This window comes from Xenopus laevis, chromosome 1S (assembly GCF_017654675.1).
Source record: "Xenopus laevis strain J_2021 chromosome 1S, Xenopus_laevis_v10.1, whole genome shotgun sequence".
Lineage (NCBI taxonomy): Eukaryota > Metazoa > Chordata > Amphibia > Anura > Pipidae > Xenopus > Xenopus laevis.
The window spans coordinates 56,758,894-56,830,982 of record NC_054372.1 but is presented as its reverse complement, the minus strand read 5'-3'; the positions used below and the strand labels follow the sequence as shown (position 1 = coordinate 56,830,982).

General features: G+C 38.7%; 1 protein-coding gene across 2 annotated transcripts; it reads right to left on the bottom strand.

Moving 5' to 3' along the window:
- Window positions 1–15,444: 15,444 nt before the first annotated feature.
- On the bottom strand, window positions 15,445–62,867 carry LOC108706706 (elongation of very long chain fatty acids protein 6). 2 transcript variants are annotated; one of them, XM_018243349.2, is made up of 4 exons: window positions 62,562–62,867; window positions 27,966–28,097; window positions 20,934–21,085; window positions 15,445–17,711 (listed from the first exon to the last, which is right to left on the bottom strand). In XM_018243349.2, the coding sequence occupies exons 1-4, from the start codon at window positions 62,648–62,650 to the stop codon at window positions 17,287–17,289; spliced, it is 798 nt and encodes a 265-aa protein (XP_018098838.1). In that variant the 5' UTR covers window positions 62,651–62,867; the 3' UTR covers window positions 15,445–17,286. The 2 variants fall into 2 exon arrangements, with proteins under 2 accessions (XP_018098838.1, XP_041435528.1); XM_041579594.1 differs by lacking the exon at window positions 62,562–62,867 and adding an exon at window positions 38,845–38,888.
- Window positions 62,868–72,089: the final 9,222 nt, after the last annotated feature.

The window sequence follows — 72,089 nt, the reverse complement described above, 5'->3', positions numbered from 1 at the left end:
TCATTACATTATACTACATAAAACAGGCCCATAGGGCTTAATGTGGGTATATGTATAGTCACACATCTAGGCAGTAGTTCTGGCTGCTGTCACTTTTTTAGTTGCCTTATTCTAGTTATGGGTTACTGTCCAAGTGCAGATTTGCCCAGTGTTGATATATGTGCCCAGTGTGTTTGTGAGAAATACACATTGGAGCAATTCTGGTTGGAGCTTAGTCACAAAAACAATCTCTTCCCAAAGCCATTCCACCTTATAATAAATAGGTGGACACTATTAAATATGCACATTAGAAAATTAACTCTTCATTAACAGAGAATGATCACCACTTCATTTGGATAGTATGGAAGGATCAGGTATAACACTGAAATATTGTTTCCATTATATGCATGAAATCAGTCCATTAATTGCATTCAGTATTTTAGCTGCCACAATAAACCTGCCTTATGTCATAATTGCAGGAAGATATTTTGGACCATCTACCCAACAATTCTCAAGCAACTCCCAAAACTTACAGATCCAGATGTATGTACAAGGTTCTACTTAACTTTCTCCCAAGGTGCCGTGGTGGGGGGAGTTGGTAGTGGTGGTGTTATTTATATATAGTATATATAGCATTTTTTATACTTGGAAGGGTGGATAGTACTGAAAAGGCCTTAATGTAAGTAGGGGATAAGAATCTCTCTACATAAGGAGTACTAAGGTGTTTAATGTATAAAAGGTTGGAGAGCAATATGTAAAAAGATCCTGGGCTGCCAATTATAGGCTGTGATTGACTATTTGGTAGCCTCTTTGTGGACTGGCAGCCTATAGGAGGTTCTGCTTGGCAGTACACCCAGTTTATATGCAACCAAACCTTGCCTGTGGGGGTCAGTTTGGGCTTCTGGTCCAAAGGCTAGGCCAGCCTGCATCACCCCTTACCCATGCGTGTGCAGAAATGTGTGCCGATGAGCATGTGCACAAACCAGAGACCAGACGTGCATCACTCGCTAAGCTGGACTAGAGGTAGGCAACAGGGTAGGTACATGGCGCTCCCCCAAGCTCTATGCCCTAGGCACGTGCCTCTTCTGCCTGCCCCTAGTTCCGGCCTTGGCCTGTCCTGTATCTCAGTCTGGACCTAAATGAAGCTGTAGATGTTGCCACCTATCTGATTTTGACACAGACAGCCTGGTTTTCAGGTCTACACAGTCTGCCCAGTTTTCCAAATATGGAATACCGGGCAGGTTCCGCATTGATTGATATGGCAATTGCTGAACATCACATAATAGCCCCGCCCCTGTGAATTCTCACTCCGCCTGCAACGTCACTGACCCGCCCCTGTGACATCACCACCCTGCCCAAATCGTGGGCCACAAAAATGTGGCAACCCTAGACAGATGTAGGGAATCAACTGTGGACAAGGTTGTACCCATAGAATGGGAGTGAGTGGTGACCTGAAGTGCATGTATATTATATGCTACGCACTAAATCATTGGCTGTTACCCAGCATACGTATAAAGGCAATAGTGCCAATGAAAAATACAGAACTAAGTAAGCAGAAAGTGCAATAAAGAAACAATAATATGCCCATATATACATAGTAAGGCCATTCACAATGTATAATTGGAAGAAAAAAAAATAATAAAAGCAACGATAGCTGAAAATTTATACAAAGGGGCTTCAAGTTGAAACATCTCACTTTTTTTTACATTTTGCATACTGCATGATGAGGTAAACAACATTTCTGGAATGTATTGTATTATGCATATTGTATAATGTCTTATGGCGTAACTTTTAATGGTGATTGAAGGAGTTAAAGAATTCTGACAAATGAACAACCTGAATTGATCTGTAATTTATGCATCAGATTTTTGTATCAGTCCTATTATATTTTGACCCATGCGACTACATCTGACTTGTAAGAATGCGGGATCCTGTCGACTTTAGCCCTAGGCTACAAATATATTGTTCTTGCTTCTTTCAATTACTCATCTTTCTGTTCAGGCCTCTTCTATTCATATTCCAATCTATTATTCAAATCAGTGTGTAAGAGGGTGATCGGGTATTGAATGTGAATTTTCATGTAAATTATGTAAGTTGCGCAAATGTTGAAATGTTGAATGGTTATGTGATTGAAATTTGTTTGAAAAGTTTGTATGTAATGTTAAAGTGTCACCACTGGGTAGCAGTGTTGTATTACAGTTGGGTCTGGGAATGGTTTCATATGTTAGGGAGTTGATAGGCACATGTACAAAAGTTGGGGAAGCACATGATCATTAAATGGTTAGTTAATGTTAATGGGAAAGTATTTAAAGGGGAAACACACACAAGGTGTGTGTCATCGTGTAGTTTAGAGGTAGACAGTTACAAGGCATTCGTATAAAAGTACTAGGTACTTAAGCTAGCTAGTTGGTAGCTAAGAGAGAATGGATAGCTGTCACCCCAACCAGGAGCATTAGAGGCTTAGAAGCTGTGGTTCAACCACAGTGAGGGACCAAGTGTGTAGACAGGGTCTAGCGGACAACCCAAATAGAAGGTCAAAGAAAATCCTACCTGGAAAGGTCAGCGGGGCTCTAAAGCGGTGTCAGCCTGGCTGAAGGAGGGAGGTGGCACAAGGTAAAAGTCCTGGTCGGGACGAGGTGGAGGGTCACAGGTCATGTGACGGACTACCTGACCGATTAGGTGGTGCACAAAGACCTTGGTTGGGTTCATGGATCCTGGAGTTCTTGGAAGCTTCCTGTTAAAGTCTACATGTGTCACTGAAGGTGTTCTGACCGTTTGCTGTGTGAGTATCCTGTTGAGTAAGCTGTAAATAAAACTATTTTTTTTTTCAAGTTCAAATTTGGTGTACTTGGCCTTTAAATCCACCGAAGGGCCCCTTACAAGTGCATGGTTGCTAGGGTAATTTAGACCCTATTAACCAGTACTGAAATTACAAACTGGGGAGCTGCTGAATAAAAAGCCAAAATCACACTTTGCATATGGCAGTTGTGGGTTGTAAATGATCCCTCGTATGTTTGTGATGAAGAGAAGAGCAAATCCTCAATAAACAAGTAAGGTAAATAAACAAGGTAAAACAAACAATATTAATTTAGATCTGCTTTGTGTGGACATTTTCTTACCGTATCAACCCTACCTGACCTACAGGAGCTGGTTTTTAAAAGAAAGACAAAGTTAAAGAATTAAAGAAATAAGAAAAAGAAAAAAAAATAATATGGGTAGAGCTTTTTTTTTTTCTTTTTTAGCTGTTCACTATGATCATCTGTTTCTGGGGGGTTCTAAAAACTGTATTGCAAATAAAAGATCGGTGGTAGGATTCTCTGTCCTGGTGGTCCCTAAAGGAGAACTAACCCCCCCCAATAATAAATAATATCAAAGACCCGAAAGATGAGCTCAGCTGCACTTACTCTGCACCTATACGTGAGTAATAAATTAGGGGCACTTTCAGGGGTAATCGCCTATGCAGGATAGTGGGTAGTAGTTTTTATTATTGGGGTGGGGGTTTAGTGCTCCTTTAAAGGGATACTGTCATGGGAAAATATGTTTTTTTTCCAAAACACATCAGTTAATAGTGCTGCTCCAGCAAAATTTTGCACTGAAATCTGTTTCTCAAAAGAGTAAACAGATTTTTTTATACAGTATTTAATTTTGAAATCTGACGTGGGGCAGATTCAGTTTCCCAGCTACCCCCAGTCATGTGACTTGTGCACTGGTAAACTTCAGTCACTCTTGACTGCAAGTTGGAGTGATATCACCCCCCTCCCTTCCCCACCCCCCAGCAGCCTAATAAAGAACAATGGGAAGGTAACCAGATAGCAGCTCCCTAACACAAGATAACAGCTCCCTGGTAGATATAAGAACAAGACTCAATAGTAAAATCTATGTCCCACTGTGACATGACACATTCAGTTACACTGAGTATGAGAAACAACAGCCTGCCATAAAGCAGTTCCATCCTAAAGTGCTGGCTCTTTCTGAAAGCACATGACGAGGCAAAATGACCTGAGATGGCTGCCTACACACCAATATTACAACTAAACAAATACACTTACTGGTTCAGGAATTAAATTTTACATGGTAGAGTGAATTATTTGCAGTGTAAATAGTGTAATTTAGAAATAAAAACGACATAAAAATCATAACAGAATCCCTTTAACAAATAGTCCCTAGTAATTTTATTAAAGCAGTCTTCTTTTCTCCTCTGGAACAAGTGTAAGATTTAGGTTATGATATAGTGAAAACTATTAAACAAAACAAAAGCCCCAAACAGAAGTAAACTTTGTACCTCTCAGCTGTTCTGCTTAGCACTGGGCTGTCATTTTACCCCATTCATAAGTGGTTTACTAATAATGTCTTCCAGCTGAATTTCACATACTGTAGCTTTTCTACTCAGATATGGCCACAACCAGCCATGACATTAATGCATGTTTTTGATAGAGATCTGACAGCATGCTCACATCAGAGGACAATAAAATAATACAAGTAGTTATTTGATTATATGCAGCAGAAATCTACACTGTAGTTAAATTAATTGACACTAGATGGAGCCATTGTCAAAGCTTTTATCATTAGGTGTCATTTTTAAACTCCATTCACCAACAGCTTCATGCAACATTACTATTATCAGGTAGATCTGCCCATAGGTACCTCATGAGTTCTACCCAAACTAGGCTGCTGGCCATGTGCAAAGGCACAGCAACTTGACCTAAATAGAATAAGAGGTCTGAGAGTTTCTATTGGGACTGGACCACTTGCCATCTTGGGGGTATATTTATCAAAGAGTGAAGTTAGAGGTAGCCACAGTCTTCTAGAGTCAAATTCCGCCACTCTACATTAATTTCTATGGGATGTTGAAGGTGTATTTATCAAAGGATGAACTTTCACTTTCACCCATTGATAAATACTCTTTTAAAATCCCATAGAAATGAATGGATAGTGGCGGAATTTGACTCTAGAGGACTGTGGCTACCTCTAACTTCACTCTTTGATAAATATACCCCTTGCAGTCTTGGAGAGGCTTGAAATGGGTTTTTTTTGCCTTCCTCTGGAACTAGCAGTTAGGCAGGTTATACATTATATAGACTTAAATGGTTTAACTTGATGGACTTTTTTCAACCTAAAGGTGGCCATACACGGGCAGTTAAAGCTGCCGATATCGGTCGTTTGGACCGATTTGACAGCTTATCTGCCCGTGTATGGGGGCTTCTGATGGGTCTTCCCGTTCGATATCTGGCCACGATATTAATCGGGAAGGTTTGATTTTTAACCGGCCGACCCGTCGGAGCCCCTTGGCGCATCGTAATTCGATTGTTCGGCCATACGACCGAACGCTCGAATTACCCCCGATATAGCCATGCCGTTAGTGGCATATCGGGGAAAGATCCGCTCGTTTGGCGATGTCGCGAAACGAGCGGATCTTTGAGTCTATGGCCACCTTTACGTAATGTTTCTAAGTTTAAAGAATTGGTTTAATTGAAAGAAACAGATTATGCAGGTTTGAGGATTGGGGTAAAAACTTTTTTATTTTTTGAAAAACATGCTTCAAGTTTTCAGTCCTCAAATTGATAAAGTTTCAACTCTGTATCTGCTTGTATTACAACATTTTGGATGTGGCGCCTAGAATTCACCAAACAAAAAAACAAATAGCAGAACAATAATGGCAAAATGCAATAGAAGTATGAACTTTACACAAAGAAACGTTTCTTTGCATTAAGGCATACTGTACAATTTAGCAATGCAAATAATTTTCCATTCACAAGTCTTACTAAATGCGCCTGTTACTGCTGTTCAGTGCATTTCTGGATCTGTAGTGTTTCTGCAGTTGCTTTCTACACTTGAAACGACTTTTTGCTGCACAGAAGTAAGAGGTGGACAAATGCCAGAGGAGTAGGTTTACCCTGGGGCAAGGTTTACTGTCTAGAATGATGCAGTGTATTTTGGAGTAATCGCTAACATATATAAATCTTTATACTGCAGGAGCGAAGATGGTGCCAGTCTGATCAAATCTTCCTGCAGTAAAACCTACAGCACATCTAATAGAAATATTACACTAATGGGCAGATTTATCAACGGTCAAATAGTCAATTCTAATTCTAATTTTAGAGTTTAAAAATTCACACATTCGAATTTTAATCCCCCTATTCAAATGTAAATTTGAATGTGAGATTTATCACACCTGGACCATTGAAACAGTCTTAATTCGAAGATTCAAATATTTGCCACCTAAAACCTGCTGAGTTCATGGAAAATGTTACGTGAATATCAGGAAGGCTATTAACATCTCCAAACGGCTCATCAGACCTCTGCCATTGAGACATGTCAGAGGTCTACTGAGACATCTGGAGATATTTATAGCATACCGAAGCTCGGCAAATTTATTTTGACCACGCTCTTTTTGCAGCCACACTCCCTAATTACCATGCTCATTTTACAAAATTTGCCAGGTTATGAAAGTCTGAACACATCTCTGTAGTTTTTATGTTTTATTACAGTTTTACTAATGAAGGTGAATTGCCCTTTAAGCTGTGAGTCTAACTTCTCTCAAGGGACGAAACTGTTACAAATGTATCTTGAGTATCTATTCTGGGCTCTCTGCAAGAGCCAATTAAGTTAAAAACATTGTATCTTTTTTGGCTGTTCAGTGCAGACAAATCGGGCCTTTCCAGTACAAACACAGGATTCTGGGTTGAGCTGTCAAAAGAGGGACTGTCCCGCTCAAAACGGGACAGTTGGGAGGTATGTAATAGCCTTCCTAACTAATCAAATGCGATTCGAATTTTCAGGTCGGAACCATTCCATCGAATATTAGCCATTCAAATTTTTTCTTAAATAACCTCCCAGTCGACTTTTACTCACCAACCAGACTTGCCTGTTTGTAAAATGTTGCTTCCACCAGTCCCTTTTAGTTCAAATTATCGCCCGCTGCCTGCCCTCCCACCGCCCGCACCCGCCCAACTTCAGGGTTCCTTTTATAGACCCGCCCTGCCGATGTCACAAAAGGGTGGGGGCGAGCAAGCGCACGTCTATAAAAGTTGACTACCGGCATTTGAAAGGCTGCACCTGCCCGCGACCCGAAAAGAGGGGTGCGAGGTCGTCCCGAACCCGCCCGACCCATTACCATTACCTCTATCGCCAGACTTGCCCAAAAAACGCTGGTGCTTTTTTCCTATTTACAGGGTGATAGACTGAAAAAGATTGTAAATTTTTTTTTGGGTACCCTCCTTCCCCCCCTACATTTGCTAACATATGGCACCTAAACTATACTGTGGACACATGTGTAGTGCAATATAACAACATTATGTAATGTTATTAAGGTTCCCTGGCCTTGTGTAGTGTAATGTATTTGCTGCAGCATATACAGCCATTGTACTTTAACTGCACGCCGTATGCTAATTAGCCAATGCTAGCGTAACTTTGAACTGCTGAGCGTAATTTTGATTACGTTCTGTACCCTGTGCACAACTTCGGATCTTTGTGAATTAGCGTTGTCCAGGCGAATTTACGCCTGGCGAAGTGTTGCGATATGTGCGAAGCCAGCGCTGGCGAATTTTCACCAGTTAGTGAATTTGCCCCATGGAATCACAGGTGGGATATAACCATAAAGTAAAATTCGAATTGGATTCCAATTTGATTCCAATTTGATTTGAGTTTGCGGGCCAATCCCATTCACCTGAGTTTGAAAAATTAGAATTTTTTAATAAATCGCAGTTGGCCGAATTTCGAGTTCATGGGAGTTTTAAATAATTCGAAATTCAACCCGTCATAATTATGTAGAACACCTTTTTTTTTTTTTGCAGTGTTTGTATTTGACTAAGTGCATATTATGGAAATGAAGAAAGGAATACTGCAGAATTGAATTCCCAGGTTTCTTGCCAAACACATCCTTCTTGTTACTATGACAAACATTTTTAAGATCCACTGTACTGTAGCTGGAAATAGGGGATGGGTACCCAGTATAAAAAGCTAAAGACATCAACATTCAGGAGTGAAAGAAGTCAGCACAGCTTGGAACACTGTAGGGCAGAACAAGGCAGACTGGCCTAAGAGACAAGGGGATCAGGTCAGGGTCTGCTCCTACCAAACAATATAACTTGAGCCACAGGCCTGGACTGACAATCTGTAGGTTCTGGCAAATGCCAGAGGGGACTTCAAAATAACTCATGATCTACTCATGAACAGGCTATGGATCTTTTTTGAAGAGTACCAAAATGAGTACTAAAAAGGTTCCACTGGACAAAGGCATAGATTGTGCATTTATGACCCTCATATCTATGACTAATAATTCCATTACATAAATTCACAATGAAGAAATGAAGTTATGGCACAGGTTTAATTTAGTACAAAGAATATACAAGCACTGCTCTTATCTAGAATTCATTTTCCATAGATTTCTGTGCAAACACACAATTCCATGCAGCATACCTAGGAGTTTTTGTCTTTTTCTTTTAAAAAAGTTTGTATGGTATGGTGTTGCTGGTTGGTTAAAGGCTAAGGGCTTACTAGCCATTCTCAGCACTAGGTATTAATTGGAAGCCTGAATGATAATAAAAAGCATAAGCTGCTCCATTAATGGCTGCTAGAGTGAAGCGTCCTTCAAGCAGTGATTTGTCACTGATTCCATTATCAGACCCAGTGTGTGATTGATTACTCGCTCCTCACACACAATTTACACATCTTGCCAGTAGGCTGATGCACTGCAGACTGGTCATAATTTGCTGTGCAATAAATGACCCATATAAAGTTTTATTTAAAAAACAGAGGATTAACACTATGTGAATATATTTTAACGAAACAAAACACTCTGGAATTCACATTAGAAAAGTACTGACCGGGGCATTCATGTTCTGATATAAAATCACTTTTTTGTACACAACAGGTCTTTTTTGTGATAATTTGAGGATTATTTTGAAAACCAGTTTAGCTACAGTATAAAAGTGAATCCTGGGGTGTATAACTGAAGGTATTGTCTTAGTATTTCAAATGATCTTTTACCTGTGATTTCTAGCTGGCCCCACCAACAACATGACCGCTATTCCTGCAAGGGGATTTATAATACAGCTATAGGATCCATATCCGGAAACCCATTATCCAGAAAGCTCCGAATTACGGATAGGCCGTCTCCCATTGACTCCATTTTATTTTTAAAAATGATTCCCTTTATCTATGTAATAATAAAACAGTACCTTTTTTTTTATAATTAATCCTTATTGGAAGCAAAACCATCCTATTGGGTTTATTTAATGTTTACATGATTTTCTAGTAGACTTTAGGTATGAAGTTCCAAATTATGGAAAGATCCGTTATCTGGAAAACCCCAGGTTCTGAGCATTCTGGATAATAGGTCCCATACCTGTACTGCTGGAGACATAGCCAGGCCAAGCAGTGTTTCCATTCAAGGTATCCTCCATCCCACCACTTTTGGTCTTTGTCAATGCTGCTAGTGACTCTAATTTACTCTTTGTGGTAAATATATAAATGAACACTGAGTACAGGTATGGGACCAGTTTTCCATAATGCCCAGGACCTGGGGATTTCCGCATAATGGATCTTTCCATAATTTGGGTCTTCGAATCTTACTTCTACTAGAAAACAATGTAAACATTACTGTAAATAAACCCGATAAATGCGTTTTACTTCCAATATGGATTAATTATACAGGTATGGGACCTGTTATCCAGAATGCTCAGAACCTGGGGTTTTCCGGATATTGGATCTTCATACCTTTAGTCTTCTAGAAAACCATGGAAACATAGATGAACCCAACAGGTTGGTTTTGCTTTTAATAAGGATTAATTATATCTTAGTTTGGATCAAGTACAAGGTACTGTTTTATCATTACAGAGAATAAGGAAATCATTTTTAGAAATTTGGATAATTTGGCTTTCTGGATATCGGTTCCCATACCTGTAACTTAGTTTGGATTAATTACAAGGTACTGTTTCATTTTTGCAGAGAAAAAAGGAATAATTTTTTAAAAATTTGGATTATTTGACTATAATGGAGTCAGCAGGGTATATTTATCAAAGAGTGAAGTTAGAGATTGCCACTGTCCTCTAGAGTGAAATTCCGCCACTCTCCATTCATTTCTATGGGATCTATAAAAGAGTATTTATCAATGGGTGAAAGTGAAAGTTCATCCTTTGATAAATACACCTTTCTAAATGAATGGAGAGTGGCGGAATTTCACTCTAGAGGACTGTGCCGATCTCTAACTTCACTTATTGATAAATAAATAACAACCCCTATGAGAGACGTTCTTTCCATAGTTTGGAGCTTTCTGGATAATGGGTTTATGGATAATTATATTAAATAATGAGTAGTGCTATGGCTTTATAAAAGAACAAGGTGTTGTATACAGGTCACAGAACTCCTGCTTGTCTTCAAGTTCTGCACTTTGCTCTTCCCACTCTGTTATGCCTTATAACAACTTTCAGTTTGACAGCCATGTTTTTTAAGAGTCCTCTCAGTCTATGTAGTTTAAGGGTCCCCCACATCAATGTACCCTCCTGGCCAGATCTGATGTCAGTGGCAGCCATATTGGATACTGGCAGATCAGTCAGGGTTGGCATGATAGGGGCCATTCAACAGTGCCTTTTGGGCATTGCATATTTCTGTATTATTGAAATTATAATGTATAAACAAAGTGCTAGTTTTGGAGGCTTGGGAATAACACAATAAGAAATCCTTCTCAATAAAAAAGTCTAATTCAAGACTGGTTAAGCTCCAAGCATTTAGGGTATTTTGGTCACTGATGAAAGGCCAGCTTCTAATGGATCTTACTCCGTGGTGAGGATAAACAATACCAGTGTGTTATGGTACCAGGAATTTCATTTACCAGGTAGATTGCATTAAAATGGTAAAGACAGATAAAAGCTTCATTAAAACAAACCTTAAACATGCCAAAACACAGGGAACATGATGAACTATTTACCCAGTATGCCCTAAATTTACCAGCATAACTTTGAAAGGGAACATTTATCATTCTGGAGTATTTAACACTGAATGGGGAAGGAATTCATGATGTCACCTAGACTAAATGCACATAGGCATCTATACAGTAGTCTAAACATACAGCTTACATTCGGATTCAACATTTCATTCTTTGTCTTTCTACCAGGCTTAGAAGACTTTACTGTATTTAGTTTGTTGGGTGATGGAGACATGTTTAAACTGGTTGTTCACCGTTAAACATGAGAACGTTAGTATGTTGTAGAAAGTGATATTTTGAGACAATTTGCAATTTGTTTTCATTTTTATTTATTTGTGGCTTTTGAGTTATTTAGCTTTTTATTCAGCAGCTCTTCAATTTGCATCGTAAGCAATCTGGTAACTTTTTCATTCTTATTATGCTTTGGTCTGATTAATTCACAAATGAAGAACAATAAAAGCCTGCATCCCCCCAAAAATATAAACAACAGGTTTGTTCACTGAGCCAGTGCTCCTTTTACTGAAAACGTGTACTGGTCCAGGGAAGTTTGAATTGCAGCACTGCACAGCCATCTTGCTTTCCCAGCTGTCCGTCTGTTAACTCCACACACACTTTAGAGAAAAGGGTGTGCACTCAACAATCTCCAATAAATAGGCCCAGTATAAAAGTATTTATATTTAAACATGTCAAAAAAGAAAGCCTTAAGCATGTCATGCCCTCCTGGCTCTTAATAATTTAAATAGATACAGGTATGGGATACATAATCTGGAAAACCATTATCCAGAAAGCTCCTAATTATGGAAAGGCCATCTTCTATAGACTCCATTTTATCCAAATAATCCAATCCCCAATGTAGGGTAGGGTTTTTTTTATTAAGGGTTTGTTTCTCCTTTAAAGGGCCTTCCCCCCATTGTCCAATGAAAGAATATATACCTTAAAGGGATATACGGTCATGGGGAAAAACAATTTTTTCAAAATGTATCAGTTAATAGTGCTGCTCCTGCAGAATTCTGCACTGAAATTTGTTTCCCAAAAGAGCAAACAGATTTTTTTATATTTAATTTTGAAATCTGACATGGGGCTAGACATATTGTCAGTGTCCCAGCTGCCCTCTGTTATGTGACTTGCCCTCTGATAAATTTCAGCCACTCTCTACTGTAAATTGGAATGATATCACCCTGTCCCTGATACCAGCTCCCTGACACAAGATAGCAGATGCCTGGTAGCTATAAGAACAGCACTCAATAGTAAAATACTATACAATGTAAACAGTGTAATTTAGAAATAAAAATTACATCATAACATTTTTTTTTAAAAAGTTTTCAATTTCAAATTGGGTAAAGCTCCACTTGTTTGGTGATCTCTTATGGCAGTGATCCCCAACCAGTAGCTCGTGAGTAACATGTTGCTCTCCAACCCCTTGGATGTTGCTCCCAGTGGCCTCAAAGCAGGGGCTTATTTTTGAATTCAAGGCTTAGAGGCAAGTTTTGGTTGTATAAAAACAGGTGTACTGCCAAACAGAGCCTCAATGTAGGTTGACAATCCACATAGGGGCAAACAAATGGCCAATCACAGCCCTTATTTGGCACCCCAGGAACATTTTTCATTCTAGTTTTGCTTCCCAACTCCTTTTACTTCTGAATGTTGCTCACAAGTTCTAAAGGTTGGGGATCCCTGTCTTATGGCATATGGACAGCTAAGAGCAGAAATGACATGATGCGAGGTTTAACTCCTGCAGGGTTGGGCTATGGAACAGTATAACTTGATGTTCCTGGGTTCCCCAGCAACAAATATTTGCGGGCGCACCATAATATAAACACTCATATACTGTACATTGTGATGCAGTGCAAGAGCAAGCAAACCTGTTTGCAATGCATCCCCATTCTCTGCAAAATAAACTTTTATTTAAAGGGGATATACACCCAAAAATAAAATGTTGCCTCATAAAAGAAGATGTAAATTTCAGCTGCAGGGGTCAGTAGACTATAGTCTGTGAGTTTATTTGCTTTTATATTATGTTGGAAATAAAAAGCTTAATTTTAACACCAATAGGTGTTTTGTTCCTGGGAAAAATACCTGCATTTACACTGACTAGCTCAAACCTCCTATGCTATATGAAGTGAGAACCCCCCCCCCCCCCCGCATTAGGGAATGTTGTATTTGCTATAGATTAATGTAAATAGTGTTGAAGGTGTCTTTTACATCAGGTCATTTCTGAATTCATGTCCCAGTTAAGATTCTGACTTTGTGCAGTGTCATGCCAGAGTCCCTCAGTATATGGTTGTGTGTTTCAATGGTTCCGAGGAATGTGTCTTGCTGGTTACTAGGGATGTTTAGTTTGCTCATGTGAATAAGAAACATTATGCTCACGGGGGTGGTTCACCTTTATGTTAAATTTTACTATGTTATAGAATGGACAATTCTAAGCAACTTTTGAATTGGTCTTCATTATTTATTTTCTATAGTGTTTTTATTATTTGCCTTCTTCTGACTCTTTCCAGTTTTCAAATGGGGGTCTAAAAACAACTGCTGTGTAATGCTACAAAATGTGTTGTTATTGCTACTTTTTTATTACTCCTCTTTCTACTCAGGTCCTCTCCTATTCATATTGCAGTCTCTTATTTACATCAGTGCATGGTTGCTAGGGTAAATTGGACCCTAGAAACCGGATGGCTGAAATTGCAAACCGGAGAGCTGCTGAATAAAAAGCTAAATAACTCAAAAATCACAACTGATAAAAAATTAAAACCAATTGCAAATTGTTTCAGATATCACTCTGTAAATCATACTAAAAGATAACTCAAAGGTGAAAAACCCGTTAAAGAGATATTGTGAAATCAAACGTCTTTTCCATTATGACACATTATGCTTTTAAGTCACTTACACAGGTTGCTTTGTCACTGATCCCAATCTTCTTCTCTATGGGGAGCAGGGCCGGATTTACATAGAGAGCACCCTTAGGCCCGCTGACGTTCCTCACCCCCATAACCATGCAAATCATTGGGACAGGAGCAATGGGGATTGGAACACAGGATATTTAAAAAAAACTGTTTTATCTCCTGCGCATCCCCAGTGTTTCTGAACCATTGTGGTTGTGCAGCATGCCGCCCACTAAAATCCTGCCACCCTAGGTCCAGGCCTTGGTGGCCTTTCCACAAATCTGGGCCTGATGGGCGAGAATACTGAGAGACGCACAATGAAGTACTGAATGGCTCTCTTCATCAGTGTCGGACAGGGACAACAGGGGCCCACCCAAAAACCTTTGATTAGGGGCCCACCAATTAATCTTAGACCAGGGGCCCACTCTTAATCGTATTACTATTCCTCTCCTAACTCAACCTCTATTCTCCTAGTCTCTTTTCTTTACATACTATAATACTATAATCTATTATTCAATCTCTTTAGCCACTTTGTTCTCATAGAAATAGGGAATGACCATGAAATAGGCCACATGTCTAGCAGCATAAGGGCCCACTGACACCATGGCCCACCGGGACTTTTTCTGGTATCCTGGTGGGCCAGTCCGACGCTGCTCTTCATTATTTATTTATTTTATAGATGTTTAATTATTTGCCTTCTTCTTCTGATTCTTTTCAGCTTTCAAATGGTGGTCACTGAGCCACGTAAAAAAACCAAAGCTCTGTAAGGCTTCAAATATATTGTTATTGCTACTTATTACTCATCTTTCTATTCAGGCCCTCTCTAGTTCATATTGTTTCTTCAAATCAATCCATGGTTACTATGGTGACTTCGACCCCGGCAACCCATTTGATGAAATTACAAAATGGAAAGCCAGTGAATAAAAAGCTAAATAACTCAAAAACCAGAAATGATAATAATAATAAAAACCAACTGCATATTGTTTCAGAATATCATTCTCTACATCAGGGGTGCCCAATCTTTTGGCTTCCCTGGGCCACATTGGAAAAAGAAAAATTGTCTGGGGCCACACATGAAATACACAAACACTTTTGATTTGTAAAAGAAAGGAAAATACAAAGAAAATAACTACAATACCAGTTGGATGACCAGATGGAGCTATACATTGGAATATGGGACACCTGGATATTAAATAGACTTATTATTATATTATTATGATGTTTCCTTGGGAACTGAGCTTTTCAAGCTGGGCCGCATTCATATCCATCCTGGGCCGCAGGTTGGACACCCCTGCTCTACATCATTATACATGTGCCTTTAAAGAATGACAAGCACTAGTTCTTGATGTTATTCTAAAATAAAAAATGATTAGGATATCTACACTTTTACATTTTTTTTTCCGATGTTTTGTATCTTGCTGCACTTCAGTCTGAAAGCTACAAACACACATTCTGAAAAAACAATTTCAGAATTCTGTTTATACTCAGTTCCTGACCCCTCCAGTACCACTCCATCTTGATCCAAATGATGGCTCTCAATCATGTCCAGCGGCCTTCCAGAGTCTTCTGTCAGCACCAAGGTATACACACACACATACAATAGGTACCCTTTATGACTGTCCATTGAATTCCTGAAGAACAAAATCAGTCATTTCACCAAGATAACAGAAGTGTAAACTTTATTGTTGGTTACAGTTGTTCTGCATGTCTTTCCTTTCAGCCTGTGATTAACCGTTCAGACAAAATGCATCATAACACAATGTCTCTCCTATTTATTTAACTATTATGGAGACCTCAACCAGTCTCGCTCACCTCTACTAAGAAACCAATTAATTAAAAAGCAGCATGAATTGCAGCACCATTAAAGCTAAAAAATAATCCCTTTTGTGGAAACTTCTCCACAAATCAAATACTTTTTAAAGTAGCCAGAAAATGTGCTTCTACCAACTACAGGGCTCTAAGATGACGACTGTGTGTTTCCTACATATTTCAGATTTACAGTATGCTTACTGTAGTTCTACAAACAATGGCAGCCACGAACACAGATGCAGGAAAGCCGTGGTCCTTAAGCAACTCCCAAGGCTGATCACGGGAGTTGAAGTTTAGTAACAGTTGGAGAAATGCACTCTGACTGTCCCTGTTGGAATAACTCACTTCTAATCTGCTAATATCTTAATCTAACTAATACAATTTAGACTACATTAAAACATTTAACATCGAGTTACATGAAGTACTTCCTTGAAATACTAGGAATTTGAATACACTGTATTTGGCTTCTTTTGAGTTGGTTATACAAACAATACACATTACGGTCTGTTAAAGAATATGGCTTGCAACAACTTGAGATCTAACATTCAAACCTGGTTATGGTACCTGCTTAAGCCTTTTGCTCGTTTTAAAAAGTCCATGGACATACAGTAGAAAAGTAAAGATGGCTGGAAAATGGACAAGTCTCTTAAACCGTGGTGTTGGCTATTACACAAAAAAAAAAAAAAGAGTTCCATATCTGATTTTTTTAACTTCCTTTGAAAAAAGTGTCAAGAAATTGTAGTATGGTCAATTGTACTGCTGATTTGTACCAGTAGAGGGCACTTTAATCCGAATTGTACTGCTTGAGAAGCAAATACAAATAAAAACACAGTGTTACCCTTACACACACACACACTCACACAAACAGCCCTGCAGTAGTTATCTGATAAGGAAATGGTTCACAAAAATAGAAAACATTAGCTTTAAGATTTATATAATAATATATAGCTGTATAGATATACACTGGGCTTTCCGGTGACACTTGCAGTGAAACACTCCAACCAGATTTCCTTTTTTAACTTTTTCGTGCAACCATTAGTTCAGCTTGAAGGTAGATCCTTAACAACTGATGAGGCTTTACATTTTGTTTTGTCCATACCTGCCAGGAATTCAATTGCAACTGGGCACTGTATAAAAGATATAATAGATATGTAGAACAAGAGTCTTGTGGTAATACTGTAGTAAAAACTTGGCTAACTGGTTTGATTTGCATATCGATAGTAACCAAACCTATAGTTGCACATCTCACAGGAAAGCAATCTTGATGCTGTTGTTCAATGTACATTTCTCTTGGAATCCAAGTGACTTCTTGTCCATGACATACAGCATGTTTTAACCCCAAATACTGCAAAGTGTTAAACCTGACTGCTCTTGAGCCAGTGTCAGTAGTTTAGGGTTCTTAGGAATACACCAGAGGTGAAGCTTTCCCAAAGATCTTCTACTTGATCTAAGAACACAGTCCATCCTTGCATTTAGTTCCCTTGACATACTATGTAACACAATGAAGCTCCATCACATATTAATAGTAATCTCATTTACTAAATAAATCTGATTTCGTTGTTTCAGAGGTATCAGTCTAAGTGCTTGAGATATGTTTTTCTTGGTGCCTCCGAACAGTTGCTCAATTCTAACCTTCTTTTCATTTTGTATGTTGAACATTTGATGACCCTGAGCTTTGACTTGGCATCGGAATCTTTAGTCAGCCTTAGAAGCTTTCCTGGTTTTGGGGATGTAGGCTTCAAAGAAGAAGTGGCAAAAAAGCACAAAATAGCTAAGATACATAATAGAAGACCATACAATGTTTTGCACATGAGACGGGCACTGTCCCTGCTGCATCCAGGAAAAGACCAGACAATTCACCACACAGCCAATAATCATTTGAGTGATCTGGGACAATGTGATCAACATGGCAAACTTCCGTGACACCCTAAAGCCAGCTGCCCGGAGAGCATAGTAAGAATACATGACAGCATGTACTCCGTAGTTCATGGTCATAAACCAGCCACCACCTGCAACCATGTCCTTGTACGAATACCAGGAATACAGTAATACTGTTATATGGTGGTACCAGTGAAGGAAGATGAGCTTCTGTTTTCTAAGGATAATGAAAATTGTATCCCCTGAAAGAAAAGAGGCATTATCTGTTATTAAGTCAAAGGACTATTCGTTTAGTCTGAGTTGTTTATTTTTTATATTTATTTGGATAACTAATGAGTACAGTGAAAGCCATTTTGAAGCCAATCATGAAGTCACATGTAGTGTAGAAAAGTCTGAAAAGATGAAGAGGTCAACTCATAATACTCTATGCAACTAAAAGTAGTTTGAGGTTGATCGTAGATCTGCCCCTCTGATATAGCTATGCCACACAGCTGTCCGTAATAGGTGGAATACTTACAGAGGTACACTGGCAGTATAGGATCTGTTATCTGGAAACCCTTTATCAACTTCTTTTCAATCAAATAATCCTAACTAAGATATAATTAATCCTTATTGCAGGCAAAACAATTTTATTTGGTTGAACGTTTTAATGATTTAAGGTATGGAGAACCAAATTACAGAAAGATCCTAGGTCCCATAGCTGTACTGTTATATGTGATTAAAAAACAAGGTGTGGCATATGGTTGCTCATTAACCTATGTGGTTGACAACCAGGATATAAAAAAAAATTGCTTGTGGTTTATTTACGGGCAGGCAATTGCCATGTGGAATGCCAGGCTATATGCCCTATATATTACCTTAATTACAAAGTATGCAATATTACAATAAGCCAGTATAAAACAAATAATGCAAAATGTTAAAAAGTTTGTCATAAACTTTAAAGGTAATAGATCAAATGAGATATCCGAAAACTAAGACTTCACGGTGCTGGCACTTTGCGCTTTTCATGTGGGCGCTGTAGATTGCTGCAGGCTTTACATTTTCTAATATCATGTTAAAAATGAACTTGGGGGTATTAATTTGCATGGGAACTTTCAATATTCATTAATGTGGGTTACATGGCTTTGATTAAACTAGGGATACACCTAATCCTGGATTCTATTCTGGCAACTCCCAGCACATCCCTTGGCATAGTGAGAACAGAAGGCACTGAAGGAACTAACGCCAAGTACTAATCAGAGGCATTGTACCTTCAACTATTAAAGCAATTGTATGCATATTGAACATTATAAATCATAAGATGCTCTACCTAACCGTAAAATAGGGCACATTTAGGGATGTTGTTTCTGTGTCCTGTAGTGTGCACACAAATACACACAATTGAGAACTGATCTGATTATAGAATGGTGATGAGGAGAGGTGAGCCAAGGGAAATAGCAGTCAGTGCAAGGCTTACTTGGGATTATGTCATTTACAGCTTACAAGGAATAGACTATGGCTAATGAGCATTAGGACAGGAATAATATAACCTTTAAATGATCTTGATATGCAGCTCCATGTACACAAAGTAAAGAATGGCTACTGATCGACAGAACCTACCGGTACTAAAGATGGTATATACATAAAAAGATTCTGTTATAACCATATTTCAGCCCTGGATACTTTGGTTACTAGAAAAAAAACTGTAGTGTTTTCTGGTGGGTTGGCATTTCTCAACTATTTTTTTTCAGTGCTAAAAACATGGTACTAGTTGTGCCTATAGGAACTCAATGAAAATGTCAATGACATTTTATTAGAAAATGTAACCAAGTGGGACGAAGAGGAGTGAGCGACTGGAGTGGTGGGTAAACAATGTTTCCTTCCTTTCTCACTTAAAGCAATAGTTTGGTCATGCTTTCTGTCTGAGATTCTAACTACAGTTAGGCCCATAAATCTTTGGACAGAGACAACTGTTTTCTATTTTGGTTTGGTTCTGTACATTACCACAATGAATTTTAAATGAAACAACTCAGATGCAGTTGAAGTGCAGACTTTCAGCTTTAATTCAGTGGGTTGAACAAAAAGATTGCATAAAAATGCGAGGAACTGAAGCCTTCACTTCATTTCAGGGGCTCAAAAGTAATTAGACAAATTAAAAAACTGAAAATAAAATGTTCATTTCTAATACTTGGTTACAAAAACCATTTGCTGGCAATGACAGCCTGAAGTCTTGAACTCATGGACATCACCAGATTCTGGGTTTCCTCCTTTTTAATGCTCTGCCAGGCCTTTCTGCAGCGGCTTTCAGTTGCTGTTTGTTTGCGGGTCTTTCTGTCCGAAGTCTAGTCTTCAACAAGTGAAATGCAGCTCAATTGGGTTCAGATCAATTTTACAGATGATGTGGTATGCTTTGGATCATCCACGCTTTCTCCATACTTTTTCTTGCCATCACTCTGGTAGAGGTTGATCTTGGTTTCATCTATCCAAAGAATGATTTCCAGAACTGTGCTGGCTTTTTTAGATGTTTTTTTAGCAAAGTCCAATCTAGGCTTTCTAGTCGTGAGGCTTATGAGTGGCTTGCACCTTGCAGTGCACCATCTAGATTTACTTTCATGCAGTCTTCTCTTTATGGTAGACTTGGATATATATATTTCTCGGATGGGTTTTTTCTGTTTTTGGAGTTATAGGATGGCTTGTTTCACCTGAATGGAGAGCTCCTTTGACTGCATGTTGTCTGTTTCACAGCAAAATCTTCCACATACAAGCACCCCCCCCCCCCAAAATCAACTCCAGGACATTTATCTGCTTCATTGATAATGCCATAATGAAGGAATTGCCTGCACCTGCCCATAAAATAGCCTTTGAGTCAATTGTCCAATTACTTTTGAGCCCCTGAAATGAAGTGATTGTGTTAAAAAAAGGCTATAGTTCCGCACATTTTTATGCAATCTTTTTGTTCAACCCACTGAATTAAAGCTGAAAATCCACAGTTCAACTGCATCTGAGTTGTTTCATTTAAAACAGAAAAAAGTTGTCTGTCCAAAGATTTATGGACCTAACTGTATATTATAGATCTGATCGCAACTTTCCAACATTAATCTCTGCAGAATTTTAGACCAAATAAAGTACAAAGAAAGAGTTGTTTTTAGATTTACCTATACTAGATAAACCATGACCTGGATGAATGAAAATCTTCATAGTCATACAAAAAAAAAAAGAAAAAGAAATTAATTTCTTTCTGAAAAAGTATGTATGCTAGTGTCTTTTCTTCAGCACATTTCTGCATTCTCCCAGTAAGGGTAATAAAACTTGAGTAGACATTGGGCATCCTACTTCATTTTTAATTTGCTCAATCTCATGTCTTCAAAACACCAGAAATCTTCCTCCACTGCACCCAGTGAGTTTTGTTTGGAAGGCCCTTATAATGCCATATTCTCTCCTACATTTTCCTTGATCACACGTGTGACATAATGGTAGTGACTTACCCAGTTCTGGTGCTTTGCTCAGCACAAAAGCATAAGCCCAGAATTTGCTTACTGGTCCATAATAGAAGCTCTGGTCACATACTGATTGCTTCAGGCCTTTGGTCATCAATATGTACAGCATATAAGCGCCAGTCCGGACAGCACCGAAAATACTTTTAACAAAGGAAAACAAGAAATTGACATTAAAATGATTGATTCCTGCAGATGAAAATCTGATTTTACAAAACATTAAAGGAAACATATAGCATACATGAAAAAGCCCTTATTTTGTAGGCAATAATGTATAATATATGATGCTGGTTTTACTTTTGGCTGTAAATTACTATTTTCTGTTAATATTGTTCCTTTATTGGAGCTCCCCATAGATGTTCTCTGGTCCCTGTCTGTGTTTCAAATGAGGGATTGGCTTTTCCTAAAGGTCCCTGCAAGAAGCACAGTAGTAGGGGGGAAGCCAATCACAGCCCTGCAGTCACACAAGCAAAGACAGGCTTCAGATCCCCATCGGGTCAGTCTAGCTGCTGATTGGTTCCTGTCCTACACTGCCTTGTGTTGAGTGCCGCCAGTTCCCCTGCACAGCCAGACAGGAAGTGGAAGAGAAGGGAGGGATCATTAGGGTTTTTGCAGAAATATTCAATAAATCAGCTTGAAACACTACTTTATCTATATGTAAAAAAAGAATATAATGCACTGGTACATTCTAGTTTTTAACACAAAATGTCTCCTTTAAAAAAAAAAAAATTACAGGTTCACAGGTATATTATGCATATACAAATTAGCACAAAAAACTAGGTGTGAAACCTGCAGCCTCATCCAGCAATTTACACAGCCACATGATCTAAAGTGATATGATTTTAAGGATTCAAATTTTGTTTGGACAGGTACTTGGCCTTTTCAGCAGGATTTGGCCAAATCTAAGATTCATCCCTATAAAAAAAATCATTTCATATGAATTTTGATGACCGATATTCTAGCTAAACAGTTCAGATGAAAATAAGGTTGCTGCCATTTGTAAAGCTTTATAATAGTCATACTTGTTCATGAACAAAATGGAGCACTTGTAGAAATTAGAAGAAGGATTTATGTAGGACTATATCCTATAACCAGTATATAGGTTCAGGTATGGAATCAGTTATCCAGAATAACGGGAAGGCCATATAACACATACTCCATTTTAATCAAATAATTCAAGCTTAAAAAAAATGATTTCCTTTTTCTCTGTAATAAAACAGTACAGTGTACTTGATCCCAACTAAAATATATAATGAATTTTTATTGGAGGCAAAATAATTATATTGGGGTAATTTTATGTTTCAATGATTTTTGGTAGGCTTAAAGAAGAACTAAACCCCCAATAATACAAACCCCTACAAACTACCCTTCATAGTCCCCCTCCCTGCTTCAGCCCCGCATCAGTGATTATCCCTGAAAGTGCCCCTAATTCATTACTCAAGTATAGGTGCAGAGTAAGGGCAGTGGAGCGCCATCTTCCGGCTCTTCTGTAGTCTTCAGGAAGAGACTGCCTAATTTGGCATGCGCAGTTGGAGCAATTTTCCAGGTTCATAGCAAATGTGCATGAGCCAAACATGCCGGAAATTGCCAAAGGGTAGGAAGAGGACCCGAAAAATACCATCGAGCCGGAAGATGACGCCCATGAGCTCCGCTACACTTAATCTGCACCTATACGTGAGTAATAAATCGGGGCACTTTCAGGGGTAACCACCTTTGGGGGGGGGTAAGCAGGAAGGGGGGGACTATGTAGGGTAGTAGATGAGGGTTTTTATTATTGGGGGTTTAGTTCTCCTTTTAAGGAAAGGGGATTCAAATTACAGAAGGACCCATTATCTGGAAAACCCCAGGTCTAAGCTGGATAACAGGCCCCACACTTATTTGTTTTTTAGTATTTTCCATTTTAAAGGAACAGTTCAGTGTATGGTAAATAGTAATATTATGTGCAAAATAATATAGTCAAAAATGAACACTACTTCCTGCTTTTTCGCTCTCAAACTCTGAGTTAGTCAGCGACTTGAATATGGGACATAACTGTTCAGTGAGTTTGTAATTGATCCTCAGCATGCAGCTCAGATTCAAAATCAACAGTTATGACCCATGTGCCCCCCCCCCCCCACTTAATTCGCTGATCCACAATCAGTGGAAACCGAGCGAGATGCAAAACAGGAAGTAGTGTTCTGGCTATTATGTTTCACATCCAGTCACTCCAGCCTTTATACATTACATTTTTGGCTAACTAACTATTAGAAACATTTATATTCTGCACAGCCTGTCTATTTACGCAGCAGGAGATGGATCAAGATGTGGCAACTCGCTGGTTCGTTTTAGTGCACTCATCTCCCATAAAAGTCTTTTTACCAATTTACCTGTTATAAAAGAATTACTCATCATTCCATTTGAAACTTCAGACTTAGCACTCACATAATACCCACCAATAATATATAATTTTCCCCTTTGGGGACTTAAATTTACAAAGCTATGAGAAAATTAACAAAGGTGATTGCATTCAGTAGTGCAAATTTATAGGCATTCTCACTAGTGAAGATTACAATTGTGCACACCCACAGTAGCAAAAGTCAAACATAAAGGGGACCACATGTAACTTCGGGGGGGCAACTATATGGCACCCCAGAGCACAAATGTCATCTGAGTTGAGAATCTCAACTGACTATCTACACATCATCAATAAACTGTGAATATATCTAGAATAGGGGAAACTGGCGTAAAAGGGTTTATACTGCAGCATTAGCTGCAGAGGATGGCTTGCATCTTGGTAGTGTTTGTAATTTAGTAGGTCTGTTCCAATACAACCAGATTACATGGAGGGGGGGTTATATAGACTGTTGCGATGTAGTCAGAAATGTTATTGACTACCATTTGGTACCAATAATTTAGAAAATTATGGGGGCACATAAGACCAGTCAATCCATTTAGTTTACAGGTCTCAGGGAGTGTCAATTAAAAAATTTTGTAACAACTTACTGGCACTGTGGCACACAGGGGCACATTATATCAATTTAAAGGGGGTTGATCACCTTAAAATTTACTTTTAGTACAATATAGAGTGATAGTTTGTGACAATTGGCAATCCGTCTTCACTTCTTATTTCCAGTAGTTTTTGAAAGTATTAAGCTTTTTGGTCAGCAGCTCTACAGTCTGATATTTCAGTAGGTATCTGGTTGCAAATTATTCTAGCAACTAGGCAGTAGTCTGAATAAGAGACTGGAGAGGGTCTGGACAGTTAAGCGATAAAAAGTAACAATAACTAATATTGTAGCTTCACAGATCAGATAGAAAACCAATTAAAAAGTAATTAAAAATTAGCGATTCCATAACATACTAAAAGTTAACTTAAAGGTTAACTACCCCTTTACACAGCATAACACTGCTTTCAGGCAATGGTGGTTTGACTGGCTGTTTAAAGCTTCTAGGGAAGAGACCGGTAACATTTTAATGGCAGTCTGTGTTGCTTTGTGTTTAATCATTTCTTATTAATCAATAAAAGCAATTTAAGTAGAAGACAACCTGTATAAATCCCACTCTCTTCAAGACTGCTTCCCTATCCAACTAAGTACTTATGTTAAAAAAAATAAATAAATAAATAAATAAATACAGCTCACATCAGAAAACATATTCTGAATGATATTCACTATAAGACCAGTGGCACAGGGCCAAATTTTACGTTCAGGGCCAAACAACCATATTATATTGCGTTCAGACTATTTATGGGGCAGACACAACAGCAGTCAGCACAGTCTGATCAATACTGTATGTCAGTAATGTAATAATATTGCTCTACTATCACACTGCCAATAAATAACAAAACCAAATCCATACTAGGCAATGGAGATACAGTAATATACTCTACAAATGTACTGCCACACATAGGCATATCCAGTAGGTGATTAACTGTTTACGTTCAGGAGAAAATCCTTTATTTTAGCAGACCTGGCAAATAATAAATTGTAGATGTGACAGATAGTCTAGCCAGCACACAACTGCATTCCATAGTGTCTCCACACTTGCTGTATTGCCATGCATTTTCATACTCTGCCTTCTCATTCTGCTTTGTATGGCTACAAGAATCTCTTTTCTAAGACACTTTCTAAATGGTAGCTAGAAAAAGCCTACGATGAAGTGCCAGAAAGCGGCATGAAACACGTCAGGTGACCACACATGTCATAGAGTAGAAAGTACATGTAACTGATGTCTGTTTGTTATTTTAATAGTACAAAACAAAGTCTTTTTTGATTTTAACTCCCACGTGCGGAATATTTTTCTCGCCCACCAAACCCTGTGAATATAACATTGACTGGAATGGAGACCAGTAAGAGGAAATGTCTGCGCAATATGGAGTAAGCACAATGGAAGGGTGACCGTTTGGACTGGGACATGTGAGCTTTTATTTTCATTGACAGCTAGAAAAACAGCCACAAAATATTACAGAACTACCGCTTTGTGGGAGACTTAAAGGAACAGTAACACCAAAAATGAAAGTGTTTTAAAGTAATGAGAATATCATGTACTGTTGTCCTGCACTGGTAAAACTGCTGTGTTTGCTTCAGAAACACTACTATTGTTTATATATACAAGCTGCTGAGTAGCAATGGCAGAAATTGAAAAAAGGCTATATGGCACAGGTTAAATAGTGGATAACAGATAACACCATTATGTTCTACAGAGTTTATCTGCTGTGTAACCTGAGCCTTTTCTCCTTTGAAAGGCTGCCCCCATTTCTACACAGCAGCTTATTTCTATAAACAATAGAAGTGTTTCTGAAGCAAACACAGCAGTTTTACTATTGCAGGGCAACACTGCATTACATTTTTATTACTTTAAAAAAGACTTATTTTTTGATGTTACTGTTCCTTTAATGGTGCCACATACACACAACATTCACAGGGCATCTGTCTGTGGGCCAAACAGTCAATTACCTGCAAGTGTCTCATCAAATCTCTTTGTTACCTTATGTGACAATGGAGCAGACTGCAAATGAATTACTACCATATACCTATGGTAGTAATTCTCAAGAACTATAGCTTTAAAATTGTATTCTGTGGTCATCAACATGCTCAATGGCATATGTATATTACCAATGAAGTGAGCACAATAGTTCATGCATCCATGCTTTTACTATTTATCAACTGTTTGGTTTCCCTGGATTGCACAGCACTAAAAACAAAAATGAAGGAGCCACTAACAAGTGAACTCTGGGCAGAAAGTGGATTGCTCCAGTTCAGATAAGCTGCATGTTTTGTGAGTAAACTAATCATGTTATTTAAATAAAATTAAATTGTTATCTATCTATATAGCTCTCTATCTATATCTCTCTACCATCTCTCTCTATCTATCTATTATCTCTCTCTCTCTCTATCTACTATCTCTCGCTATCTATCTACTATATCTCTTGCTCGCTATCTATCTGCTATATCTATCTCTCTATTATCTCTCTCTCTCTATTATCTCTCTCTCTCCATCTACTCTCTCTCTCTCCAGCTATCTATTATCGCTCTCTATCTATCTATCTATCTATCTATCATCTCTCTCTCTCTAGATTTATATATATATCATAATATCTCTCTATATCTATCTATATTTATATCTCTCTCTCCCTATATCTATCTATATTTATATCTCTCTCTCTATATCTATCTAAATTTATATATCTCTCTATCAATTTCCATTCCATAAAAGAAAACAAGTATGCAAAAAATCTTTATACTTGTGCAGCAAATTTTGAGTGTCTGCTTTTTGTATTCATTTTTGGAAAGGTCTTATTTGGTTTGTGCTGAATCGACATCTATTCGTTCTCACTTTGCTAACCCATGGTACCATATTTTTGGAGTCCTTGAAACAAAGTGCAAGACACTGTTCAAAGGCTGCAAATAGAGAAGAGAGAGTACACAAAAGGGTGTGGAGCCAAGAGAGGGGAAAATGATATATAAACAAAATAAAGAGTAACTGTCCTCTAGGTGGCTCTAGACTATTATTTGTTTTAAAACGTAGAAGTGGTAGCTCAAGTAATGTAATATACATCTCTCAAGTCTAATTTTTATCCCAAATAACCAAGCATCAGGCATTGTAGTTTAATGTTAGTAAGACTCCCAGAAAACAATAAGGGATCAAGCAAGAGATGAAATATGGTGATATATAGAGGATAAGCCATCTCTTGAATGTTACCTATGTACAAGGGGAATCATTTCTAACCTAACCCTTGGTGAGCTTTTCATTGCCTTTTAAATATAGAGCCACCATATTAAATGTCATGGAGAGGAGGTAAGCTCCTTCTAACTACACACATATAAATATACAATGAATCCTGATGAACAATGTTCAAAAACTTCATTCTACCAATAAATGTATCAAATGCTAATCTGTAATCAAGACTATATATGGCATATTACTTGCTTGTATAGTTACATAGTTACATAGTTAAATTGGGTTGAAAAAAGACAAAGTCCATCAAATTCAACCCCTCCAAATGAAAACCCAGCATCCATACACACACTCCTCCCTACTTTTAATTAAAATTCTATATACCCATACCTATACTAACTATAGAGTTTAGTATCACAATAGCCTTTGATATTATGTCTGTCGAAAAAATCATCCAAGCCATTCTTAAAGGCATTAACTGAATCAGCCATCACAACATCAGCCGGCAGTGCATTCCACAACCTCACTGTCCTGACTGTGAAGAACCACCTACGTTGCTTCAAATGAAAGTTCTTTTCTTCTAGTCTAAAGGGGTGGCCTCTGGTACAGTGATCCTCTTTATGGGTAAAAAGGTCCCCTGCTATTTGTCTATAATGTCCTCTAATGTACTTGTAAAGTGTAATCATGTCCCCTCGCAAGCGCCTTTTTTCCAGAGAAAACAACCCCAGTTCTCACCCTGCAGTATGATGTCCCTGAACTATTTTCTCAATTATTCTTTTAGTTTTACATTGTAAAATACAACTACAAGCTATATTTTAGTTTACTTTTAGCTATATTTTTACTACAAGACACGAGAAAGGAGCTTACCTGAAAACTGCAAGGCTAAGCGACCACAGGATGAGGGGCTTTCTTAACTCAAATTTCTCTCGTTGCTTCATTAGGTGTCGTCCACCAAAAATAAAGGCTGCATATAAAGCGGAAAAGAGGAATGACTTCTTCCTAGTGAAGGAAAAAAAAATACAACAAATATGTGATCAAAAATAAAACAATGAAACCAACAAAAATCTTAAACATTACAACTTCTATATAGGCAAAGTCCAAAGGACACCCATTGCAAAAGAAATAAAAAAAAATATACTGAATAGTTAAAAACTAAGCCTATAATATGTGTTTAATAAGCAGTCCCAATAAAATGACCAGATATACAAGATCTATGCACCTGGATGTTAGTAAAGGGAACATCTGTGACACTGTTGTGTGCAGGGCAAATGGAGCTTCCTGAAAAATAGGACATCCATCTGCTTGACTAAATGGTTGCATATGGCAGTACTGTTTATTCTCAAAGTTTTTTCCACAGTAATTATTCTGATGTGTCAAAGACAGCCACATGACACATAAGAAAGGTCCATCTATTTTTAAAAACATATTAAACTTGTCCCTGGATTGATTTGGTCATTCTGTAAATGGCCATAAATAATGTTATTTTGGCAAGGCTCTGGGAAAACCAGAACTTACATGGCCCTATTATAATACAATCTAAAACTTTTAGCAAAGATTACAGGAAACGACGGCTACCATCATCCCATGAAGACTGACAGTGGGTGTCAGTATTGCTGGCAGTCACACAATGACATTCGCCTGCTTCTTCATCTTTAGTTAAAACAAAGAAAACCATGTTAAGATTATAACCTTCAGTTTGGATAGATTTCAAAAAGTCTCATCATAACTAGCTTGAGAATCTACATGGAAAAGCAATAAAAAAAGGACATATACCCTTTTATTTTGTGTGAAGATTTACTACATCAATCACACTAAAAGGACTTGAGCTGACCAATTAATACCCCCTTAGTGGCCAAGTTTTGCCTTAGTCTGCTGCTAAGACACCACTACTGATGGGCATAAAAATGCGTAGAAATTTTGCACGTCATAATTATTTTGCCACCCATTGACTTCAATGTGTTTTGTATAAAGCTATTGTATGGTTGCTAACCAAAGCATATGTACACCACAACTATAAAATCAGACTCTACATTTTATAAACAGTTTACAGGTAGCAAACAATATAAGGGATAAAGTGTAAAAAGTAACCTTGATTGGTACATACCGTATATACTCGAGTATAAGCCGAGGTACCTAATTTTACTGGGAAAACTTGTTGACTCGAGTATAAGCCTGGACACAACTAAGACCGTTAGACAAACAGGTATAGCCGGTAATTTTTGGCAAAATTAAACTACATTTCATTCCTTTTATTAACAGAAAGGTTCCATTTATAACCCTTTATGCTGCAATCACTACAGTGCAAAACTAAATCACTGAAAATTTGTCCCCACCAGTGGATTTATATGACAGACATTTTTCAGCTGAGACAAAATATACTTTCCACTAGCAATTATACACAGACACACACATATACTATACACACAAACTCCCCACACATATACTATATACACACACACACACTCTCTACCCACACCATCATACACAGACACACACACATATACTATATACACACACACACTCCCCACACAATAATGACAAGGCACAGAGGAGGCAGAAAGCATGCACTGGTCTGTGTCAAACTCTGATAACATATGTTAATGCAGAGCCAGGGTGTCCAACCTGTAGACTTCCAGCTGCACTTTAGGAAATGCACAACACAGGGAAGCAGGTACAAGTGCAACAATAACTGGAGGGTCGCACACGCCCGGGTTGGGTGACAGGGAACGCCTGGAGGGTTGCTCGGGCCTGCAAGTGAGGGAGGATCCACAGCCTGCAGTGGTTGTTTCTACCGCCACACTCCTTTAAGCCGCTCCCTGTACTGCGCACCCGCTCTTACCTGGGTTTGATCCCGGTGGCGATCCGTTCGTAGGCCCAGGCCGGGGGGGACGCAGGAGCCAGCGGGTCAGTAAAGGTGGGGGTCGGGTATTTTCTGTCCATATTTACAAACTGACGCGATTGTTAGTGGCAGTGCGGTTGTGAAGGAGGTTAAGGCGCACACACCGGTCCATGCGCGTGGTCTTGTATGTGCTTGCACGAGCTCGGCAGCACTCACAGAAACCCAGCTCATGATCCGGTGAAATTCAAATGGCTGCGTCCAGTCACCGAGGTGAGAGGTAGTGGCTCGTCTCTTAGTAGCATGTAACAGGATGAACTCGCGGTTTCCTGGGGGTTATCTGCTCTGGGTTAAAGTGTATTGACTGCAGCGCCGGTAGCTGGCAGTCCGGCATTGTAGACTGTGTATGTACCGTATGTATGTATGTATGTATGTATGTATGTATGTGTGTTGCACGGATGAGGGGGGTCTTTTTAATATATCAATTTCATCTACCAGAGCTTTTTTTTTTATCATTGACTCGAGTATAAGCCGAGGTAGACTTTTTCAGCACATTTTGGGTGCTGAAAAACTCGGCTTATACACGTGTATATACGGTAAGCTGAAATTGGTGCAGTTTGGTCAAACGTGGCAAGCAAATTGTACAGATTTCTAAGGGGTTAATCTATTTGGCCTCCAAGCAGGGGCATTTCTGGGGTCTTCGTTGCCTGAGGCAGCATTTCAGATGCTGCTTCCACCTGGCACTTACCTTTCCGAGCGTTGGAGTGGGACAAGGGGGGATCGCATCACTAGTGAAGAGAGCACAATTGCGCTCTCTGCACTAGAAGAGCAGAACTACTGATGTAAGAATCTGAATTTTGGCTCTATAAGTTACCAGGAGCAACTTTTTGCCACCAGTGATAACCTGTGGGCTGCTGCCTGAGGCAGGTTTCTCAACTTGCAGCATAGAGTATGCACTCCTCATCAGGATTCATCATCAACACTCAAACTTTGTTCTATGTAATATTTTATTTTAAAGAGGTTGCTGAGCTTTAAATTAACTTTTAGTATTTGTCGTCTTTAAGTTATTTAGCTTTTTGTTTAGCAGCTCTCCAGGTTGCAGCTCCAGCAATCTGGTTGCTGGGGTCCAAATGACCCTAGTAACCATTAATTGATTTGAATAAGAGACTAATATTAATGAGAGGAACTGTCTAGAAAGACGAGTAATAAAAAGTAGCAATAACAATACATTTTAAAAGAAACTTAAAAGGGTTGTTCACCTTCCAGCACTTTTTCCAGCTCAGTTGTTTACAGATAGTTCACCAGAAATAAAGACTGATTGCAATTACTCTATTTGTAACGGTTTCCCACCAGACAGTGATTTTGCCCCCTGCTATCAACTTCTGAAGGCCGTTCAGGAGAACATCTACAATGACATAATTTATATTATTACATGGACAGTATAGCCTGTGGTTGGCATTCATGGGGTGCGAGCAGGGGCAGCAACCTAGTTATTCCCCTGCGAACCCCCTACTTGTTAAATTTGTGCATCATTTACAGTATGATGGCAGGTGCAGCCAACAATGGAACCCTCTACACTTACCACCTGCCATAAGACAATTCCCTACCAGCACTACAATCTGCACCATAGCATTGAATTTCCATGGTGGCACTAGTGCAGCTGGACCCCAGATGCAAGTGCTTTTTCAAATGATCACTAAGGGGTATGCTTTTGCATCCAGGGTCATAGTAAATGACCCCTAAAATGTATCTAAATTTTCTTGCTTAGGATAGTGCAGCAGACAAAAGGACATTAATACAGCAGATCTGCTGGTTCCAATACCAATCCTAATGCGTAGTTATATTTATATGAAACCAACAAGATTCTCCTGTTATTAAGTTCATTCTTTTGGCACTATCCCATTTGTTAAATACAAAATTGAAAATTCATTTAATATGGATAATGCCATCATGTAAATTAATTATTTATAGCCAATCAGCAGAAATGAGACTGCAACATTTCATTACACCCAACTTTGTGCTCATACTGGTGTTTTCCACAGTTTCTGTTTGCTGGAACCTGTATAATTCACATTTAATTTATCCAATTTCTATGGAGATTTATTTTTTTATAAAGTAAATCAGATTTTTTCTTTTTAAAAGGATTTTATTTAAACAGCCACATAAAACACATTATTATCCCCTCCTTCTTGATTAATGTTGCTGCTCAGCAATTGATTCTGCTTTCCACTTATTCATTCTGTTGTCCTAATGATTATGCTGTTCGGCAGACCTTCAAGACACTCTCATCCCCAGCAATTGCACAAACCAAAAATTATTAAATGATTACAATAATTTAATCATGCTGTAATTTAATATTATATTACATGAACCAGAAATGACTGGCTAAAATACAATTATCAGGAAGCTGTTGCAGCCAATGATATCAAAATTTATAACTCAACTATGAATGATACAAAGACAAGGTGAAAATTAAGGGACACCCAAAGGAACAGTGATAATAAAAAGAGGTGATTTACTATTGCCCCTGACAAGTGCTTAAGCACTAAAGGGAACAAAATTACATCATGTTCATATGCCCAACACTTGCATCTGGTACATTGCTGTGCTCTGCACCTCAAACTGGATTAAATGAATGACATGCAAATATAAATTCATAAAAGATGGCAAAGACATGGGTTTCCGGATAACAGATCCTATACCTACCTACACTTTTCTTTGGACAGCATAAAATGTATAGAGATTATAGCGTATATATCCTTAAACTCATCTTTATAAATTTCCAGTTGATTAAACAAGCAAAAACTTAAAATTTGCTTAATGCAGTACAATTTTAGATGTGCCTCAATGCTACAGCAGAAGCATGGGAATGGAAATGATATGATTGTGTGCATCGGAGTAGGTACATTTTGCTTTGACAAACAAAATGAGCAATTCTTGGCATTTTGCCTGCTTTCAGCATTAACTGCAAATTCCTGCAATTCCTTCATTCAACTGACTAAAAGGCTGTAGTGGTTTCATTAAGGTTTTATAAACTTATTCGTGAAATATAAATTTTCAATGAGTATTTTTTTTTTTGCAATACTGACCCCAACTAAAAACAAAAGCTCTGTTAAGTTACACATTTATTGTTATTGCTACTTTGTATTATTCCTCATTCTCTTTCTAAAATCAATGCATGGTTGTATGTTGTATGTTATATTGTCTATGTTTTACTTCTCTTAAAATTTTACAAAACTTTTTTCTGTCTCCCGCCCACTTTTGATGACAAAACTTTTTACAGCACTTCCTATTTAATGCTGGTCGGCGGGTTGTGGATAAGGCAGTTGCAGGCCGGGTAGCGGATCCAAGTGGGTAAATATGCGGGTTGTGGTTCAGGTCGCAGGCTGCGGGTTTGCAATTTGGGTCGGGCTCTCAAAAATTGGTTGCGCGCAGGACTCTACCCCAAGGTATGACAAAGTTGTGGTATAGCCAGTGGCTACAAATTCTGTAACACCAATATTGTTGCTAAGAAACGGATGAGAAATTGCCATATTGCCATGTGCTTATATTGCCATGTGACATGTCTGTAGTATCATGGCTGTATCAACTTACAGACATTTTACATAATATTTATCATTATATCAGAGCTGCAGAGTATACCTTTAAAAGTCAGTACCAAATCTACATGGGTAGAGTAAAGCATGGAGATGTATGCACAAACAGTTTTAGGATGGAAAAAATGAGATAGCTCTATGCAGTGGGATTAGTAAGAACGCAAATGGTTTACCTGTTAAGCTGGCCATACATGTAGAGATCCACTCGTTTGGCGATTTTGCCAAACAAGAGGATCTCTCCCAATATGCCCGCATTGAGGTAATAATAATGCGACATTGAGGTACCGTAATAATAATGTGAAATCACCAAACGAGTGGATCGCTCCACGATATGCCCACATTGAAGTGGGCAATATTGGGCTGATCCGATCGTGGGCCCTAGGGCCCAACAATCGGATCATAATGAAAGCTATACGCATCAAGGAACAGATGCGGCCACGTTTAGACAGGATTTTTAACCCTGCCCTATCGTCATCTGGTCGTCTTTCGGACAGATATTGATCGGGGAAGCCCGACTGAGGACCCTACAGACAGGCCAATAAGCTACCGACTTGGTCTGTCGGCAGCTTTTTTCAGCCCGTGTATGGCCAGCTTAAGTGTAGATATGGGCCAGCAGGGAGAGAACAACCGGGGGTCTCCTTCCTGAATTCTTCTCCATTGTGCACAATGGATATCATCACCAATGGGCGCACCCACTATACCAGCTTGCAAAGTCCCCCTGGAGGCAATTTTGAATGTCCGAAGTGAGTGCTGGTGATGGTGGAGGGAGGGGGGGGAGAGAGGGTAGCTCTGAAGCATACCCGATTAGTATCCCATACCAGAAGTACTTTTATTGAAGGCAGTGCTGTAGCATGTCGGTTATATGCAGGATGTGCTAGGACAGATCTGCTCTAAAAGGATGCCGAAGCAGCGTTAGGGCATGATTAATGGGACATCCCTACATTCGCCACAGGCAAATTAGATAATATATATGAGTGTCTTGGTAGCGTAGTAGCATAACGTTTAGATGTTGTACATCACATCCAGCACAGAAACCCAAGAAAAAAATTAAGGAGAGAGATAGAAGGGATGACCTTCCACCTTGGAAGCAGGATAACAAAGAAACTGAAGTAGGATGGACTAATGACAGGAAGAGGAGGAACAACCCTTGAGCTTTTTCCTGTCATCCTGCAGCCTATAGGGAAATCATCATTAACCCGTAGGTACCTGAGAAAAGTATTTGGAAGGTGAACAACCGTTTAAAGGTAAAGAGAGAACGCTAAAGGAAGAATGGCACTTTCACAAAGCAGAACATTTAATCCCTTTCATTACTGTACTGCATATGTATTTATATACTTAGTTGCCAAGGGAAATTCATTCTGTTCAGTAATTTCTTACCGATAGTGTTACATTCTAGTACCAGAAGAAAATTATCCTGGCAATACATAATGCACTTTAATTTTATTAAAGGCTCACAATTTGTTGTTTTGCTTTGTGCAATCTGTTCACATTACATTGTGTTGCAGTTTTGGCAAGTGGGTCAGCATATTCTGTTATGCCTAGGGAATGAATGCACAGCTGCAAGCAATGCCCAAGACAGTAGAGCTGCTGACTTAAAAGGAATGGGACTCGGGTCAGCAATTTCAGTCCCATAAGCAGCTTTTAGAAACTTCAAATGTGTAGAACATCTGTTTAAAACAGATTTGGAGAAGACAAGAAAATTGGTATTAATTAACACAGGTATAGGCAGCCTTTACAGAGGATATTGCACATGCAGTTACTGCTCCGTGGAAGAAATATATTTGAGATAATATTCCATATCTTCCATGCAACAGATTTTTGACCAAATGCTCAATTTCTTTAAGAATCCATGAAAAGACAGATGATATCTTTAGCAAAGCAAATGCAGCTCCTGTTACACAACATGCAGCGGATGCATTGCAAGGTATTTGGATGACAAATCATGAGCAAATGATGAGTAGAAAATGCACTAAACTGCACCTATCTAAATTCTAGCATGGGTAATATGATTTCAGAGTAAAAATACAGCTGAATGGTGAACAAATTAAGCTTTCCCACACAGTAAATGAGTACCATAATCTTAGTGGTCTCTCTGGGGCTTTCATTAACTGTGAACCCCAAAACCTGGCTTTAAGTCCTGCTTGATTTGCATTAAGTCATAACATAGCATATGAATGTCTTGCTATAGACAGACCAAGCTATGAATACCTTGTATTAGAAAAACTACAAATAAATCAAAATAAGTCATTAGGAAGACCAATTGCAAACAAGTTAGGACAGGTGCCTTACTGAAAAAGTCAATTCACCCCCCCCATAAATACAGTTTAGAAAGAAGATCAAAAGATACATTGTAATAGCCCGGTTAACATTTATATGGGTTGTATGTTCTATAAACACCCTCGTCTAAAATATCAACTCATTAGTGGACATATTAAAATCATGTGATGAAATACGTAGAGTCCATTTAAAAGTTTTTTCTTTTAGAATATGTTGAAGAAGTCGTATATGGTCCAGGTAATTTAATTAGCAATTAGCTATAGATGTTGATGCCATTTTAAGGCATACGTATGTTCATAACAGGATTTACCAAGAGCATCCATTCACAGACAGCCCATATGTAGCCAAGCCACAGTAAGACTGTTAATGGTTCCAAAAAATAGTCCAAAGTGCATTACTAGGAGGAATGTTTGTCTTCGGCTTTCCTTCATTAGTAAAATAATATATAATAAATGTGGTTCAGGAGCCATTGCCCCAGTTGCTTCCAGTCCATTCTCTGTTAGCCCCATGTTATAAAATACCTCTGTAACTTATACATTGTTTTTACACACTCCGCTCCTCAGAAATAGAATACTATTTAATGTCCTTTCTTGGCTCTATGGGTGAAGCTAGAGACAAGTTATGGGCAGGAAATACTTTTTCCAAATGAAAAATTTGAATCTATGCTCAAGTACCCTACACGGTGGCGTTCTAATTGTATTATTAGAATTGTTTATCAATATATTAAATTGTATTATAGATGATATGTGTTATAGTACATCACTGCTATTTATCAATATTGTTGAAATGAAAATAAAATATCTGTATACTGCCATGGGGAGTACTTTTTCTCACAACTGAATACAGGGGGAGGCGATCAATCATAAATCTGATATCATTTTGAATCAGTTGACAGAATAAGAATTCAGAGCTTGGTAAGTGGTTGTCCCACTTCTCTTTCTGCACATGGTAGCAGTGTTTTTTGGTCTTAGCTGGCTAATTACATACCTCCCAAATGTCCTGTTTTCTGCGTGACAGTCCAGTCTTTTTTTTCTGCTCAGGCCACAGTCTTTTTTTAATTAAAAAGTCCAAAATTTCTAATTGATCCCCTGCACTGATGCCATAAAAAGATACACGGTTTCTAAAACCAAACTAAACTAAATTAAACCCAGAACACTCAGCACCTGCACTTTGACACATTTGTAACAATTTAAGATAAGCAATTATACAATTGTAACTATTTAAGATAAGCAAGTCACTGTGACTTACTTAAAAGGCAATTTCCCTTTCGTTAGCAAAATTGTTATAACACACAAAACATGCCCCTAAAACTCCCAAAAATGTGTTTACATTTCCATAACCTGCCAAAATGGAAGTGGTCAAAAACATCTTCCAGCTAAATCACCTCTTCCTTGATCCTTCCTTTCTTGTTATGCTGCTACCCCAAGTGGAATTCATATCAAGTCATGTCCATTTGAAAGCCAGGCCCTAGCCCACTAAAGTTTGTTTGAAAACATCATGAACTAGGATGAAACACTGTCCAATAGTAGTCACTGTAGATGTACTGTATTTCTAATCCCAAAGGTCTTCATTCATTTCCAGTAACTTGCTATACTTGATGGCATCTACAGTATTATGTGTGACTGTATTCTGTGTCCCATGGACCTTCAAGGTTTAGCAAAGTCCTCATAAATTAGTTTTCCTTGGAGATGGTTAGCATGGTTTACAGGACTGTATAAACACCCAGAGATTGAGATTTTTGTTTTAGTAATACCAGCTGTCTTTCCATCTTTTTTTTTCTGTCTGACATAATGATACAGGTAGATACAAGCTGTGAATTACAGTCTCCCATAGCCTCCATTATAATAAAATAATCCAAATTTTAAAAAATAAATTTCCTTTTGCCGTAAAAATTAAACAGTACATTGTACTTGATCCAAACTAAGATACAATTAATTGTTATTGTAAGCAAACCCATCTAATTGGGTTTATTTAATGTTTACATGATTTTCTAGTAGACTTACGGTCTGAAGATCCAAAATATTGAAAGAACCATTATCCGGAAAACCCCAGGTCCCGAGCATTCTGGATAAGAGGTCCCATACCTGTATTGCAAAGGCTTGCTTGGATACATATTTTTTTATGACATATAGCACACAGTCCATTATAACATTCCTAATATAATACAGGTTCATTGCGCACAATAAGCAGCAGAAACTCAAGACAGAAGCATTGGCATTCAGAAATCTATGCAGCAGCATGAGAAGTGTGTTTGGACACAAGTAAATACATTTTTACAGACAAATTAAGCATTTTTGTGCAACCACACGTGCTTGTAAATAAGGATTATTATGTATATAAAAGAACCAATTCTACAGAAACATTCCAATATTAATATAATAATATTCACTTTATATTCAATTTTTTTGGAGTTAATGGAAGTCACAAAATGTCTAACCTATGGCCCCTACATGAATACTACATTTTAATTATTTTACATAATACCTAATTGTATCTCTAAAAGTGATATTTTATCAAACAGAATGTTAAAAATAAACGTTCAATCATTTTCACAGCGTACTACATATATTGTGTTCTTAATGGTAAAAATATTTGAACATGGATGCACACTTGGGGGCCTTCTCTAATTTTTTTAATGATCTGTGTATTTGAAACTGTGACTACAGAGATTAGCGCTTAGGGGGATTAGAAGAATGTATGACTTCTTTCTATATTTATCTCTAGTGGTTCCAGGGATAAATGAAATGTAGCTGATTAGCTGTCCTATAATACCTTGATCAAAGTGAATTCTTAAATAGGGCTGTGCTCTGGTGTAAATACAGTGTGAAGTCCTACCAGTTTCTTTTAAGTTCTTCTCTAATATTCAGGCAGCTTACAAAAATGCTTTTGAGGGTTACGGATAACTACTACCTATGTATTGTCTGAAGCTTTTGCTTAAAGAAGAAGGAAAGCTACAGAGACATTTTATTGCCAATAGATTAGCCACAATGGTGCAAACTATAACCATATATTTATTCTGTAGAATGCTTTACCATACCTGAGTAAACCGCTCTAGAAGCTCTCTGTTTGTTTAGGGTAGCAGCTGCCATACTATCGTGGTGTGGAATCAGTTCCTGCCTGAGTCTCTCCCTTCTCTCTCATAGCTCTGGGCTCAGATTGCAGCAGGGAGGGAAGGAGGTAGGGGAGAGGAGCAAACTGAGCATGCTCAGGGCCGTGCCCTGGAGGTTTAAGATGAAAACAGGAAGTCTCATACAGAAGCCCATGTATACACAATAGAAGGAAATAAATGCAGTGATTCTTTTGACAGAGGACTCAGATCAACCAGGATTACTGGTGTATTTATATAGACCTTTTTGATAAAGCTTACTTAGTTTTAACCTTTCCTTCTCCTTTAAAGAAGAACTATCATGAAAATAAAAAAAATGAATATAAACTTCATCATACTGACATAAGAAACTTTCTTAATATAATAAAATAAATCAGTACTGTTTCTGAAATAATTAAGTAATCTTCATTTCCCCCTCTTAGCAGCACGAGTTGGGTGTCAGCACAAACAAAATCTAATAAAATAACATACCTTTTTGCACAAATCCTTCACGTAGAGACAGGATTTCTGGTAATTCTAAAATGAGCTCTAATACATCTTCTAAGCAAGATGCCCCCAAATGCTGTATTTCATACTAAACGTCTATGGCCACCTTTACGGTCAAATGAGACAACACGTCTAACGAAGTCCAGAAACAGTCTAGGCAAGCATAAAGTGAAAATCAAAATCAACCCATAAGGTCAGAAACATAATCTGGCAAAAAGAATTAGTAGAAAATATCCCTCTGGCCATGAAAATCTGCAGTTGATTGCCATTGACAAAAGGCAGAGCTTCCATGCGATGAGAAGAACTGCAGTTCAATTAATATTCAATGACATACGCTTTTCTGAGGACCCTGCAAATCCCTTGACATCTTTTGAACTGCAAATCTCAGCATCTCCTGAAAGTCAAAGCTGTTGATAGATAGTTGGAGCTCTAACTCAGCAAGAACTGGAGGCTACCAGTAGGAGGGCATCACTGAAGCAAATCATAAACAAACAAGAGAAACAACTGCAAGAGCATTTAGCTTGACAGGTAGATAGATTGTATGATCTGCACCTCATTTTTTATGCTGAATAATGGTACAGGTGTGGGATGCCTTAGCTGGAAACTCATCCAGAAATCTCTTTATTATGGAAAGGCCATTTCCTATACAATACAGCCAAAAAATTGTATTCTAATTCTATGCTAATAATTTTTTTTTTATTTTTTTATTATTTTTTTTTATCTGTTATAAAACAGTACCTTGCACTCAACCCAAATCTCAGACAAATTTAAAAATCTTGTTTGGGGCCAGGAACACATTGGCCGGTTAATGGGGCCATCTTCCTGATTGTCTGCTTTTCCTGCATAGCGAACTGATATTGCCTACCTCAAAGCGGTCCTATTGGTAAAAAACCTTTGTCAAACGTATGCAGTATTAATCCATATTGGTGGCAAGACCCTATTGGATTTATTTAATAGTTAAAATGATTTTTTAGAAGGTATTGGCATGGAGCTCCAAATTATGGAAAGCTCCCTTATGTAGAAAACCCCAAGTCTCAAGCATTCTAAATAATAAATCTCATCTGCCTTTTGCAACGTTCAAACTTTTCAAATACTGTACCTATTGTCCCTATTACCCCCTATTACATATTATTATTTGAAAAGTTGTGAACCAGTTTAGCAAAATATCTGTGTTGATTCCCAGCGTCGTTTGCATTTGTTTACATTTAAGAATAAATGATTTCTATTTTCTGTTCAGCTTGGTAATTGTATTCGACAATACTGTAATTACAACTGCCATGACAAGTTCAGTTTCAAAACACTGTCACATTATGAACAGTAAATATGCCAAACAAATGAGAAACGGTTTATCAAGGGTAAGATTTTAAAGTATTGTTTCTGCAGATCTCAAATGACAAATAAAGAATTTTGTGATGCTTTAGAGATATTTTCCTATTACCACTTATATCTTCAAACTCAGCTGAGCTAACAATTGATTGCTAAGGCCATTTAGTGTCTAGTTTTCTAATTACAAGAAGGTTATGTTCACTTCATAAAAAATGATTAAAAAACACCTGGAAATTCTGTAATACACTTTAACTTAGCACTTACAATTAAATAAATGTATTGAAATAGCATTTTTTGGCAGCAGAAAATAACAACTAGGGAAGCACCGAATCCACTATTCCCGATTCGGTTGAACCCCCGAATCCTTTGCAAAAGATTCGGACCGAATACCGAACCAAATCCTAATTTACATATGCAAGAAGAGGAAAACATTTTTATTTCCTTGTTTTGTGACAAAAAGTTCTCATTTCCCTCCCCTCCCCTAATTTGCATATGCAAATTATGATTCGGTTCAGACAGGCAGAAGGATTTAACCAAATCCCAATCCTGCTGAAAAAGGCCAAAAAATGTAATCCCTAAAAACACATGCTACTACTCTACAGCTTCAAAGCAATAACTGACCTCTACATATGCTTTCTTCCTGATTACTTTGTTCTTCATCATACGTGTACAAACAACCTTTAACATGGTTTGGCCACACTAATTTGGCTGTACAGGTATGGGATTTGTTATCCAGAAATCAGTTATCCAGAAAGCTCCGAATTATGGAAAGGACATCTCCAACAGACTCCATTTTATCCAAATAAGTTAAATTTTTAAAAATTATTTCCATTTTCTCTGTGTTAATAAAACACTATCTTGTACATGATCCAAACTTAGATATAATTTATCCTTATTGGAAGAAAAAACAGCCTACTAGATTTATTTAACGTTTATGTAATTTCCAAGTAGACTTAAGGTATGAAGATCCAAATTACATAAAGATCCATTATCCGGAAAACCCCAGGCCAAGCATTCTAGATAACAGGGCCTATACCTGTACAAGCAAGCATTTAGCCTTTGTGCAGCTAGAGAACATGATGAAAGAGAAACCAATACAAAGTGTAGCTAATAATGTAAATAGACCCCAAGAAAAGAATACTGAAAGCAAATAAAAAGTGAAACATCAATAATTTTAGAAAGAACATATTAGGAAATAAATACTTATAGCACATTTAAGTGTTTGAGAACAATAAGGATCTGAAACTGCATTATTTAAAGGGGTTGTTCACCTTCCAAACACTTTTTTCCAATTGCTTTCAATCTTTTTTTTACCTTTTTCCCTAAATTTAAGTTTAAAGTTCCAGTCTCTAGTCTTTCAGTTTGGCAGCTCAGTGATCCAGGAGCATTTTGATCTGTTACAATTTGCTAAATTTAGTGGATACAATTAGCCAATACATTTCTCAGCAGTATCTGTTAAATATTAGCAACTATTGTCAATCAATAGCTCAATCAATCAATAACTAATTAATCAATTCTAACAGCCGAAACTCAGGGATTGTGCTCAGCAGTGTTAAAGATAATCAATTTAGGGCCAGTGCCAGATCAGAAACAACAGTTAATAAATAGCAGTCCTCACCGTGGATGGCGTACCGGAACGTTTTGCCCACTTAACGGCCCATTTTTTCCTTCAACCCACACCGGTAGGGATGACATAACCTCTCTTATAATGTAACCTTATCTTCAGAGTGACCACCTCTTACCCGCCTTGATGTTTCATTTGCTATGTCCTCTACCCTCTTAATGATATGTCCACCACTATGACAGTACTCAAAAAGGTTTGAATCAAAACTGTTTATTGTTGTTTATTGTACGGTTCGGATGGCAATGTGTAAGTATTATGTGTCTAAACAGTTCTGTAGGCTGGGATACTCCCAGTGACTACAAATCTAGAACCACGTTTGTGTACAATTCTTTTCTTTGTCTTTTTATCTGCAAATAAAAATAAAACTTTAATAAAAAAAAAAAAAAAAAAATAGCAGTCCTTATTGGAATTGAATGTTGTGATATGTTGCCTCTGAAATGTTAATATTAATATTCTGTGTTGTAAACCTCAAATATAACATAAGTTTATATTACATTTTACAGAACAGTAATGTACTTAATAATGCATAATTTAGACACCATGCCAGTTCATATATGACTCATTTGTAAAGCACAGACATGAGTTTTCTAGTAGGGAGGGATGCTGAATAAAATATTAACTATTTCTTGAAAAATGTATGTATTTAGAGTGCTGAAAGACTGTGATGAGTGTCAGGGGTTATCTGTGATTTAGTGTTGGGAGCTAAACAAATACTCTTGTGGGGGGGGGGGGGGTAAAATTGTTCATAATTTCTATATGTCTGTGGTGCCCCCGTGCCAGTAGTCACAAAACAAAAGTTTGATAGTTACAGTTGTAGTTTGCTAAAAAAACATCTAAAAAAGCCAGCACAGTTCTGGAAATCATTCTTTGTATAGATGAAACCAAGATCAACCTCTACCAGAGTGATGGCAAGAAAAAGTATGGAGAAAGCGTGGATGATCCAAAGTGATGCCACATCATCTGTAAAATTGATCTGAACCATTGAGCATGCATTTCACTTGTTGAAGACTAAACTTCGGACAGAAAGACCCGCAAACAAACAGCAACAAACTATGGCGAAAAATACAATTTGATGTAATATAACCAAGCAGGGAAGTAACAAGAAATTCAGTCACAGGCAAATATAAAAGCTAACAATGTTCATGTTAGCTAGCCACATAAGCATTCTAAAGGGTACTACATTCTCTAGGACAGGAGTGACGATACTACTAATGTGAGGTCTACTTTTTATTGATGATGTCCCATTATGATCTACATCCATAAAAGCATTGTTAGCATTCTGTTCCATGGAAAAATATTACTTAAATATGTATTTATGGGAAAATGTATATTACTGTATTTAACAAACCTCTATTTCTTATGTAACCTTAATATAATATCTGAATGAAAAGCATGAAACAGGAGGGAGATTTAGAGAAGCTGTTTGTTTACAGTGTCTTAAGATCTACTGATCACCAGCTAAAGGTCTACTGGTAGATCCCAATCTACCTTTTGGGCACCTGCTCTAGGACATCAGGAAAACCTTTAAAAGAAAAAAAAAAAATCTACTCAGATGTGGTGTACAGATTGCTGATATTGCCACTAAATGTATTTCTTGTATTTATATATTGCTGCAACACTTTACAGAGATTTTACATTGTTCAAATCAGTACACACCACAGTGGAGCTTACAGTCTAAGGTCCCTACCACATTCACACAAACTAGAGTCAATTTAATCAGGAGAAAATGTGGGAGAATTGTGGGAGAAAACTGGAGTACCTGGAGGAAACCCACTCAGACAGGAAGAACAAAAACTCTTTGCAGATAGTACCCAAGCTGGAATCAAACTCATGACCACAGCAATCCAAGGCACCATTGGGACAAAACATGCACCAATTACATTTGTATAGTTGTTCTGTGGATCAGTGTTTCTGCCCTATCTGCTCTGATTAATAGTATAAAAATATTGACACAGAGGAAGGCTGGAGCTACATCTCTGGATGTGGGTGTAATTTCATGGTTTCCAGAATGGGGTGCATTAATAGGGGCACCAGATATGAGTCAAAAGAATCGCATATAAACAAATATTTATTTTTAACCATACTGTAAAATTGCAGTGGCCACAAATTAGCACATTCACACTGAGGGAAAAACATTTAAGGGTAGATTTATCAAGAGTAGAATTTAGAGTTCATGTTAGTTTGTAAAAACTCCCATAAATGCCCATGAACTCGAAAATTCAAATGAAAAACAACCAACTGAAATTTTAACATTTTTTTTCCAAACTTGGATGAATGGGATCGACCCACAAACTCGAATCGAGTTTTTCCATCAAAAAAGACCTAGATTTTCAGGAAGGCTACAAACAACTCCAAATTCTAATTCATAAAGGGCAAATACATGATCGAATTTTAACTATTCACTAGTCGAATTTAACTAAAAAAACTAAAAAATTTGAATTCGAAATTCAAATTTTCACTTTGACCCTTGATAAATCAGCCCCTTAATTTGCATCAAAAAATTGCTCCTAGTATGTACTAGGCACATCCCTTCAAGTGACACATTAAGAGCACAAGATCGTAAAATTAGCAGATCTTGCTTTGTATCTCAAGCTTTTGTATCTTTGGGACTATTGCAACACAACCCAAGCAAAATATGAAGCCAGCATGGGTTTAGTGGACAATCACTTGCTCTTAAAGTGATGAATAGTTGAATAATTCTGCTATCCTGCCGGTCACTGAGCAATTCGTTCAAGAATGTTAGATGTTGCTTAAAGGGAAACTATTGCGAAAATTTAAATTTAATATAAGCTTCATCAAACTGAAATAGGAAGCTTTCTAAATACAATCAATGAAATATTTGGCATCATTTCTGAAATAATAAAGTTTATCTTCACTGTCTCTTTCTCTTCATTCTGTCTTCTTTCCGCAGTTGGGTGTCAGATATTCATTGACAGTTAGATCCAATATATCTTATAGGGGGCACTTCCTTTACTAGCAGATGAATTAGAGCTCACTCAAATAACTGATTCCAGTACAAACAAAATCTAACAAAATAAATGACTTTTGCACAAATCCTGCATGTAGAGAGACATGATGTCTGGTGATTTTAATAGAGTGAACTCTAATACATCTTCTAGGCAAAAGTGTTTATGTGAGAACACGTGTGAGTGAGTGCCAATAATCGTAATAGCTGCAGTATTACAAGGCATGCACAAGCAATAGAATCACACAGCTTCCCTTCAAGGCAAAGTAGAAAAGGAACACCTATTCATCATACCTGGCCCAGAAGCATGCTGACTCCGCAGAGACTAATTACTGGTGTTGTTGCGGGAGGTCAGCATGTGTATAACCATTCAGCATTAAAATCAGTAATAAAACTCAGGCCTAACTCAGGGGAAAAAATGTAATTTCTGCTGTTTTCAAAGGAGGTAGGCAAGCACAATTTTAATTGGTTTTCTCAAGTAAAATCGGACAGAGATTTCATCTAGCATCAATGAAAAGCACTTCAAACTGTAATAAATAGAACAGAGGGTAAAAATGACCGAACATCTATTTTTTAACACCTTATTTACATCTACTTAATGCAAGAACAGGTATTTTTAAGAATAATGGATAAATTCTTAAAATGGCCAAATATTCTGCCAGCCGAGCAATATTTTTCTCAGAATCGCTTCAAAGAAGCCTTTTTAAATATCCTTATTAAATTTTGTTGGCAGACCAAGTTATCAGCAGCTCCTCTGAAAAAAATGGTTTGTAACAAGCTTTTGTTGGAAAATTCCCTGCAATTTAGCCATATTAATCTAGGAAGGAGGTACCTACTATAACATTTCTGAAGGTAAAATGAATGTCCACAAGAAGAAAGATGTTTTGTGATGACTTTGCAATTAAGAATTGTCTCTGGTAAAACACTCAAATCGCATAATCACTCAAGTATGCCTTCATATGCATACCTCCCAACTGTCCCATTTTTCTTGGGACACTCCTGATTTTGACAGCTCAACCAGCAGTCCCAGATTGTTAATGAAATGTCCCGACTTTCTCTTTGACCAGGCAGAAAAAGATACAAAGTTTCTAAAACTTAATTGGCTTTAGGCAGAGAGCCCAGAATACATGTAAGGTGCACCTAGATACTTTTCTAACAATTTAAAATAAGCAAAGAAACAATTGTCACAATATAAGAAAAGCAGGTCTCTTGGAAAAAGGTAACTTGCAGCTTAAAGGGCAATTCTCTTTTATTAGCAAAACTGTAAGAACACATAAAAACCACAGAAATGTGTTCAAACTTTCATAACCTGTTGTAAAATTAACATGGTAATTAGGGGGTGTGGCCATAAAAATGGGAATGGCAAATATTTTTGTCCTTCTTTCTATTTCCAAAATGTTGGGAGGTTAGTATATGCATTTTCGAGCGATTACACAAATTGAGTGTTTTAGCAAAGACAACTCTCAGTATTATGGCAGGGTAAATTCTGTAGTTTTGTTGCCACAATGGTTTCTCGGCTACTTAATGAAACCACGATTAGCACATATAAAATATATGAAAGTTGGGAATAATAGGTACTCATATCTGGTAAACCAATGTCGCCTTCCTCAACTAGCTGTGTACAGTGACACAAGCAAGCATATTATACACATTAACATGCACTGCCAACAGGTATTGGCACCCCAAGTTCATTATATACTGTAAGAGACTCAGTACCATTGCTCCTGTTTGCAGAAAACTGCACCAGCCCAGGATACTTCTGTATAGGGTTGCCACCTTTTGGCTCTGTTGAATTGCCAGGGGCGGAACCATGATGAAATGGGGGGGGGGCTGTGACGCTGTCAGGGCCCAGTCATGACATCAGGGATGGGGCTATGACATGGCGATTGGCTATTTTGAACAGGGCAGCCCATCGAAAAAATGGGCATTCGGGGTCAAAACCGGGCAGGTGGCAACCCTACTTCTGCATGAGAACCACTCATCATCATCTTCTTAACTCTTTGATGGCCCCAACATCTGGCACCCCTAGTGATAACTTTTTTGCTCCTCTAAACACTCAATGGCATCCAATACCACTGCACAGCATACACCTATCACAACATTATACAGTATATAGCAAGTGCCAACAGATAATGGTCTAATAGTCTAGTCTCATGGTTCTTTTTATAACTGCTTATCAGATAAAGCAAACATAATACAAGGAGCATTAATTCACTTATAACATTGTACAATGCCTTTATTGTGTCATGTATCCAGCAGGGTTTTTTTTTACCAAATAAAGTGTTGAATAAAAAAAAAAACATAACACACCAAAATCAGATCACTGTACAAAGCTTACATTAGTTTACTAGCTTAAACTATGCAAATGGCTACTTTCAAGCTGGCTTGGATAAGTTCCCATTTCCAAGTCTATGTAGCAAAGGACTTCCCATCACAACAGAGACAAATTGCAGTTACCTGCAATTATAACAACGATATAAATCACCTCCAAATATCTTTGGCTGTGCTGAGCAACACTCCATGAAATATTATACACTTTGTATTGTTAGCTCCCAAGATTATGGTCCACTCCACCAAACAGTATTGTGGAAAATGTCTGTTTATCAATCAGATATAATAATGTTGTTAAAATGTGTGATAGGTTTACTTTGTAAAGGAACAATGCAGAACTAATGATTTTTTATGATTTATGTACAAGAAAAGTGCCTTGGAAGCATCTTGCAAGTAAATCACCACGTCAAACATCATGTCACTGTAGGCCAAACATCAGACAAATGGTATTTAGATGCCCTTTCACTTTGGAAACAAAAATATAAATGCTGAATACTCATTTAGTTGCCTTTCTAAGCACATCATGCTCTTTTAATGTTATAGTGATCCTCAGGGACACAATCAGTCAGGAATAAAATGTTGTATTATATTGTGGTATTTTTCTTGCATTGTATTACTATGTAGTCAGTTTAATCAAAATATTCAAGTACAGTTAAAGTTCTAGCAAAACATTTAATTCTTATCTGTGCATTTTGATACTATTTAGGTGTCTAGTACGTTGGCAATGGTTTACAATGCTTACCCTTGATTCCCAGAGCTCAAAAAAGGAAGAAGCCAAAAAATGGAAGGCAAAGTAAAGTATGTATATATTGAAAAGTTTCTTGTTTTTAGGGATTCTATCAGAACCCTTAACTTAAGAAAACTTTACATCCCCTTTAAAATTCCTTCAACCCCAAAAGTCAATTTGGGTACTCTTAGAAAAACCTTTAAGGAGGCCAAACCAATATAATTATAGTGTAATCCCACTGTGTTCCACACATGGAATGTGGTTCATGTAGTAATAAATGTAACCAGGGAAACAAAAGTCAGGTTCATACTACCATTTGCTCATCCCATTTTAAATGGCATCCCAGTGTAAATTCTTCTGTGACACCATATTTGTACATAACACGTTATAAAACAATTATTGGCAGCTAGAGCATTGAAAACATATTTAAAAGCAGAGGGATCTAAATATAATAATTCATGACAAAATAGTAAATGTGTGATCTGGGCACATTAAGCCACATTGAAGTTTTGGCTCAAACCAATTTTTTTCTAAAGATATTCAGATTGGGATTTGGCTAAATCTTTTGGCATGGATTTGGTATTGGGCCAAATCCAGTTGATTCAGTGAATCCCTTTTCTCAGTCCATTTACCATAACTCAGAATCAGAAATAAATTCTTACTGGTCTCGTACAGTTAGGATAAGCGAGTCAAACATTTTAGAAATCTTGGAAGAATTAGCAAAATGCATTGAAGTCAATGGGTGCTGGAGGAAAAATATATTTTACTGAACATTTATATATAGTGAATAAAGTACCCCCTCTTGTAAATTATAAGGATATTATAAGTTACAGAGGAGTTTCATGACGAGTGGTGTTTTTATACAGGTCATGGAACTCTGAGGTAACTTTTAATATCCTCATATTTTGCAACTGGGGGTATTTTATTTATATAAAACACAAATTTCAGTGAGTCGTGTGACAGAAATTACATCAGAACTCACCGTTTATAAGGATATAATTTACAAGATATTCATGGCTTTTGTGTATTATAAAGAAATAAAGTACACACTACTTTATAACACACTTCATTACATTCCCTAGAGCAGGGATCCCCAACCTTTAGAACCAGTGAGCAACATTCAGAAGTAAAAGGAGTTGGAGAGCAACACAAGCATGAAAAATGTTCCTGGGGTGCCAAATAAGGGCTGTGATTGGCTATTTAGTAGCCCCTATGTGGATTGGCAGCCTACATTGAGGCTCTGTTTGGCAGTGCACCTGGTTTTTATGCAGCCAAAACTTGTCTCCAAGCCTGGAATTCAAAAATAAGCTCCCGCTTTGAGGCCACTGGAAGCAACATCCAAGGGGTTGGAGAGCAACATATTGCTCACAAGCTACTGATTGGGGACCACTGCCCTATAGGAAGGTCCTTCGGAATGTTTATTTATATATCAATGTCAAAGATGCACTGAGTAGTGCTGGCATAAGTGTTTGTTTTAAAGGTTTCCCCTAACCTATTAATAAATAATGCATAATATTTACAGCACAGAACAAATACACCATGTTCACTTGTGTAACAGAAGCCTGTGTAGAAATCTGACCTACACACGCTAGCAGAGGTAAAAGCCTCAACCACAAATGTAGTCTTTGTTCTTGTATAAAGAGTAAAAGTGTCACGAACGTCTCCCTGAGTTCAGAACATGTGCTAGGCACCCGGTCAGGCTCAATCTTCTGCCTTTAGCAACCGCCTTTGGGAGTAGCCCTCAGCTACTCAGATGCCGCCAGGTCTTAATTTGAGAGGAGCAAAGCAAGTGTTCTGGACAAGCTCCGGGGCTCGAAAATTACCAAATATTTAGGATGGAAGGCAAAACCAATTTCCCAAAGTATAACGATAAATAGCGTGGTCAGACAGGCAAGGGTCGGTTCGTTCAGAGTTCAAGCAAGGTCAGATGGGCCGGATCAGTACAGGCAGAGTTTAAAGAATAGTCAGGCAGGCAGAGGTCGGTATAAGCAGAGTTCAGCAAAGTCAGACAGGCAGGGATCAAAACTAGAGGATATCAGACAAAAGCACACCCAGGAACTAATCAAATTAGACCCTACAACGGAAATGAGTTTTGGCCCGAGGCGCCTTCAAATTTTTAAACTTTTCACCGAAAACGTGATGTCATGCGCATGGAGCGTAAAACCCGGAGGTGCGCGTCGCGTGCATGCCATAGGTGAACCAGACGCTGGAAGAAGGAGATCACAGCAGGCATACTAGACCACCAGGGTGAGCACTAACAAAAATGTATGCACGTTTCACCAAATCTCCTCTGGGTAGTGCAACAGTTTTTGAACTAAAACAAACTAAAAAGAGAGCCACCTTCCTCAAATGAATCTATGTAAAGAGTGTGGACCATCTTCAACAGGAATGGAGTAAATCTGGAAGACCCATGGGACACAGTATAAAGTGGCACCTAATGGATGGTATTCAGTATAGCACACTACTGGAATTCATGGATGCCTATGGAACTTGTAAGTATCTTATGATCTACAGCCACTACTACTGGACAGTGTTTCATCCTGGTTACAGGACTTTTACAAACAAACTTTAGCGGGCTAGGCCAGGTTGTCATGGAGGGCAAAGGGATATAACTGGAAGCAACAGAAGTAGAAACCAACGAATACGGAACAGGTGATGTACCTGAAAGACCTTTAAAGATAGTCACCTAGACATAACACTATATGCACGCACACAGTTACAATATACCTTATAAATAAGCATTCTATGTTGTATTTCATTATGGAATTTAATTTGCACTGTGATAACTTGTAATTGTATTAGTTAATCGTGGTAAGAAAAAAACATTCTTTATATGTTATCACAGGTATAGAAATATATGCTGGTTTGTAGTTCAGTAAAAACCTGACAGGTTATAGTCACAAACCTGGTAGTTAAAAGAAAAACAAACCCCTTATTTAAAAAAAACCCTTCCCCCTACCCCACATAGACCCCTCCCTCCCAGCCTAGCTGCTACCCTGGGCAAATGGCCCTAACTTTTTACTTACCCCTCAGTGCAGTTTCAATGATCGGCGTTCACGCCAGCCATATTCCGGGTCTTCGGTAATCTGAGAACGAGACCATTGTGGCAGTGCATGTGCAGTTGGAGCAATTTCCCGGTTCGCAACAACTGCACATCCGTCGAAATTGCCGGAAATTGCCAAATTGCCTGCCGTGAACTACGATCCCTGAATCTGCACCAAGGGGTAAGTAAAAAGTTAGGGGCATTTTCCCGGGATAGCAGCTAGGCTGGGGGGGGGGTCTATGTGGGGTAGGGTTTTTTTTTTAATAAGGGGTTTGTTTCTCCTTTAAGTGAGCTTTAAATAGTGGTCCATAGTCCATGAAAACTTGACAGGTTATAGTCGCAAACCCGGTATTTAGGGGGCTTTTACATTAAGGAGAAAAGGTCAGTCATCTTTAAAGCTGTGTGTTCCTGACCTGAAAGCTAAATGTTTGTTACCAGAGGTAACAGGCATATTTCATTCAAGGCAATGGAAGGCAGTATGAGGGTTCACAATCATTATCAATTATTTATACAGTGCCAGCAAGTTACACAGCACTTACATTAATTTATAACAAACACGGCACTTACAATACTTTAACATGTTTTAAAATATGAAGCACACAGAACAATGATCCATTGGAACCATTTGAGGACAATGCTGATCTACAGTGATCTACTGGTAACACCTTTTGGGCATCCCTGCTGTAAAAAGTATTGCACTTTTCTCAGCACATTGCTTCCATTATATCCTGTGCTTCGGGCATAAGATTTAATTTTCCTTATCTAGGATGTCAGACTTTTAGCCCTGCAGTGATCGTAAATATCAAATACCAGCATATACACACCTCTCAATAGCTGGAGGTCCCAATGTTTGATGAACATGCACAAAATGACATTTTAAACTTAATGTACTTTTATCTCCTACTATAAAAGTCTATAATATGTCCTGTTGCTTCTACTTGTACTTTTTACTTCCCTGCACTTTGTTTTACTTTAAAGATACTAAAGAAAAAATGAGAATTGGCATTGCTGTCTTGCAGTTCTAGGCTCAAGTCTAACCAGAGGGCCACTGAGCTTATGTCTGAATTCCTTCCTTCCTACAGACACACACGGGTTGGTTTCTTTGTTTCCTACCATAACCCAAAACCTTATCGGTAGTTAAGTAAGCAATTCCTCTGTAGATGTGCACTATGGGGCATGCTTTAAGCACTCCTGTACTTGCACAACAAGGGTAACTAAATTACACCTCCAGTCTTATTGTCTCAATTAAATAACTGCCTAATTGCTAGGTTAAATTGGACCATAGCAATAAGCTTCTTACATTTTCAAACTGCAGAATACTTAATCACTATATTGAAGGAATGGAGGTTAAATACATCTTGCACAGCAAATGGCATTATAGAATGTGCACAGATGTCCAATTTACTGCATTTTTCAACTTTTCTTTTCTAATTTAAAGGGAGTTGAATTTAGTCTATTATTTAGTCTCTTGTCAAGTACAAAATTCAGTTTACATGCAATATACAATTTGCAAAGACTGAATGGGGTCATTAGCCTCCATGCTGCCAGTGTGCAAGGTGCAATGTTTTTACCAGAGTTTCACATGATGCAATAGTGCACCAATACATCGAAATTAATGAGAAACTATAGGCCAAGGCCGACTGTACTCCCTGTGCCAGCCTAATGGCAGCCTTGGGCACAGCGGTGCTGGATACAGAACAGAAGACTAGCCACATACCAAGCACAACTATATGGAAGTCCAAGGAGTGCATGTTGACAAGAACCTTTAATAAATGGCATTTTTTATGCACCCGAATGAGGGGCAATACGACTGCAACTGCTATGCAGTAAGTAAATAAGTAAGTAAATCATAACTGTGGATGTTAATGTATTTTTTTTGGGCTGAAAATGATTAAATTCTTAAATGGCAAGAGTCCTGTATTTATAAAGAAATATTTAAACTTCCCTGGACAATAGTTCTCCAAATTCCAAAGATTACCATCAGACAATGTTAATGGCAAGGTCACAAGGGGCGTTTTTAATTTGCGTTTTTCAAAAACATGCGGTCGAGCGTAAATACACGGAAAATTAAACCCTACTGAAAATAATGGAAAATGCACTATAGCAATCCCAACTATATGAGCCAAAATCCATCACAAGACCCCTGTATTTGCGTTTTTCAGCAGACACGACAGTACACCAAGGAAACGCCATATTATTGAATTCTATGGGATCAGCAAGTTTGGAAATACACTTCGCAGAAATATGCAGTGTATTTTCAATATGGCGGCCAAACTATTGCTAGATGGAATGCACATAACGTTTTTATTATTATGCTGCCTACTGACGATCAGTCCGGCTACATTTTGCATGTAAATTGCTTTTTCACAAAAGTTTAATAAAATTCTTCCGAATGGAATTTCGGGGAATGAGAAAACTACAGGCTGATAAACGCACATTATCATTCGCATGTGGTTTCATTGTCATATTTACTCTCGCCCGTGCGTTTTTAAAAATGCCACATGTGACCTCATTCTAACATTTTCAGCCTGATCTGATACAACAAGAAAATATTAAGTCAAATCATGGTTATTAGTGCAATGTTTGCTTTAATGTGTAATGTACTTGAGAAATGTCCATACAGACAGGTCATAAATATTTATTTTGGCACTGCTTTTCATGAACTGAAATCTCAGACATCTGCCTATGCTGCAGCCATCCAATATCTACAGTTATATTATTTCTGGCATGACATGGGTTTTAATTATTAACAGCATATACTAAACTCAGTATAAATATGTTTCCATATAAAAGCTGTGGATCTATATAGAGGTAATTCCAGGGCTCCTAGAGACCAGCAGCTAGCTATATGTAGGAGAGGGGCAAGAGAGTTGCTATTACATTTTTTGTTCCCTTGTTTATAGGAGAAAACAACAGCTTATAGGAAATAAGTCAAACATTCATACTTTGCACAACTAATGGGGTCCAAGAAACTCTGTACCCCAGGTCCCAACACTAAAGACTTATCAATATAATCTAATACTGAACAGTGTGCTGCCAGCACATTCATCATAAACTCTTCAAATAAAAAATTTCAATTTGCACAAATAAGAATAAAAAAAATTGCATTTCACAATGTAATATTCTTCCTTAAAACGATTATTGCATTGCAAATTTTAACTGTATATTGTGAATTTTGAATACGGCCATTGCATACAGGACTCCTCAACACTTTTTGGTGGCCCTAGCTTGTGAATCATGGCTAGTTGCAGCAGACAATTCTGGTAGAGTGGAGCAGTAGGGCAGTGCAGGTTTTCCTGTTCATCAAACGTGATTATATTGATGTTTTACTGTAATTTGAGTCTCCCATGGCTCTATCCTAACATATAGCAGAACAATAGCCGGTTAGCCTGCAATTGGAACGGACTGTAAAAAAGCTGCAGAGTTCCTTCCTTTCCCAGTATGAGATTACTGTTTCTGCTTCACTAGGTTAATTCGTAGGCAAGCAGAATATCCGATATATGTAGTGTACAAATAGTACTAATGTATGGGAAGCACTAACACATGCTCAGTTTATTCATTACTCAGAGGCACGAGCTGAAAGTTTGTAGTAAGAGATTCCAGACATCCTCTGTAGCGTTATTGTGCATGATTAGTTTACAGCAGTCAGCACAGGCTTTCCAATTGGTGCCTGCTTAGTCAGCAGACATCATAAGATAACAGCCATTGGCCAGACCAATACCTCTGCTGCAGCTGTCACACAGTATGGAATGCCTATACCATGCAGCCAGGAAGCAGAGCACAAGCTGTTCTACTGTAAATGTGATGGTACCACACAGATCCACAGCTGCAGGGAAAGCAGTCCTATGTATGACAGAACAGCTGCAATTTCTACTCGCCACTTTCATGAATTGTTCATGACTCAAAATTTAGATGTAATACACTACGGTATTATATTGACTGAAAAAACAGAAAAGATTTTCAGTGAAAATGTGGTTTTTGGATTATGTGCAAATGTTTATTGAAATGCACTGCTCACACCAATAATTCTTGTAGATTTTGAATAAACTATAGCAAAAATGAATGTCAGCATTCTGTAGCATTTTATAAACCAAAGCACTAGCATGTAAGACACTAATTAGGTCAACAAAAACCTACAATTCAGCATTGTCCGATTGTATCGGATTCATAAGTGCCCTCAACAAAGGCAAAACATTGTTCAATAATAGTTATAGCCTTCAGCTGTCAGAGTATGTTTGCAAAAAATAAAAATCACAAAACAGGTATTGCAAGCAACTTTGCAATATATATCATTTAAAAAATATGCAGACTTTTCATGTTTTTTAATGGTCTCTGGCAGTTCCCCTGGCGATTAATTGCCAGGCGACTAACTCTACCCGAATCTGACCGTGTGACACAAGCCTAAAGGTCTACTGGTAGATCCCTATCTACATTTTGGACACCCCTGTACTAGACACATATGCATACTTTCTTCCAAATAAACATTTGTCAACAATGGACAAATTGCTGTATGTAACCTTTGGCACCAACAAATCATTTCTAGAAGCAACCTTGTTGCCAGGACAGGAAAACATATAGACATTGCCCCCTCTCCCCCAATTAGCTATTTCTCTGGATCCCCCAAGGTGACCAGCCCCACAGTTTGGAACCAGTAATCTAGTGTCAACGATAAAGAACATGTCACTGTGGGCTATCTGTGGCTGCTCTGCAGAGTTATTTATTCATTTTCTGGTATTTACATAACACCAAAGCATTTCCGCAGCACTTAAGAAACCCACAGACACAGTAAAAACACACAAACTCCTTGCAGCTAGTGCCCAAACTAAAATCAAACTCAGTACCACAACACTGCAAAGCAAAAGTGCTAAAAACCATTGTGCTGCCAAAACTATCGCCAGCCTATGGCATTACTGAGACTCTTAGCATTCTAGAATTTTATTATCTCCAACATCTCTACCTGCAATTTTGTGTTAGCTAATACATGGTCAAGGCAAAGAGCATTTACAGTATTTTGACCTGTTTATCAAAAAGCTCACTCTTGACTCCTGCATAGATGCATTTGTAGTAATAGGTAAAAAGTTTGCTACTTTTCTATTCACCTATAGCAACCAATCAAGAAGCATTTACTGGTTACCTGTTTTACAGTTAACATCTTAGTGGTTGCTATGGGTTACTGCACCTGGGCAAACTTTGTGCTTTTTATTACATATGGGGGTTAAGGTCACTGACACAGTGACCATCAAAAAACGATATAAAGTGAACATTCCAAGATCGTCATCAACATTCCAAGATCATTTCTTAGATCATTATCATAAGATAACCAGTAGCCTCATAAATAATATTGTACTTAAGGGACAATACATAAAAGCTGTAAAGGCTATGGCTTTATATTTGTGTTGTCTGTAAATATCTTATATTCATATAAAACTCCTCATGTATTTCAGCAATTCTGCTGCAATACAGAATATTTTTTTCTGGTAAACTTACCAAAAAAAGTACATGGGCCTTCTGCCCGAGTATCAACTAAGTTACAAATTCTACAAATCTTATTGCAGACATGAGCTCAGAAAGCTTTTTCTAAAAGCTTGGTTACTGGTTTGCAATGAACAGTTTGATACATGCATGTGGCTAAAATGGAGACACACAGTCTCACTTCGAATACCAAATACAATGTCCTGAAACTAGAATGCACTGTTTTAAAGTTCCTACTGCGCTAACCAAAATATGTTGCAATGAAACAACTGCCTACATAACTACTAGAGCTGTGTGATCTTTTAGCTTGTACAGATGGATGTTTTGATGTAAGGTACAGCATTTCATTTCATTTATTCTGGGTATCTATTATCAGCGGCGATTCCGGTGAAGAAACCACCTGAGGGGGTTCCTCAAAATGCCGCCCCCCTCGCCGGCTTACCCATCTGCAGGGGAGGCATCCGAGGCAGGAACACTAGTGCGGACTGTGCTCTCCTGCACTAGTAAAGCAGAATTTCTGGTTTCAAAACCGGAAATTTGGCTCTTAAAAGTACAGGAGCGTCTTTTTGCCGCCCCTGGAAATGCATCTGGTGCTGCCGCCTGAGGCGGCCTCATTGGCCGAGCGCCCCTGTCTATTATAGTAGACTGTTCAGATTTATTTCCTGCAATACTTTGTGGGGTATGCCATACACAGGCATTCCAGGTGACTAATCAATATGGTAAGCTTTAAGGACTGCCTACTCTCTGAAAGTGAAATATTCATTTTAATTCCCGAATAACCCAGTGTGTGCATATGTGTATTCGGTCATCTGATTTAGTCAGTCCAACCATCGAGAGAAATAAGATGACCTTCAAAGGAATTATTCTCCTCCTAACTTTTGTTGGTGAGCACTAAAAACTGGACCAAATCAGTTATCAGTACAGTGAAATATGGTTCAGTTCTTAGTGCAGACCAACAATTATAGTTTTCTTAAAAACTGGAGTAATCTGTAGCAACAAATCAACAGTCCGCATAAGGGTCCATCTTATGCTGTAGGTCTGAGGCATGTGCACCTGGACCCAATGATATTATTGGTGAATCTAAATCATTTAATTTTGGAGAAAAATATTATATTGTGCAGGGTCTAGTATAGGGTTGCCACCTATCCAGGAAAAGTTAGGAAATCCGGACAGGACATTGAAGTGAATGCCATGGTGATCCACCAATCGCTAATCGCCAATTTATCAGTCACCCACCTCCCCACATCACCAGCATCCACCCATCACCATCCCGCCCCTGATGTCACCCATACATCACCGACCAGCCCCTGAAGTCACCTTTATTTGAGATGTCGGAGGGTCACTTCCAATGTTACCTGGCAGTTTGTCTGACACCGGTTATGCACTACTTTAAGGCTCATTAACCAGATGATTCTAAGGGGAAAATTTACTAAAGGGCGAAGTGGCTAACGCTAGCGAAAATTCGCCAGGGTGACGTCATTTTGGCACTTCGACGATTTACTAACTGCCGTAAATTCGATGGCGTAATTTCGCTAGCAAAGTAGACATACACTAGCGCTACTTCTCACCCTAACGCCAGGCGAAGTTGCGCTCTGGCGAAGGGACGTAACTACCCTAATTCACTAACTTGCAGATTTTACTGAACGTTACCTCTTGCACCAGACTTGACTTCGCCAGCTCAGACCAGGCAAAGTGCAATAGAGTAGATAGGAGGATCTTCAAAAATAGCAGAAATTTTTTCTAAGTCCCAAAAAACGCTGGCGTCTTTTACATTTTTCAGGGTGATAGGCTGAAAAAGATTTTTGGGGTACCCTCCTTCCCCCCTACATTTCCTAAAATATGGCACCTAAACTATACAATGGGCACATGTGTAGGGCAATAGAAGACCTATTTTTTTAATGAATGTTTCCCAGGCTTGTGTAGTGTAATGTAGTTTATGCTGCATATACGTCCATTGGGCTTTAACTTGGCGCCGTATGCAAATTAGGCATCGCTAGCATAACTTCACTTTGCTTGACTTATTAACGCTAGTGCAACTTCGCTACCGATCGCCTCCCTGGGTGCAACTTCGGATTTTAGTGAATTTGAGCAGTCCTGGCGAAACTACGCCTGGCGAAGCCGTCGCTAGCGCATTTTCGATGCTTAGTGAATTTGCCCCTAAGTCCCTAGTATACCATGTCTGTAGTTATATTTGATGTCGAATAAATACATAAGATTGTAGTGGGATATATCAGCTATGGTCAATTCCAACTCCTAACAAGTAATGCTGAATGCAGAAGTTGGCACTTAAGTATGCCTACATAACTAATTCTAGCGATCACATGACAAGTTAGGTGCATCAGAATTGGAAACTGGGATGTTTGTTATGCTTAAAAAAGTTAATGGTGAGAACATTTAACACACTTTAGTGAAGAGACAATTAGATGTTTAAAGGCCAGGCACAAATAATGGGTAATTTACTATTCCACCAGTCAAGTGATCATCCACAAAGCATTTCTGCCTGGCAGAATGGCTGTACACCTCACACTGAGAAAACAAACTGCGCCACAGTTTCTGCAATAAAATGAGTTAAAGTCATATGCCAGTCTATGCAGGTGTGCTTCTTCCCTCCATATACCCAAATAGTTTGTATGGCCTGGGCTGGGAATTGAAGGCAACCTAAAGAAAATTGTAAGTGGTGCGTATTGTTGTAACTATAGAGTTAGCAGCCCCCATGATCTGGGCCCTCTGTGCCCCCCGCTCCCTGCCCAAGATGACATAGGAGGCTTGGACATGTGGGCAGGATGCGGGAAGCAGATGGGTGGAGTGGTGGGTTAGGTATTACTGTATGCCAGGCCCCTTCAAAAAAAAATTAGCTGAATTTCCTTCTTTCTCTGGCGTAAAACAAAATAAACCTTTTATAACACATACGCATACATTTTGAAATTTCCATTATCACGATGTATAAAGTGAATTCAGTCCAACAAAAGAACTTGACACACATGCATGTTCAAGGGTAATAAGGAATTGGTTGTATACATTGATTTAAAAAAATTATATATATATATATATATATATATATATATATATATATATATATATATATATATATATATATATTCTTTTGTTGCAGTTAACTATATCCATGAAACCGAACAACTGGATGCCAGGTGTAGGAAGAATAAACTGTATTTATGCAGCAGCCACCTTAAAAATATTTTTAATACTGTATATAATTTTAAATTATGTAGCAATCTTTTGTAAGCCAGTATTATGTAAATACCTAACATAAAATTCCATTAACATGTGTAGCAGCTCTTTAGTTACAGCTTCTGATTTAATTGCCAGAATTTTCTAGAGAGCAGAATTCCCATGAATTTGCAGAAGTTGAACAAACTGGTTACATTCCATGCTTGCGTACAGCTCTGCCAGTCTAGACCGCCCCATGTGTCACTAAGGGGCACATTTACTAAGGGTCGAATATCGAGGGTTAATTAACCCTCGATATTCGACCATCGAATTAAAATCCTTCGATATTCGAAGTTGAAGGATATACTGCAAATACTTTGAACGAAGGAAAAATTTTAATCCATCGATCGAAGGATTTTCCTTCGATCAAAAAAAGCTTAGAAAGCTTATGGGGAAGGTCCCCATAACCTGCTCGGTAGGTTTAAAGTGCCGAAGTAGGTAGTCAGAGTTTTTTTAAAGAGACAGTACTTCGACTATCGAATGGTCGAATAGTCAAACGATTTTTAGTTCAAATCGTTCGATTCGAAATTCTACGTTTTTTTACTTCGAATCCTTCACTCAAGCTTAGTAAATGTGCCCCCTAGTGATGCTCTCTAGTGAACGGAAAACTGCAAAGAAAGTAATCAGCAACAAAGCAATTACAGCAAAGCAGCGTTCCTTCCTAAGGATGACTACTAACATGGCATGGTTCTGCTGACAAACTATAACTCTCAGTGTCCTTTGTTTGACAGAGGGTGGAGAGCTGTGAATCTGCCAGCTTAACATTACCGGCCAGGGAATTATTTTACAGATCTGCAGGTCATATTCAGGACACAAGATTTTCTATTCCAATGTTATCTCTACTCATTATAAGCCTGTTCATCTATGCTAATCACTATTACTAGGACTATATTAGACAGGGATATTTGATGTCACTGAGAAAAGGCATTTGCAAAGATCAAACACACTGCAATTAAAAAATAAATAAAAAAGCACGTAAAAATGTTTACGTTTTATTTTAAAAGTGTTTTCTATTCCCTCTATAAAGGGGTGCCAGGAAGTATAGAGGGCCTTATTCATAAATATTAGTAAAACATGGTGCTAAAAATTAATATTTTCTTTAAATATAGCCCCTTTATTCAGCAAGGTAACTAGAGGGGGGGCGGGCCCTGGCGCGGGACGTGCAGCCATGTCCCCCGCCCCCCTCCGTATCAGCGGCGCGCGAGCTGCCGGGGGGCCCTGAGGTGGCTCCCTATAGATGTTCTCTGGTCCCTGTCTGTGTTTCAAATGAGGGGTGGGTGTGTCCTAACAGTCCCTGCCAGAAGCACAGTAGGAGGGGAACAGCCAATCACAGCCCTGCAGTCACACAAGCAGAGACAGGCTTCAGTTCCCTATCAGGTCCTGCTAGCTGCTGATTGGTTCCTGTCCTACAGTGCAGTGAGCTGAGAGCCACCGGCTCCCCTGCACAGCCTGGGAATTGGAAGAGAAGGGAGAGATTATTAGGGGTTTTGCAGAAATATTCAATAAATCAGCCTGAAACACTACTTTTTAAAGCACAATTCTTCTATATCTAAATTGAGTATAATGCACTGGTACATTATTTTTTACACAAAATGTCTCCTTTAACAGACAATTTCACCGCCATAGAATGTAACATAAATTATGAAAGCAGCACTAATGAAGCTTGAGAAAAGAGCAATCTATACACATTTTACAAAGTAAAGTCAGCACTTGCGATATAACAGTAAGTCGGATTGTTGGTTAAGAGGCCTATCATACAGATATTATGTTTATATAGGAATGTCCATAGTGTGGTCCTTTGGCTATTGATGAACTTCACTTCCCAACATCGCCAAGCAGCCTTCAGTTTCAGGCTGGACAGCGTGCTATGAATTAGAAGGCAGCTACTGTACTTTCATTGAATCATCACCTCTCCTGAGAGTGTGAGACTATGTGGCTGCTGATTTTCAATGTGCAGCCCCTCCATCTGTTGATGAGCTCCACCTTCCAGCATCCCCTGATATGGATGTCGGGAGTTGTAGTCCTACAAGAGCACAAGGAAATGGAATGTGTTGAATGAGAAAGGAAAACATACAGACAGCGCTGCCATTGAGCTGCTGGAAGAGTCTCAGCACGGGCTGAAAGCCATTCATGGCAATGTAAAGCTATGATGCTGCAGGGTTCAGTATATATGTGTGTGTATGTGTGTGAGGAGGGTTTCCTAAGTGCTATTCTACAAAGGGCGATGTGACATGTATGAGGGATAGATCAGCTCCAGTATGGGACGGGCACGTTGCACTAATGGTCTGGTGCCCTGATCTGTACCGGCGGGAATATCAGAGGACCGTGTGTCAGGCAAGGACATCCCCAGGCTGCACATGATCCCTTGCTCTCTGATAGCTCCCGATTGCCGGCACAGTGCGATGAAATGGCTGGAAGAAGAAGAAGAGCAGCTCGCAGCACCTACCAGTTATCTTGCATCCACTGAATCGCGTCATTCTCGTTAAATTGCTTCTCGAATTCGTATTCTTGCAAAGTCAATGCTGACATGTTCATTTGGGCGAGCGGCTGTGGGATGCCCGTCGGGGAGAATGGGGCGAATCCTCCGGCGTGTCACGGTCACGTTCCTAGGTGTCTGCGTCTCCTAATTGTACCCTTGGATTACCATTGCTCTAGCCCTATCCTCCTGGCGGGTCACAGGCTTCTCCTCCTCCTTTCTTCTGCATCCACCCTGAGAGCGCGTCGATGCGCTACGGTCCTAGAGCCCACCCCTAACAGGCACCACGTGACTGCCTCCTCATTATTATTTCTGCTTTATGCCATCCTTCCCTGCCACATACATATGTCAAGTCTTGCATCACAAACAAAGAGTGACAGAGCAGATATCCGCGAGCGATGTAAAAAACACATTCTACTTTTTACTTACGTTTTATCAATTGGCCTTACGACAGGCCCATGTAAACGAAAGCTGCCCGGTATTCCTGTCTGCTTTGCAGAGCATGGAGTCAGGCTATCGGACTATTTAGGTCGCATTAAATAAGTGCTTGGAAAAAAGTTAATGTTGATATTACTAATGTCTAGCTTTAAATATGGGAATCTGATCATATGAAATGTACATGATGCTGCTGCATAATTATTACCACAAGGGCCAATTTATGGTACCAGTGAAACTATAGTGAAGATATCAAGCTATATATATAAAGCTATTTAATGTATCAGCCATCATGACTGATTTAGGGAGAGAATTCCACATCTTTATGGCTCTCACTGTAAGAAAACACTTCTGAATATTTAGCTGGAGGCCAGAGCCTACTTTCTTCGGAATGGGTGCCCACGTGTTACCTGGAAGGACCCCTTTGCCAATGAGGCAAGTTGAGGCTGTCGCCTCAGGCGACAGCGCCCCACTAGGTACCAGGGGCAGCAAAAATGCTGCTCCTGGTACTTTAAGAGCGAATTTCCAGGGGAGGGGGGCAGCAGCAACTGCTGCTGCCTCAGGCGGCGGAGGGGCCAGGATTGCCCCTGGAAGGACCTACTAGTAAATAAAACATTGAAGTGAATATTATATGATCCCCAGGCCCGGATTTGTGGAAAGGCCACCAATGCCCGGGCCTAGGACGGCAGGATTTAAGGGAGGTGTGCTGCCCAACCACACCCATATTGGTTCAGAAAAACTGGCACGAGATACAGTTGTTTGGAACATTTTACAGGAGAAACAATCGTTTTTTACATTTCCTGTGCGCCAATCCCCGTTGGGGAGGGAATTATGTCAGCGGGCCTAGGGGTGCCTGCTATGTAAATCCAGCCCTGATGATCCCCTTATATATTTATACATTGTTATCCTATCAACCCTCAAACGCATGTCCTCCCCGATTAGTAAATCGGCGAAGTCCCTAAATGACGTCACGCTGGCGAAATTTCGCCAGCGTTAGTCACTTTGCCCTTTAGTAAATTTGCCCCTATGAACCTTACGCCAAGTTGAGAATCTACCATTAAAACCACCATCTGTATCTGATTCTGTAGCCAGTTTCCTATCCATGTGCAAACATCTTCATTAAAGAAGAAGGAAATGTTAAAACTAAGCCTTATCAGAAAGCTCCCTCTAAATATACCAGTAACCCTCAAAGTAGTGCTGATCTTAGTCTTCTGTCAAAAGAAACACTGCATTTCTGTCCTTGTACACATGGACGTCTGTATCAGACTTTCTGCCTTCAGCTTAAACCTCCTTGCCCCGGGCGTGAGCATGCTCAGTTTGCTCCTCCCCCCCTTCTCTGCTGTAATCTGAGCCCAGAGCTATAAGTGAGCAGGGGGAGACTCAGACAGGAATGATGTCATATCAAGCTAATACTGCAGCTGCTATCCTAAACAAACAGAGAGCTTCTAGAGCTTTTTACTCAGGTATGGTCAAACATTCTACAGAATAAATATAGCATTCTAGCTTGCACTATTGCAGCTAATCAAGTTATTCTGACATTACCTATCCTTCATAAAGCAATACTGATTACTGCTCATAATGCCATTCACCAGAACAAAATTTTGAATGTGATCCCTTCACAAACCTTCAAAGTGTCAAATTTACTGGCCTTTAATTGCCCAGGCTAAGATTATAATCCTTTATTAAATTTAGGAATTACATCATCTTTCCTTCAATCCATAGGTACCATACCAGATGGAAGAGAGTCTAAATCAGAAACAGAGGCCAGTCTAAAACTGAACTAAGCTCTCTTAGTACCTGAGGCTGAGGGTGTATTCTATCTGGCCCTGGCGCCTTGTTCACATCACATTCCTGATCCAGCCACTGACTACTTTGAGGTGAATCAACAGTGCAGCTATAAGGTGGGTCTTGGAATCCTGACTACTCTATTGTTTACACTGAAGAAAAGAACTGATTTAGCACATTTGCCTTTTCAGTATCTGTTACAACTATGCTACTACCATTATTTTAAGGAGTCACACTCTCAACTCACATCATTTTGCTATACACTTAAACTTTTTGGGGTTTGACATGCCACAATGTACTCCTCATTTTCTATAACTGCCTCCCTGATTGCTGTTTTACAACACTCTACAACATTTATTATAAATACAGCTTCTGTCCCCACAGTAGTAGTAGTTTTTAATGCCTTTCTCTTCTTTCCTATTAACTTCTTTACTTCTATATTAAGCAACCTAGGGTGGTTCTTAGTGCTTCTACATTTACTTCTTTTTACTTCAATTTAATATTATTTTAAATGACAACCATTACTGTTCTATGTTTTCTAGCAGAAAACATAATGCCCCAAACTATGCTCTGAAGGACAACACTTTAAGAGCTAAATATTTGCTTTTCTGAAATTTAGGTTTTTTTTGTTGCCCCAGTATATTTGACTTTTGTTTTCACCAAACACTAAATGAGATGATATTATAGTCACTATTACCCAGAAGTTCAATTATGTGCACATTTGCTATACAATCTGGGTCATAAGAGATAACTAGATCTAGTATAGAATGGTTTCTGGTTCAACAACCTGTGCCTCAAAATTGTCATGCAACAAGTTTATAAACTTGTTACCATTAACAGTCCTGGAAGTGCTGTTGCTCCAGCTAATATCTGGGTATTTAAAATCCCCCATTATTATTACTTTCCCCAAGCTAGCAACCTTTTCTATTTGCATCAGGAGCTTAGTCTCCCCCCCTTTACTGATGTTACTCTACTTTATGTACAGTCCTGGAAGAGCTGTTGCTCCAGCTAATATCTGGGTATTTAAAATCCCCCATTATTATTACTTTCCCCAAGCTAGCAACCTTTTCTATTTGCATCAGGAGCTTAGTCTCCTCCCCTTTACTGATGTTACTCTACTTTATGTACAGTAGAACCCCCATTTTCCATTTTGGGGACCAGGAAAAATGGTGGAAAGCAGGGAAATGTATTATGCATTACAAATGGGTGGGCCCATAAAACTGATATAACATACGGAAAAACTTAAAATTAGGGTATGTATGTCAAGTCAAGACATACATACATACCATATCCAGCTGTAACTAGAACGCTAGAGGAAATAACATACTACAAACCGCTGGCTAGTAATTTTGTTAAGAAAGTAGAAAATACCAATGAGTTTGTGTCACTAACAGAATGGCAATGCTATACATGTCCAACAGTTACTACTTTATATATTGATAGAAAAGCTGTTGTTAGATTTGTGTTGAAACCAAAATATGGGTACAAGTAATTTGTGTAAATTTTTCTTCCTTGCCCCCCCCGGAAATTATTCTGCAGTCTCCCATGATTGCCTCTGTCCCTCCAAAACAAAATATAGCCACTGATATTAACTGCCCAGTCATGGGACACATTCAGTTCTATTTCAGCAACACCAATACATTGTATTCACCGCACACCCATTTTCTAAATAAAGCTGCACTGTTGGTGCTGGCTATCTATTGACCTAGCTAGGTCCTGTAGCAACTGCAAAATATACAGAGATGCACACACACAATTTATGCAGTTCGGAAGCTTACCCCATTTATTGCATCACCAAAAGCATCAATGTTTATAAGGGGTACACGCGTCCTGACGATGGGAGGGTGTACCGGATAAAGGACAAAATGGGGACAGCGCAAGAACAAAAAGTCCTTGATGAAGGATCAATATCAGTGGGAATCAGGGTTAAGGGTCTTTGTAAACACTTTTTATTAAAACACTTCAAATTATTATGTGTATATATATATATATATATATATATATATATATATATATATATATATAATATATTATATTATTTATACAGTATATAATTATACTATAGATGTTTTAGAAATCTTTGCAAAACTCTGTACCAGTAGCTGCAAAGACAAAGGTGGATTTCTGGATCCCAGGTATGTTTAATTAGCCATGGACTATGAACTATACTCTCCTTTGTGCCACAATCTTTTTTTGTGATATGCAGTTAATGCAGCTACTAGTGGTGCTAGTGTTGAGCTTGCAAAGCTCACATGTAGGAGTAGGGGCAATACTTACCCCTCTGCTGTCCTAAGGCAGCTTTTGTTCTACCACCCGTATTCCCCCTGGGGCCAGGGGGGTTCACAGTGCTAGAGAAGTGAGAGCAGAATTGCACTCTCTTCACTAGAAGAGCCAAATTGCAGAAATTCAGCTCTTAATGTTACCAGAAGCAGCTTTTTGCCACCCCTGGTAATTTGTGACGAGTTTGTCCACTCGCCTCATTGTCGCAGCGCCCCTGTGAAGGATCACTTTCTGTTGGTAAAAGCAAGAGTTAAAACACTTTTAGAACATATTATGAAATTGTATATTGTCCTTGGCACTCCAGAACTCACAGTTAATGCTTTTTCTATATTTGATTTGTTTTTTTCATCAATAAAGCAATTGGCATAAACAGAAATTAGTCATAGACTGAATGGCCACACCAGCTCCAATAACCACCTGGTTTATGGTACCGTAAGTATAATGTATGGGAACTAAAGCCTCCTGGCACATGTTTATATTCTGACATCTTCTCAACATAACAAATGGGCACTCGGTTTTCTGCTAGTTTTTTTTTTTGTTTTAGCTCAGACATACCTCCCAACTGTCCAATTTTTAGAGGGACAGTCCCTCTTTTGACAGCTCAACCTGCAGTCCCTCATTTGTACTGGAAAGTCCCATTTCTCTCTGCACTGAACAGCCATAAAAAGACACAAAGTTTCTAACTTAATTGACCTTTGGCAGAGAGCCAAGAACAGCTACAGCAGCAGATAAGATACTTTTGTTAAATTTTGAGATAAGCAAATAAGTAATTGTAACAATATAAGGTAACAGGTCCCTTGGGAGCTTAAAGAGTAATTCACCTTCATTAGCAAAACTTTAAAAACTGAAAAAAAAACACAGAAATATGTTCAAACTTTCATAACCTGCCAAATTTTGTAAAATGAACATGGTAATTAGGGGGTGTGGCCACAAAAATGGGCATGATCAAAAAATTCACTGTGAAAAAAAGCAACTTTTTTGTCCCTCTTTTTATTTCCAAAATGTTGGGAGGTATGGCTCAGACTATGAATGTATGAATTTAGCACAAATGCAGTACCAATGTGGAATGGCCACAGGGCCGCTCCTGCCGTGAGGCAAGGTGGCATGGATCTGGTAACTTTAAGAGATTTTTTTAACATGGAAATTCAGCTCCGCTAGTGCAGCAAGTGCAATAGCACTGCACTAACAATGCAGCCCCTTTTGGAGCCACTCCGACAGTAAAAAATGAAAGCGCAGAGAGGGGGCAGCATCAGGGCTGTTGTCTCAGGCGGCAGCAGCCCCTGAAGCACGCTGAATGGCCTTGCCACCTTATCCAGTGCCTATGGCCCAAAATATCCATCCAAACCCACCTGACCCTTGGGTTTCTGGCAGGCTGACACATAGCTATTCCCAACCTATAGGGAAGGACAGAAATAGAAGTCTCCAAGATGTGGGACTCTATGATAAGATGTGGAACTCTACAACAAACAATGGTGCTTAAAGGGATTCTGTCATGATTTTTACGATGTAGTTTTTCTTTCTAAATTACACTGTTTACACATCAAATAAATCACTCTACCATGTAAAATTTCATTCCTGAACCAGCAAGTGTATTTTTTTTTTAGTTGGTGTTACTGCTGCTATATATATAATATATATATATATATATATATATATATATATATATATATATATATATATATATACACGGTATATATATATATAACTGCGAACATGTATTTGGTTATGTTTGTTTTCCTGTCATACGCTGATCTAAACTGAGATGCTCACATCAATGCCCAGGGGACACTTGTATGCCATGTGAAGCAGAAGGCATAGATGAAGCTGAATGTCACCTTGCACTGTTTGCTCTTCAGGAGGCACAGTTAGAATGATTCGATGAGCTCAGCAAAGACAGCCTATTGCTTGTTTGCTCTCTTGGTAGATAACTTAATTTACATCAATGAGCAGAGAGGAAAGAGGAAATGTGAAAAAATATAATCTGTAAAGATCTACGTCAGTGCATTACTGAAGTGATTGAATTTTATACATACTGTAACTGTATGGTGCATGGTGAGTTACAGTAAGTACAATTAAATGAATCCTTGACATATTTGTTCACAAGTGCTTAACGTGTATCTTAAAGGGTTTGTTCACCTTTAAGTTAACTTTTAGTATGTTAAAGAATGGCTAATTCTAAGCAACTTTTCAATTGGCCTTCATTATTTTTTTTTGTTCTAGTTTTCAAATCAGGGTCACTGACCCCAGGTAAAATACAAATGTTCTGTAAGGCTACTCATGTATTATTGCTGCTTTTTATTACTCATCTGTTTATTCAGACCTCTCTTATTCATATCCAAGTCTCTTATTCAAATCATTGCTTGGTTGCTAGGGTAATTTGGACCCTAGCAACCATATTTCTGAAATTGCAAACTGGAGAGCTGTTGAATAAAAAGCTAAATAAAATAAAAATTATAAATACTAAAAAATGAAAACCAATTGCAAATTCTCACAATATCACTCTCTACATCATACTAAAATCTCATTTAAAAGTGAACAAGCCCTTTAATGGATAGCAACAGAATTAATGGTGGCATATGACCTTGAATTGTCCTGTCTCTTGTCTACATGTGGTCCCTTATTTGCTAATAGAAATTACATGTCTTACCCACACTGGAATTGCTATTACTAGTCTTAAAGCGATACTGACACGTTCCTATAAAAAGCATAAGAACGTGTCAGTATCAGGTAATGGCAGAATAGTTCCCCGCAAAGCCCCCGGCAAAGCCACCCTCAGCCCCTGCAAACCTGGTTCACCCGACCTTCCGACACTGCTAAATGATCTTCTGTACCATTTCAGTGACGCTGGGCTGGGGGTGGCGCGATCCTTCCATGGCTGATTATGAATGAAAACAGGAATTCAGCCTATAGAAAAATCGCTCCAGCCCCAGCCCAGTGTCACTGAAGCAACGCGGAAGATCTGTTAGTAGTGTCAGCTGGTCTGCTGCACACAGGTTCGCGGGGGCTGAGGGCGGCTTTGCAGGGGGGGGGCTTTGTGGGGAACTATTCCGGGTGCAGCATTTACTTGATACTGACACGTTACTGGTTTTTATAGGAACATGTCAGTATCGCTTTAATTATTTAAGCAACATGAAGACATAAAATATACTGTACGTGTAAGTCTAATCACTTAAAGCCTACTACATAAGGAGAAAAGAAAAACTTGCAAATCAGTGAGGTGGGGGAAGAAGTTCAAGACTGATCTGAGGTCCTCTGGTATTGACTAAAGTTGGCCATAGATGCAAAGATTTGATCGTACGAATCAAGGATTCGTATGATTTTCAGACCGTGTGTGGAGAGTCCCGCCATTTTTCGTCTGGCAGTCGATCGGACAGGTTAAAAGATTTCTGTCGGCTGCCGATAATATCTCTGCATGTATTGCCGATCGTACGATTTTCAGAGGGAGACTGTCACTAGCTTTGGTCGGACATAACTTTCGTACGATTGCTGTCAGGGGCAGAACATCTGCTGATCTGTTCTTTTACTACTTTATTTGATCGGAATGGTTAGTGGCAGGTCGGGAGATGGGAAAGTTCAATCGTACGATGATTCGTATGATCGGATCTTTGCGTCTATGGCTATCTTAAGGGTTACATGTCTCCCCAAAGCAAACCCTCTGGGATTAGGATAAGGTTCCTTTGTTAGGACTGTTTGGATTGGGTTCCTTTGAACTGAGTCTGCTTTCCTCTATGGCTGCTAGGGATGTCGCGGACTGTTCGCCCGCGAACTAATTCGCGCGAACATCGACTATTCGCGTTCGGCGAATGTTCGCGAACGTCGCGCGACGTTCGCCAATTTGGGTTCGCCTTAGCTGGCGCTTATTTTTGCCCTCTCACCCCAGACCAGCAGATACATGGCAGCCAATCAGGAAGCTCTCCCTCCTGGACCACCCCCACACCCCCTGGACCACTCCCCTTCCATATATAAACTGAAGCCCTGCAGCGTTTTTTCATTCTGCCTGTGTGTGCTTGGAAGAGCTAGTGTAGGGAGAGAGCTGTTAGTGATTTGAGGGACAGTTGATAGTAACTTTGCTGGCTAGTAATCTACTTGATACTGCTCTGTATTGTAGGGACAGAACTCTGCAGGGATTTGAGGGACATTTTAGGTTAGGTAGCTTTGCTGGCTAGTAATCTACCTTCTACTGCAGTGCTCTGTATGTAGCTGCTGTGGGCAGCTGTCTGTCCTGCTGCTGATCTCTCATCTGCATCTGTTCTTCAAACAACTGCCACCTAGCTGTCTAAATATCAATAATAATACCGTCTCCAGAAACACCACCCGAGTGACGTTTTTCAAGCAGCAATAATATATTCCGTATCCAACGGCTGTAGTGTATACGTTGCCCTTGCAGGCATTATTTGCCCAGTCTTTAACCAAGTGCCACCTAGCTGTGTGAGCTTTTTCACATTCCGTGTCCAGAAACATCACCTGAGTGACGTAGTGTGATTTCTGCCCTTTACAGCACAAAACGCAGCGCTGTGTCAACAATGGATTTTTCAGATACATTTTTGCCCTTGATCCCCCTCTGGCATGCCACTGTCCAGGTCGTTGCACCCTTTAAACAACTTTAAAATCATTTTTCTGGCCAGAAATGTCTTTTCTAGCTTTTAAAATTCGCCTTCCCATTGAAGTCTATGGGGTTCGCGACGTTCGCGAACTATTCGCATGTTTTGTCGCAAGTTCGCGAATATGTTCGCGAACATTTTTTCCGCCGTTCGCTACATCCCTAATGGCTGCCATATCGTATTGACATTCATGTAGCACAGGCTCTGCTGCCATACATTTTTATCTGTTACCTGCTAGCTAGCTTCTAGTATAGGGATCATAATTGTAATGTTAATAAACTGCAAGCAATGCATATTGCATATATATGTAGTGGTGCATTTTTATATATGCAGAATATATACAGAATTAATGGAACATTGGCATTATGGGACCCATAGTACTGTACTAAGATTTTGT

Bases quoted from the DNA above. Each gene is read 5' to 3' on its own strand.
- LOC108706706 (XM_018243349.2), bottom strand. From the start codon at position 62,650: ATGAACATGTCAGCATTGACTTTGCAAGAATACGAATTCGAGAAGCAA. The intron at 28,098-62,561 runs GTAGGTGCTGCG...TTCCTTCACTAG, and splicing joins CAGTGGATGCAAGATAACTG to GAAGAAGTCATTCCTCTTTT. The intron at 21,086-27,965 runs GTAAGCTCCTTT...CTTTGTTAAAAG, and splicing joins CTTAGCCTTGCAGTTTTCAG to TATTTTCGGTGCTGTCCGGA.